Source organism: Carassius carassius, chromosome 36 (genome assembly GCF_963082965.1).
Source record: "Carassius carassius chromosome 36, fCarCar2.1, whole genome shotgun sequence".
Lineage (NCBI taxonomy): Eukaryota > Metazoa > Chordata > Actinopteri > Cypriniformes > Cyprinidae > Carassius > Carassius carassius.
The window spans coordinates 8,703,383-8,775,471 of record NC_081790.1 but is presented as its reverse complement, the minus strand read 5'-3'; the positions used below and the strand labels follow the sequence as shown (position 1 = coordinate 8,775,471).

The 72,089-nt window shown below is 38.5% G+C and overlaps 1 protein-coding gene across 1 annotated transcript; it reads right to left on the bottom strand.

The window, feature by feature from the left end:
- Window positions 1-15,397: 15,397 nt before the first annotated feature.
- Window positions 15,398-39,441, bottom strand: si:dkey-11o15.4 (macrophage mannose receptor 1). The gene is made up of 9 exons (XM_059525432.1): window positions 39,308-39,441; window positions 20,912-21,295; window positions 20,479-20,823; window positions 18,286-18,654; window positions 17,816-18,193; window positions 17,183-17,557; window positions 16,747-17,091; window positions 16,201-16,569; window positions 15,398-15,810 (listed from the first exon to the last, which is right to left on the bottom strand). The coding sequence occupies exons 1-9, from the start codon at window positions 39,330-39,332 to the stop codon at window positions 15,398-15,400; spliced, it is 3,003 nt and encodes a 1,000-aa protein (XP_059381415.1). The 5' UTR covers window positions 39,333-39,441.
- Between the last annotated feature and the right edge of the window lie 32,648 nt (window positions 39,442-72,089).

Below are 72,089 nucleotides of genomic sequence, written 5' to 3'. Positions count from 1 at the left end.
ATAGGCGCGAGCCCTGTGTGCAGGGCTGTGCTTACATGTGGAGATGGGCACTGAGGAGTGGGCATCGTCACTACATTTATAGCACCATCGGCCGTGGCCGGACGAACGTGCACGGGTTTCGTTTTTACAGAAACCACATGACGCGTGTGACATAGTGATCATGGGCACTGAGGAGTGGGCACGTTTACTATGCAGTGCGCGCGATCGACCTGAGTCGCTTTTATGGGAGCGAGCCCTGTGTGAAGGGCAGTGCTTATATGTGGAGATGGGCAATGAGCAGTGGGCATCGTCACTACATTTATAGCACCATCGGCCGTGGCCGGAACACCAGAAATAACACTCTTTTCGGGAAATATCTGGGCAGCCGTGATAACGGCTTTTGTGTGCAGGCAAGTGGGCAACGAGTGCACAAGCGGGCACAATTCTTGGAACTGCAACAGCGGCGCGCTTGGGTGAGTGCTCGGCCGCAGCGGAACTTAGCAGTGCTTAGCAGCGCTTTCCTAGCAGTGCTAGGATGTCTTCGGGGCTTCTGGCTTCACCGCAATCCTCTGCCGCGGCTCCCGCGGCGCGGGGCGACGGCTGGAAGAGTGAGAACGGGGTCCCGAGCTGCGTTGCTGTCGCGATGACGCAGTTGGAAGTGGTGGGCGTGACTGAGAGCTCTGTGGGGTCGGTCTAGGGTGGCTAGCTGCAGAACCGGAGTGCTTCGGCAAGAAGTGCTTGAACGCCTGCGACGCTTTCTGGTCCTCGGCGAATCTCTCCACAAACTCGCTGACAGATGATCCGAAGAGGCCAGCAGGAGTCAGCAGCGCGTCGAGCTGGGAGAAAAACGCTCATCCGGGAGAAAGCTACCATCCAGCCGGGAACGAGAAGGAGGCGCTGGTGCAGACCACTCGAGGCCGAGGCTCGCCGCGGCCAGCGTGAGCACTCGCATCAGCTCTTTATCGATATCCGCCCGTCTGCTGGGCCTCTGAGCAGAGGGCGCGAGATCCACAGAGCTCGCCCAACCCTCACTGCCCGAAGCAACCAGAGAGCACGTGTCCTCTTCCTCCGACGCGGCCCTGAGATCCACTTCCTCCGATGACGCGGCGGCAGACAGCGGACGCTGACCATCGGGAAGCGATGCAGGGGAGGCCGGTGAAGCGGAGGGAACCGGCGAGCTCGGCAGAGCTGGAGGCGGTTCCGGTAGACACTGCTAGCGGCGCTTTTTACGGCGCTGCGGCGCAGTGGATGATGCAGGCTTCGAAAAGAACGCCGGCGACTCCTCAGAGTCACCATAGGCATTAACTCGCAATGAGGGCAGCCGCCGTCAGCGAGTGCGAGCGCTGCATGGTCCTCACCCAGGCAGGAGACGCAGATGACGTGGCGATCTCCTTCGCTGAGCGGGGCTCTGCACGAGCCGCACGAGGGCATCTTTAAAAAGACGCAGCTCTTTTATGAGTGTGCGTCGCAGGGCGAACTCACACAAGGATATAAAGGATATAGGCGCCGACAGCGCAGCAGGAATGGCAGTGGAAGGCGGCGAGGCCAGCAGCTTCAGAATGGCTCGTCCCGCTGATATGCTTCTCAGACGGCGCTTGCTTCCTCCGTGATCCAGCGATGCGTGAGCTTCGCTGAAGAGATGAAAAATCAGGTGAGTCAGCCTTTTCGAGCTCCTTTTATAGGGTTGGGCCACACCCGTTTCGGCGGGAAGTGGCGTGATGGGCGCGAAGCGTCCTAATTGGTCTGATATTGCATCAGCCTGCGCTCGATAGGCTGTGCACTTGCTGCAGAGCAGCCAATGAGCGAGCGAGCCGTCTCACCTATGGCTGTGTACTGCTGCAAATGCGCTTTACAAAAATTCAAAATTAAGGATACATTTTTGCTTCAGTATTTCGTAAAAAGAGACTTTTCCCATAGCGTCTTAGCTAAGACGAAGTACGAGAGAACTCTCGTAAGAGAACTAAGGACATTATTAACTGTCTTTACATCTATTTTGAAAGATGAAGCTCTCAATTATGGAAAGGGCAGTTACATTTTTGACGAGTCTTTGCAGTGATTGGCCAATCACAATGCACTGGGTCAATTGGCCAATCAGAGCAGACTGCTCTTCTCGGATGGAAGAACTTTGTAAATCAACATGCATGAGAGAGGCGGGGCATAGAGGACCTACAATAATGTACAGTATTAGAAAAATAAAAAACATAAAATCTGAAGGACCCATCAAGATTATCGTGAATTTAATTATCTTGTAGTGTGTGCGTCGGTTTGCTTTACTTGCCAAGCCCATGTATTTATGAATCATTGTACAGTACCTTTTCATATGTACAGTAGGACAACCAAAGTTTGTGAGCTGTTAGAGAGTTGTCAGAGCTGCATTTGCTAGTAAAATAAATGAAAGGTCAAATACCTTGATGATGTTCTGAGATAATAAGTGTGTCATCAAACTTACTTGTCACACAACTTTTTTGTGCTGCATAATGCCAAGTCATGACATTTCCTACTGTGATATCTGACCTAAACTATGAGATAAATAGATTTGTTCACAAAATCATGATTTTAAAGAAATGTTGCAGTTCTACTATTATCTTTTGTGACATGCTTTAATTTTTCAAAGATATATATGACAAATCTAACATTTCGCTCAGTTTTAAAAACAACAGAAGTCAAGCACTAGCGATGGACATTTACACTTCCACAGATAAAGTTGTTGCCAGTGCAGTGCACAAATTTATCATGAAAATTTTTTTGCAACCCAATAGTGAGCTAGCAAAGTGCTGTTCTTGAAGCAGTTAAACATACAGTTTTGCTATTAGTTGAGAGACCGTTGCCAAACATTGCTGAAAGACACACAGACTGAAGTAATTCACACGCTCAATCTCTTTTTTATAACTGCATTAGTCTGCATATCAATGGCTCAGTCCTCTGTAACCCAGCTCTAAAATGAGGTTTTGAAATGAGCAAAAATGTGCTCTCTCCTGTCCTTTTTCTGACCCCACCCACCTTGTCACCTCATTACTGTTTAGTTGCTCCACCTGCGTTTCTCCCTTGCTCCTGGACTCATTACCTTCACCTTGCACACTTGTCTCTTAATCACACACACAGCTGTTGCTCATTTTCATGGACTATATATTCTCGTCTCACACACCACTCTGTCTGGCTGTATTAATCGTTGTTTGTGTATGCTGTGGTTCCTGGTACTCGTGTCTTTGCATACCTGCTTGTCACCGTGATTTGTTTCTGTTTTGTTTTTGCCGTGTTGGTCTTTTTGTGCTCTTTTATTAAAAAGTTATAATTTCTCCGCATTTGGACCCAGACCCTGTTTCTTCCTCTGCGTGTCCTGCTGTGACAAGCAGTTGTACAGCACCTCTAAAGGTACGGTTTTTGCATATTTATTTTCCTGACTGTGATGACTAGGTGAACTAAGGTGTGATGTCATTCCCAGCTCCAACATCCCACTTCCAACGTAAATGGAGCACAGCGTCAAAAAACGATGAGAATCACCTTGCTGACAACACAGATACAGGTCCTTCTCAAAAAATTAGCATATTGTGATAAAGTTCATTATTTTCCATAATGTAATGATAAAAATTAAACTTTCATATATTTTAGATTCATTGCACACCAACTGAAATAGTTCAGGTCTTTTATTGTATTAATACTGATGATTTTGGCATACAGCTCATGAAAACCCAAAATGCCTGTCTCAAAAAATTAGCATATTTCATCCGACCAATAAAAGAAAAGTGTTTTAATACAAAAAAACTCAACCTTCAAATAATTATGTTCAGTTATGCACTCAATACTTGGTCGGGAATCCTTTTGCAGAAATGACTGCTTCAATGCGGCGTGGCATGGAGGCAATCAGCCTGTGGCACTGCTGAGGTGTTATGGAGGACCAGGATGCTTCGATAGCGGCCTTAAGCTCATCCAGAGTGTTGGGTCTTGCGTCTCTCAACTTTCTCTTCACAATATCCCACAGATTCTCTATGGGGTTCAGGTCAGGAGAGTTGGCAGGCCAATTGAGCACAGTAATACCATGGTCAGTAAACCATTTACCAGTGGTTTTGGCACTGTGAGCAGGTGCCAGGTCGTGCTGAAAAATGAAATCATCTCCATAAAGCTTTTCAGCAGATGGAAGCATGAATCTCCTGATAGCTAGCTGCATTGACCCTGCCCTTGATAAAACACAGTGGACCAACACCAGCAGCTGACATGGCACCCCAGACCATCACTGACTGTGGGTACTTGACACTGGACTTCAGGTATTTTGGCATTTCCTTCTCCCCAGTCTTCCTCCAGACTCTGGCACCTTGATTTCCGAATGACATGCAAAATTTGTCCGAAAGTCCACTGCTGCTTCTCTGTAGCCCAGGCCAGGCGCTTCTGCCGCTGTTTCTGGTTCAAAAGTGGCTTGACCTGGGGAATGCGGCACCTGTAGCCCATTTCCTGCACACGCCTGTGCACGGTGGCTCTGGATGTTTCTACTCCAGACTCAGTCCACTGCTTCCGCAGGTCCCCCAAGGTCTGGAATCGGTCCTTCTCCACAATCTTCCTCAGGGTCCGGTCACCTCTTCTCGTGCATCGTTTTTTGCCACACTTTTTCCTTCCCACAGACTTCCCACTGAGGTGCCTTGATACAGCACTCTGGGAACAGCCTGTTCGTTCAGAAATTTCTTTCTGTGTCTTACCCTCTTGCTTGAGGGTGTCAATGATGGCCTTCTGGACAGCAGTCAGGTCGGCAGTCTTACCCATGATTGCGGTTTTGAGTAATGAACCAGGCTGGGAGTTTTTAAAAGCCTCAGGAATCTTTTGCAGGTGTTTAGAGTTAATTAGTTGATTCAGATAATTAGGTTAATAGCTTGTTTAGAGAACCTTTTCATGATATGCTAATTTTTTGAGATAGGAATTTTGGGTTTTCATGCCAAAATCATCAGTATTAAAACAATTTCAGTTGGTGTGCAATGAATCTAAAATATATGAAAGTTTAATTTTTATCATTACATTATGGAAAATAATGAACTTTATCACAATATGCAAATTTTTTGAGAAGGACCTGTATACTCATTTGTTTAAACAGTCACATTTTGTTCTCTTTTAAAATGTTAGATTTTTTTAAATCATGGTTTTGTGTGTAAATATTCTCTACAATGAACACTGCTATACTTGATATCCAAAACAACATTAAATTACTTGTTTATTAAGCTAAAAATGCATGGAAAACATGTGTTTAACAAATCGCAGTTTGAACAAACAAAAAGATGTGAAAGAGCTCAATTCAGTACTCGCGGTGTTCTGGTGTTCAGGGCTCACACAGAGAAAGGCGTCTCAAAACACTTGAACTTGAATTTGCTTATTTTTGCTTGTGTGCCGACAAATACATACAAAATATGTCAAAATATCCACCGTGGAAATTATGCTCGAAAAAACTGTCAGGTATTTCTTAAGTGAAAGTAAACAGTTGAGGAAAAAAATGGGATGTGTATTATATTGGATGCGTTCATCGTCTCTTAAAGTGACCGCGCCTAATTTAGCTACTGGCTGCTGTAATGTTAATCCAAGAAAATAAAAATGAAAATCACTCACTGCTCTTGACTGAATTACTTTGTAGTTTTAACAGTCAAACCAAAAATTATTCAGACACCAGATATCATTTTTGATTTATATAGCAAAACTGTAATGTGAGAAATGTTGAAGGTGTCTGAATAAATGTAGGTTTGATTGTATATTTCATTTTTACATTGAAGACTATCCAGTGCTATTTTACATTTAATTATTTGGTCTCTGTACCTTGACACCTACTAACTTGAAAAAAACTTAAACATTCTGTAATTAGCACAAATAAATAAAAATAAACGAACATACAAATTAAACAATTTCAAACAGGGCCCACTGGTACAACCTTCACTGGGTCCCCGCTGACCCCAGCTACGGCCCTGCTCACGCCTGTTTCACACATACTCCGTCTGCAGTGTGTATGCAGTCCGTGTGCATTACTTATGTGGTGCAGCACGGACTCGATGTGCTTTCACACAGGATGCGTTTGCAGTTCGCTACTTGGTACATAAATGATCGCTGCACTGCTGCAGACGCAACGCTCCTGGAACTCAACTGGAATCCATTAACATGGGTGTGTAAAAAAATATGCAACGCATACGCACTGCAGACGGAGTATGTGTGAAACAGGCAGTGTTGGGAAGGTTACTTTGGAAATGTAATAGGTTACAGATTACAAGTTACCCTATTTAAAATGTAATAGTAGTGTAACTTTTTCTATTACTTTATTAAAGTAATGTAACTAATTACTTTTGATTACTTTTCAAAATCTCTAATAAATGTTTATTTGCAACTGTTAATCATCTTCATTTTTTAGTGAAACTGTTTTTGAAACCAAATCTTTGCATAACTACAGGAAACACTGATTCTAACAATGGTTTGAAAAAAAGGGTTAATTAAATAATAAATAAAAGCATATACATCAACTCAAATATGTTTTATCTAATAATCATACGTCCTATTCTGCTGTAACTCCTGAAACACTGCTGTCTCTTTGTATATGATGATAGTTTTCTCAAAACAAGTTAAATGCTCATGAAGTGACTCACAGCAGTTCTAGATATGATGTTTATGTGTTCATGTACTCATATATTGAGGCAGCAGAGGTGGAAAACACTGCGAGCTTCACTAGGCCTATGTGTAGTAATTGAAACCACATGTATGCTTCATTAATTTCCACATGGGGCGGACTGGGATAAAATTTCAGACCGGGAAATCTCAAACTCATACAAACAAATTCATGGACAACACTATTTTTTGTATGGACCTGATATAAAAAAAGGTTTAAATCTTTAGTTTGGGGACATGCAAAATAATTAAAAGTTCTCTCCTTAACTTCACCTTCACTTCATTTTTCTTTTCAGTCTCTTTATTTTGCCCTGTTATCCATCTACCTCATGACTTTAACACTCAAGATTTAACAAAACTATACTTTCTAAATTGCCTACATGTCAAAATGAGTGAATCACTACAATATAAATTCCTAATACAGAACATGAGTCATGTTTTTCCCTCACAAAAATTAACTGCTTTTATTACGTAAAAGTACAGTAATCATGTTTTTTTTATTATTATTATTGCAAATGGATTACCATTTGTATTTATTTTTAAATAAATAAATATGTACATTTGTGGCATGGTTTAACAACAGTAACCTTTGTCTCTGGATTTATAGCAAAATATTAAAACTTTGCATATGCTTTGATTCAAGTGTACTTTTGATATATTTGCCCAAAATGTGGCATATTCCGTCCGCGTTAGGCAATAGAAATCCCGTTTTTATGACTGGATTCTACTAACCAGACTATGTTTCTGCATCGCGGAAATTATAGGGCCGTACTTCTCAGAAAAGTCAATTTTGGAAAGAAATCAATTAAATCTGTATGTGGATGTGTGTAAATATTCAAATGTAATCCCCACTGTAATCTTTAAAATTTTCATAATTAACTGTAATTTAATTACTAATTTTTTCTTAGTAACTGTAACTGATTACAGTTACATTTATTTTGTAATTAAATTACGTAATTAAGTTAAATGTAACTAGTTACTCCCCAACACTGGAAACAGGCGTAAGGTTGTTTGCACCTTGTGCAATGTGGAATTAATTTACAGCTTTTTCAAGCACTTTGTGATGCCTTTTGGAAACAGGAGATGAGCCCCTTTTCTAATGCACCACCTAGCTTGATAAACCCCTTCTCAAAGACTTACTGTTTGTCAATTTTATTTGGGTAGACATGTTCCCCAATGTCTAAACACAACACCCTTTTCTAAAGCTACATAAACACAACCACACCTTCTCACTTCAAAACTCAAACTTTCACACCAAAGGAGCAGCTCGAAGCTTTCAAAAATGTAAACACTATGCACATCATTACACACTACAGCAAAACAATTGAAAACACAATGCTCAATTTGTGAGAAGGTTCTTTGTTTCATAACTGCCAATGCATATTTTTTAGAAACTTTACAGTAATGGATGTTCTTAGATCTCTGCAGAGGATTAGGCATTTAGATTTGTGAGTTTCATATGAAGAGTATAAATCTATAGTAAATTCTGCATGTACACTACTGTAACACAACTCAATTGAAAAACAGAATCTATTGCACACAACAGTACTCTTGAAAACATGATAAGGGTGTGAAGTTTTTTTTTTTACTTTATTCACACCACAATCACATCGCAGGATAAATTGTCTCTTGCCAGGCAACGCGGGACAAAAATGCCCCTGGAATGGCGAATCCATCCTTGGAAGGCCTCCACTGGGATGTCAACACAGGCCAGCTCCATTGCCCTTAGGAGGTTCTCTCTAGTGCAGTGGTTTTCAACCTGTGGGTATTGGTATTAGTATTGCAGGTGGGCTGCCAATTACTATTAAAAGAAATAATATATTTCATATATATATATATATATATAATTAAATAACAAAAAATAAATAATAAACTGTAACTATGCTTCCGCTATTCGAGCTTGCTGATTGATTGGTTTAAGAATAAACCGCCAATTTATCTTAGATATTTTTGCTGCACAAATTCAAACATGCATAAATGGCTGTCAACGTGTTCCCTCCTGGCGCTTGCTCCGCTGACTGTCTACCCACTGCCGAGCTCTGCCTGGATCTGGTTTTCCCGTTTTGCTGAGCGGTGTCAGCCCGAGTTATTTTCTATTCATTTCCAGTCCATTCTAGGGCTGTGTGATTAACAGAAATCGTCATAAAATCACGATTTGAGCGTGTGCGATTTGTAAATCGCTTTATAGCACAATTTTCCGTGGCCCTGACCTCCCGTAGTATGCTATCCGATCGAAACAGAATGCAACACGCCTAGCGCAAGAACAGAACAGACTGGGCATGTGCCTAACTCCAGGTTCACACACTGTCTGTGATGCGCCTTTTTTCCGAGCCCATGTTAACGGATCAGAGCGTTCACACTGCACGCGGTAAAAGGCTAGAGATAAAAACATGCGAAAATAATGAATATATAGCACATGAGCATAGAGAGTTGTGAGTGCACAGGATGCAGTTTAAGAAAGTAGACATGTTTTAAGTGCGCACACTTTCCCGGACGAGAGCAGCGTGTATCTGAGCAAGCACGTCTGGTTTTGTGACAGAGCAAATGAAATCTGCGTGCGAACAGAGAGATTCGCGCTCGTGCATTATTTTAATGTGCTTTTGCATTACATTAACACGCTCTCTCTGCTGCTTCTGCACCGCTAACACATACTGCATTATACAGTACACACTGCAAAAATGTGAACCTGTATAATGTATAACAAATCTGTTTCAACACCTGAGGCACCGCAACAATTAATGAGCTCTATGAACAATGCATTGCAAAAAAGAAAAAAAGTCCCTGGACACGGGATTTATTTATTTATATTTTATTTTATTTTTTGCCATAAGTCTATAAATGTTGTTACACCTTTACTATAGTGATTATTTTCATTATTTATATGTCTGTTCTAGAGACGTTACAACTTTTTGATAAAGCTCTAATTGGTTTTCTTTTGGAAATAGGTTTCAAATTCAATCCTAAATACATTTATGACTGTCAAGCATATATGTATGCGTCAAAATTGTGATTAAAATCGAAATAGCAAAATTGATCAAAGAAATCGCGATATGTTTTTTTTTTTGTCCATATCGCACAGCCCTAGTTCATTCAATAAATACAGTTAACAATCTAGCTTCTGAGTACTAAGTTATTAACCCAACAATAGCGGGGTCAGTTATTTATTTATTTTTTTGCAGTGAACATATGTGTTTGGTTGTGTGGGCCGCGAGTTGAAAAAGGTTGGGAACCACTGCTCTAGTGTATGGTTGTCTGTCATAAACCTTCCATCTCCACGATGAGAAGAACTCCTCTATAGGGTTCAGGAAAGGCGAGTAGGGTGGCAGACAGACGTTTAAAAAGTGGTTACTGTTGGTGGTGAACCACTCTCTGATTTGTTTTGTTTTGTGGAAGCATACATGGTCCCAAATGATCACATAAATGTGATGTGCAGGCCCAGGATGGTGTTGTTGGCGGTCCAGGAGGATGTCTTTTAGCTCCTCTAGGAAGGTGAGGAGACGTTGGGTGTTGTAAGACCCAAGGACAGCATGCCGGTGGACAAGCCCCTCCAAACCCATGGCCGCACAAAGAGTAATATTACCCCCCGTTGGCCAGGAACCTCAGTGATGGCTCTTTGGCCAATGATGTTATGGCCTCTTTGCTTTCGTTTCTGCAGATTGAAGCCAGCCTCATCCAGGAAGAGGTTTCTCATGAGGTCTGGCCATCGCGTCCAACTGTAATATTCTCTGTGAAAATGTGAAAGTGCACAGGTGTTCAGAACAACAGTCAATCAGGTAGCACAGTATTGTCCAGAACTAATGTAGGCCACTGAGCAACACAGTATGTCCACTAACTGTACTGTGAACATGGATGTATACTTACTTGCACATACTCGTAACGTAGGTCTTCGTGTCGCGCAGAGTTGTGCTCAAAGGGAACCCTATAAACCCGTTTCATCCACATCTTTTGGCGCCGGAGAGGTCTATTGTGGCCAAGCTGACATCAATGCTCTCAAAGTTTACATTATCGGCAATGACTTTGTCTCTGATCTCCCGGTGTCTGATGAGGTTGTTCTCACAAACCATATCCACAATGAGGGTTTCTTGTGCCGCTGTAAATATGGCAACCCTCCCACCTCTATGTGGCATTCTTTCAACTTTAAAGAAAGAAACATGTGTTGTCAATTGACATGTTTTACAATACAGTAACAACTGATTTGAAACCAATAGACTATTTTCACAGGCTTGTAAAATTGTATTGTGACAAAGAAAGCAATAGAGTACAATACCTGTTGTGTTGTCTGAATGCCCTGATAATGGTGGCCACGGTGACCCTACTCAGGATTCAGCCATTGTCATGCCATGGTCAATGATAGTTGCTCGCATCTCGTCCGTAATGATGGTGCGAGGTTGTCTTGCTCTCCCTCCTGGACCTTCTCCTCTCCCTTGTTGGCTTGCTCATCTTCCTCCACTGATTTGAACTCCTCTTCCTCATTGGCCTGCTCCTCTTCTTCCATGGCCAGCTCTTCTCCCTCCTCTGACTCGAATTCCTCTTCCCCTGACTCTGCCTTCAGCTATTGTGTTTGTTTGGAATCTTCAGCAAACTGTGCACTCTGAACTTGCTTTTATACATGTGGTCACAGCATTAGCAACAAGTGTCTTCAATTTTGAGTCATTGTGTGTAATAAATGACGCCAGGTGTGTTCATTGTGTTCAAATATTGCTCACTGTGGCAAGCATTTTGCATCACATGAGCTTTCATTTGAGAATATGAGCAGAGTTCTTTTGCAACTTGTGTTTTAACAAAAAAAAAATGTTAAGATTTATGAGAACGGAGGATTGTGTTTTGTGAATTGTGTCTTCATGTGAAATGTGTTTATGATATTGGAAAATGATGGCTAGATTTAGCAAATGTGTTTAGACAACGGGTCATTTGATTTAGAGGATTGGCTTTTGTGTTTTAGCATTTGAGAAAAACTGTAATTGTTTGCTACATCTTAATAGCTAGTAAAGGAATAATTCACTTATAAAAATGAAAACTCTTTATTTTATATTCCATCTGTTTTGTATGTCCCGGTAAAGAAAACATCTATTTGCAAATGAGGGGAAACAGGAAAGTTTTGTTTTTATGTCCATATTCTTTCTTATTTTTGCACATGATGTATTTAGTTACAGTACATGCACCTCAACACCTTACTAGGTAAAACTGAGGGGAAGAATATGCCATGTTCACTATCCTTGACTATATCTTTGACTCTATTGTGAAAAAGGCCCAGCACAGGCTGTGTTTCCTTCACCATACAGAAGAAGTTCAACCTGCCACAAGGATCTGCTGAAACAGTTCTACTCTGCCAGCATTGAGTCTGTCCTGTGTTCATCTATAACTGTTTGGTTTGGCTCAGCTACCAAATCAGACATCAGGAAAATACAATGGGCAGCAAGGACTGCTGAGAAGATTATTGGTGCTCCCCTGTCTAACCTTTGAGAACTTTACACCTCCAGAGTGAGAAAAAATAGCTCACCCTGGACCCCTTACACTCCCGCACACTCCCGCTTTGAAGTGTTGCTCTTTGGCTGGTCCTACAGAGCACTAAATACCAAAACAGCCAGACAAAAGAATAGTTTGTTTCCCAAGGCCATATCCCACCTGAAAAACATATCGGGACTTTACATATGTAAATCTCTCAGGACTTTACATATGTAAATCTCAGGACTTTACATATGTAAATATCTTATCAAAACTTTAAAGGGTTAGTTCACCCAGATAGCAAAATTATGTAATTAATAACTTACTCTCATGTCGTTTCAATCCCCCGTGAGACCTCCGTTTATCTTCGGAACACAGTTTAAGATATTTTAGATTTAGTCCGAGAGCTCTCAGTCCCTCCATTGAAGCTGTGTGTACGGTATACTGTCCATGTCCAGAAAGGTAAGAAAAACATCATCAAAGTAGTCCATGTGACATCAGAGGGTCAGTTAGAATTTTTTGAAGCATCGAAAATACATTTTGGTCCAAAAATAGCAAAAACGACAACTTTATTCAGCATTGTCTTCTCTTCCGTGTCTGTTGTATGAGAGAGTTCAAAACAAAGCAGTCTGGATATCCGGTTCGCGAACGAATCATTCAGTTCACCAAATCGAACTGAATCGTTTTAAACGATTCGCGTCTCCAATACGAATTAATCCATAAATGACTAGCTGTTAACTTTTTTTAATGTGGCTGACACTCCCTCTGAGTTCAAACAAACCAATATCCTGGAGTAATTCATGTACTCAAACAGTACACTGACTGAACTGCTGTGAAGAGAGAACTGAAGATGAACACCGAGCCGAGCCAGATAACGAACAAAAAACTGACTCGTTCACAAGTCAAGAACCGGTTGCATCAGTTTCAGATCACCAGTAGTTCTTTCGGACAGTTCGATTCAATAAACCGTTTGAAGAAAACGGTTCACCGGTTCTTTTGCACTCGACGTAATGGCGCCATTTGCGATGATTGCCCTTGATTCAAGCCTTCGGTTTACCCCCGCTCATAACACTAGCACAGAATCAGTTCAGAATCAATCACCAAAAGAATCAGTTCGGTTCAGGTGCTCTGTGTGTCGGTCTGCTTCACGCTGAATCACACATGCACAGTATCATCAGCTCCTCGGTTCTCAAATCGGACACGTTTGACAGAAACGGTTCTTGACTCGTGAACGAGTCATTATCTGGCTCGGCTCGGTGTTCATCTTCAGTTCTCTCTTCACAGCAGTTCAGTCAGTGTACTGTTTGAGTACATGAATTACTCCAGGATATTGGTTTGTTTGAACTCCGAGAGAGTGTCAGCCACATTAAAAAAGGTCACAATTTAAGTAATTTGTGGATTAATGCGTATTAGAGATGTGAACCATTTAAAACGATTCAGTTCGATTTGGTGAACTGAATGATTCGTTCGCGAACCGGATATCCAGACTGCTTTGTTTTGAACTCTCTCACACAACAGACATGGAAGAGAAGACAATGCTGAATAAAGTCGTCGTTTTTGCTATTTTTGGACCAAAATGTATTTTCGATGCTTCAAAAAAATTCTAACTGACCCTCTGATGTCACATGGACTACTTTGATTATGTTTTTCTTACCTTTCTGGACATGGACAGTATACTGTACACACAGCTTCAATGGAGGGACTGAGAGCTCTCGGACTAAATCTAAAATATCTTAAACTGTGTTCCAAAGATAAACGGAGGTCTCACGGGTTTGAAACAACATGAGGGTTAGGGTTAGGGTTTAGGGTTATTAAAGTTATTAATTACATAATTTTTGCTTTCTGGGTGAACTAACCCTTTAATAATAGCACATTTGCAAAATCAAAATTCTGTCTGTTGACATTTTCATTTTCTCTATATTATTATAACTTTATTTTTATTGATTATTTATTGTCTATTCTCTTTATTATTAGTGTTTTATTACATTAAATTGTATGTATGTCTGCACTGTCACTTTCTGTATTGGAAGCTCTTGACACCAAGACGAATTCCATGGGTCTGAAAACACACTTGGCAATAACGCTCTTTCGTGTTTTCATCCCTATGTACTATACTAAAACTATATTAAAACTTGTGTACTATACTAGACCCACAAAACAACCACAGCCTCGTATCAAAATTTCAAACTTTATTTAATTTTACAGAATCAACATTCAGTACCATTGGTATACATAACGTCAAAACAAACACTCATTCCCCCATCATCTTATGTATTTTTTGTGTATTCAGATCATATTGATGTAGAATCATTGCTATAATGAGTATAATGTTATTGTTTTCACATGATATGCCTTTATATGAAAAACTATTGATTATGTACCGCTGTACTATAAGCCCAACTTTCCATCAATCAAGCTACATTAATTTTTATACAAAGCCCTTTAGTAATTTAATAGGTCCATTGGAACATCCTCTGTCAGGGCTTGATCTTACGATAGCCTCTTAAATTCATGGTGACGTTTCTGGGAAGTCCGAGTCTCATCATCTCCTCTTGTAACTGAAAATATATAAAGTTTATGACAGTCATGCACTGATATGATATGTCAGTCATATTGTTTAAGTATCAAATTAATTAATTTGATTTATTATTCAAATTTAAAAGTATTTATTGGACTGTTTCCTAGTTGCCTCCATGTTCATTTAGACAATTATATGTAGTATCAATAAACTAAATAAAGTGTAAAATAAGTTTAAGTAAAAACATGGTAAATATTCATTCCCATAGGCAAATGAGTCATATTGACTTTGACTTACCTGTATAATCACAAGCTCATTGATCTGAGACTCTGATAAATTTTCCAGGCTTGTAACTTCTACTCGCATTCCCATCACTGATCAATAATAATAACAATAATAAAAGATGGAACAGGTCAGGTGTTAAAATTAACAATTATTACACCCACACTGTAAAAGACTTTAGAAGTCCAAACTAAACATTTTGTTAATTTGCTACATCAAAAAAAAAATTGTTTCAGTTATGTTTTAGTCCCAATTAAATGTAAGCATAAAACTTCAAAACTCCAAAATATTTTACAGTGCATTAATGTACTGAAAACACTAGAAAGAAATATACTCAAACATACCATACTCATCTGAATAGGTTGATGCGATGGTCATCAGGTTCAGCAAAAAAAAAAAGGCTTGCATTAGCAAAACTTTATCACTATCATATGTTACACTTATTATGCAGACTTTTGATTCTTTTTATTTTACAGAATCCACATTTAAATCTATATTTTCTTGTTTTTGTGTGGAACAGCCTGATGTTTATTCTTTTACTTAATTATAGTACTATAGGTATATTTGCTCACCACTGTAACAGAAGAAAGGCAAACTTCCAAAGCATCGCTCATCTGTCCACTGGCCAAAATATTGTAAAGACACAGCAGTGCAGTGTTGAGATCCCTGCTCTCCCTGAACATATGCACCATTATCTGGTTGTGCAGCAGCCCTGGGAGTGTATGGCAGCCAATATGTGAATGAAGAGCTGCTCTGATCTGACCACAGTCTGTTTCTGTGCAGACCAATCCATATATATCCATAATAATATCCATAACTACGTTTAATGTTCAGTATCTGTTGATGCTCTATCTCATTCCTCACACTGGCCAGGTCTGTGTATGTCTCCCTGCAGTAGCTCTGAGCTCCAGCCCAGGTCATCCCCTGATATACATAGACATATTTCTGAGTGGCGTTTTCTCTACCTGAAATAAAAACATAAATTTAATAAGTCAGTTCATTGCTTATTTCATCTGGCTATCCATCTTCTAAATGCATACATTTATATCTACAATACACAGACATTTACTAATCTTTTTAAGCTTACAATTTAAACATTGAACATCTTTATTTTGCTACAAGTGTCTGCTTGCATCAATATAACACTCAATAAACCTGATATTTTTGGGTGGTAAATTGGGTTTTTGATCCTGGCCAACTAAGCTAAGACATTTTCCAGAGATTTTATTTCAATGACAGTAATGTTGACTGAGACTTTGACTTAGCAATTAGTGTTTTACAGAAAGGAAACTGAATATGTAAATTTATTAAAAAGAAAAAAAGAAAAGAAAAAAAATTCAATTGGAATGTCTTACCATCATAGCAGACAAATTGGAAATAACTGTCACATGAAGAATCAAACCATTTCCCATTATAATCCATGTAAACACACAGTTCATTCCCAGCATAGTTGTTCGGCTCATGAAAGAAGTTCCTGAAATCTCTCTCTCCTTCCTGATAGAAATCATTGTCGTCCAGTGACCATCTCCAGCTGTCCACATCATCATACAGTCCAATCCAGGCTGAACCATTGTAACTCCCATTAACTGTGTTAATCAGGCTGTTTATTTCTTCCATGTTATCAATGGTGGCCAGATCAGAGTAATTCTGTCTGCAGTATCTCTGAGCTTCAGTCCAGGTCTTAGACTCATTCACAAAGTGATACTGACGAGATGATGCTAATGCTGTCAAGGTGGAGAAAAATGTGGTGACACAAAAGACACACGTTTAAGCATGTCACACCTTAATTTTATCAGACCCTTTATTTTGCGATGTTATAATACAACTTATTCTTATCTGTTTCTTTGTCTCACTATTTTAAAATGGCACAATTTACTTTTTCACTCTTAAGATCTACTCACCACTGTGGCAAATGAAAGGTAATGCAGTATTGCAGTTTTCATCTGTCCAGTTCCCAGACTCACTAAATGACACTGCAGTGCAGTATTCACTGTTTCCAGCATTATCTGGCTGTCCTGTTCTCCAGTTACTGAATGAAGAGTTACTCTGATCTGACCAAGACCTGGTTCTGTACAGTCCAATCCAAACAGTGTTATAATTTGAAAGTAATGACTGAACCCTGTAGTTTTCATTCTCATTTCTGATACTGATGAGGTCTGTGTGATGTTCTCTGCAGTAACTCTGAGCCTCAGTCCAGGTTTTGGACTGGTAAACAAACACGTAACTTGTACTAGCATTCACTCTTCCTGTGTGGAAACAATTCAAATATGTAATATATCATGGAATAAGAAATAAATAGTTCAAATTACTGGTTAAAATTCCAGCTGTATTACATACCATCATAGCAAATGAATGGAAATGTATAGTAGCAAGGGGCTTCGCTCCATGTTCCACGATTATATGACATGTACACACACAGACTCTGTCCATATGAGTTCACTGGTTGCTGAATATACCAGCTTTTAAATCCTCCTCCTAATGCTGCATTATTCAGTGACCATCTCCAGCTGTTCAGATCATCATAGAGTCCAATCCAAGCTGAACCATAATAAGTGCCACGCACTGTTTTAATGAGTCTGTTCATTTCCTCCATGTTATCAATGGTGGCCAGATCAGTGTAGTTCTGTCTGCAGTAACTCTGAGCTTCAATCCAGGTCTTAGATTCAGACACAAAGTGATACTGACGGGTGCATGAAGACTGTGTGCAGGTTCCTGTAAATTTAATTACAGCACAGAAAAATAATAATAATAATTAAATGTTGCCATGAACTGGTCACTGGTGTACCAATAATCCATGATATTGTGAACAAATTGTCATTGAACAAATTAGTAGTTAATTAATTATTTTCTGGTATTGCATTAAATCTGTTGTACATCTGGACAAATTAAATATTTCATGTTAGAGAAAGGAGATTAAAGTTGTTCTCATTCCTGGTAAATAATGGTATCCAACAAAGCAACTGAACTTACTGCTGTAGCAGAAGAAAGGCATGCTGGATACACAGACCTCATCTGTCCATCGGCCTGAATATCTGAATGATACAGCAGTGCAGTGCTGATATCCATACTCAGAGTTTTGATTATTGCCATTATCTGGCTGTGCCTCTAACCCAGGAATTTGTGGCCTCCAGTTTTGATATGTAGTATTCTGACTGTTTGACCAAACTCTGTTTCTGTACAGGCCGATCCAGGCTCCATATCCATATGTTATCTCAAGGATCCTCTGGTTCTCAGTCTGATTTCTCACATTGGCAAGATCTGTATAATGATCTCTGCAGTATCTACGAGCCTCTGACCAGGTTTTCCAATTAAAAATCATGATGTAACTCTGTGTGGCAGTGTCTCTACCTGAGATATGAAATATGACAAATATATATGTGCATTAGGTCTCACTGAAAACAATTCAAATTTATCAAAAAAAAAAAAAAAAAATTCCTTACCATCATAGCAAACAAATGGCAGTGTGTTATCACATGATAAATCATACCATTTTCCATTATTACTCATGTAAACACACAGCTGGTTCCCCCCACTGTTGTCCGGTTCATGATACCAGTTTCTGAAATCTCTCTCTCTTTCCTGATAGAAATCATTGTTTTCCAGGGACCATCTCCAGCTGTTCACATCATCATACTGTCCAATCCAGGCTAAACCATGGTAACTCCCATTAACTGTGTTAATCAGGCTGTTCATTTCCTCCATGTTATCAATGGTGGCCAGATCTGAGTAATTCTGTCTGCAGTATCTCTGAGCTTCAGTCCAGGTCTTAGACTCATTCACAAAGTGATACTGGCGGGATGATGCTGATGCTATCAATAGAGGAAACAAATGAAGTTTTATTTGTGTGTGTGTGCTTTGAATATATCAAAGTATCCTAAATATTTCTGATGAATTCAGTGGAGTCCAAAATCTGAGACTGCTACCAAAGATTTAGCATTTTTTACATTTAATGAAATATTTACTGTTTTAAAGTGAAAAGTTGAATTGAAAAATGGACGCAAATATCAAAATATGTTGTTTTTGTTGTTGTTTTCCTTTTACTTTAATGACATTAGCCATCAAACTGCATGAACTCTTAATGTTTGTGTCAAACCTTTTGATCATATTCGCAAACATGATTTGAGATTATCCAAAAAGCATGTGATTCCTTTACAAGGAGTTCACGTGATCAGTTTTCAAATTTTTAACATTTTAAAATTATCTTACATTTGTAAGTTCTAAAAGCTTAGTTTATTTGCAGATTTAAATTAGACTCTTTAACCTCTTTAAACTGTATGTCTGTACTTTATCGCAATCAGTTTGATCACATTGAGGCAATATGGAATAAATGTCATGGATTACTTTCCAAGCAAATATTAATGACAAAAATATGTTCACCCCAAAATAAAAAATTCTGTCATCAGTTACTCACCCTCTTGTTGTTACAAAATATATTTCTTCTGTATAGCATCCAAGAAGATATTTTTAAGTAATTTTTTATTTATTTTATTCCATTGAAGACATTTTTGGGTGAACTCTTAACCTATTAAAGGGCCATTCATATGGGATTTAAATCCTGCCATGATTCAAAACTGAAAATAAAGTTCGAAAAGTTTTGCAAGATCGAAAAATAAGATTTGCAAGCTTGCAAAATGTAAAAAAATATAAATATCTCTGCAAACATTATGTTGTTTTTGAGATTTCCTTTTTTAGAACTGCAAAATTTTTTTACGATTTTTTATGATTTTTTGTAATGTAATAAGTTTCACCCTTTTCGAACCTCAGTTTTCAGAGTTTCAAAACTTTTTTTCACCTATTGACATACTAGTTTTCAGATCACTATTTACAAGGTTTCAAATCTTGAAAACAAACTATACACTGGGAGAACAGTGACAAATTCGAAACTCTGAAAAAATGATTGCACAACACCATTAAAAAGAGTGTTGCGCTTCTGAAGAAGGAAAACAAAAAAAAAAATTATGTTTGAAGAGATTTAATTTTTTTTACCACTTTGCAAGCCTGCAAAACTCTGTTTTCAGAGTTTCAAAACCTTTTTTTCACACATTCGCACACCAGTTTTCAGATCACCATTTACAAGGTTTCAAACCTGGAAAACATTCTAATACAGTAAAAAAAAATGTTGCAGTTCTGAAGAAGGAAATCTCAAAAACAACATAATGTTTGCAGAGATATATTTATTTTTTTTACATTTTGCAAGCTTGCAAATCTTATTTTTCAATCTTGCAAAACGTTTTTTGTAAGATTTTGAGTTTTCGAACACTTAGTTTCAACCTTTCAGAACTTTATTTTCAGTTTTGAATCATGGCAGGATTTAAATCCCATACATTCACACCAAGAATGATAACTATAATGGTAACTACATTAGCGTCCATACTATACAATATTTTTTTTAAGCACACTGCAGTTATGTTGTCTACCACTTTAAATGCTTCAGTGACTTGTAATTAGCTAATTGTCAAAGTTTTTATCACCCATCAGCTAGAAAAATCATTCTATAAGAGATTCCAAAAGTGACATCTTTCCTTATCATTGTTATAGTTGTGAACTTTACAGTTGTAATAGTTGTGCTGTGTATTTTTATTGCTATTGTTAGTTATCGTCCTTGGTCTGAATGAACTTTAAGATCTACTCACCATTGTGGCAAAAGAAGGGAAATGCATAATTGCAGTTTTCATCAGTCCATTTCCCAGAGTCACTAAATGACACTGCGGTGCAGGTCCCTTCAGTATCTGGTTGCCATGTGCTCCAGTAAGTAAATGAAGAGTTACTCTGGTCTGACCAAGATCTGGTTCTGTACAGTCCAATCCAAACATTGGAATAATAATAATAATTTCGTAAGAAATACTGGATCTTCTGGTTTTCAACCTCATTTCTGATACTGACGAGATCTGTGTGATGTTCTCTGCAGTAACTCTGAGCTTCAGTCCAGGTTTTGTACTGGTAAATGACAACATAAGTAGCACTGGCATTTTCTCTTCCTGAAAAATATGAATATCAAATTTAGTTAATAGAAAGGATGGTTTCAGTTTTGTTCACTGTCTTATGTATTTTAAAGGAACAGCTCACCATCATAGCAGACCATAAGATAAAATGCATTGGAGCAGCTTGCTGTGTACCATATCCCATTGTTCATATAAACACATAGACTTTGTGCTCCAGAATTCCCTGGTCCTTGGTTATACCAGTTCCTGAAGTTTTTCTCTTCAACCTTGAAGAAATCGCTGTCCTCTAGAGTCCATTTCCAGCTGTTCAGGTCATCGTAGAGTCCAATCCAGGCCAAATCAGTGGAATCATCATTCACTGTGTCCATCAACTGGACAGTTTGTTGGTAATTTTCAATGGTGGCCAGATCAGTGTATTTATCTCTACAGTATCTCTGAGCTTCTGCCCAAGTCTTGGATTCATTCACAAAGACATACTGAGGGGCACACAGTGTGAGGGTAAATAAACCTGTTGAAAACCAAAAGTTGTCTTATGTTGAGATCACATGACCACATGATACTATCTCAGTTATGTATGTCCATTATTAGATACTAGAGGCCCTGTCTCAATTCCTCTTTCTCCATACTATCATGATGTAATGGCACTTTGACTGTTGTGTAGAAGTCTGCTGTAGAGCTCACCTTATGTGGGCTTGGTAGAAGTGCGCATTTACAGTAGGGTGCATAGCAGAGGTGGGGACAAGTCACACATGGTCAAGTTCAAGCACGTCTCAAGTCTTAATCAAGTCTCGAGTCAAGTCTCAAGAAACAGTTCAGATAAATCAAGCAAATCAAGTCAAGTCAAATGTTCACCCTAAGCAAGTCAAGTCGAGTCCTGATAAGTTTCAAGTCAAGTCTGTACTAAAATAAATAGAGGTAAATTTAGTTCGATACATATTTATTTTTGCACAGAAAATATGAACAATCATTATGTATCTTATTCATTATACATTTGCTATATATGAATCATACGCATATCTGTGCTACATAAATATATGAAAATAAAATAAAATTGTGTTGTTTACACAAAACGTTTCAAGTCTAAGATGTATTGAGTCTAAGATGTATAATCCAATCATCAATTTAATTGAAACAGGCTAAAATGTGTTGCATTTACAGAAAATAAATCATGCCAAGACAATGGCACTAAGCTGTGAACGATGGTGTCCGGTTCACGAACGAATTGTTCGATTGAACCTGTTAATCAAATCGAACTGAATCATTTGAAACGGTTCGCGTCTCTGAGTCAAAATGAAGCAATATCCCGGAGTAATTCCTTTACTCAAACAGTACACTGATTGAACTGCTGTGAAGAGAGAACTGAAGATGAACACGAGCAGAGCCAGAAAAAACGAATGAAAGATTGACTCGTTCTCGAGTCAAGAAACAGTTGCATCGGTTTTCAGATCACTAGAACGCTGAACTGAGAACCGTTTCCTTCGGACAATTCGAGATTCGATTCGAGAACCGAGGAGCTGATGATACTGCGCATGTGTGATTCAGTGTGAAGCAGACTGACACACAGCGCGTCTGCACCGAACTGATTCTTTTGGTGATTGATCCTGAACTGATTATGTACTAATGTTATGAGCACTGGTAAACCGAAGGCTTGAATCAAGGGCAATCATCACCAATGACGTCATTACGTCGAGCACAAAAGAAAGCATGAACCGGTTTATTTAGAATCGAACTGTCCGAATGAACCGGTTCATGGTTCACGGAACTTCCCATCACGGTATAAGTGCAATGTCTTTTAGGTTCCACACACAGTCCTCACAAACACTTGAAAATGTGCACATTTAATACAGAAATAGCCTACATGTAATATAGAGCGGCCCGCTCATTTTAAGATGCCCATCAACATTCAAATTCAGGCTACGCCACTGTTATAGCTAAATTCCCCAATACATCTATTTACGAGATTTATCAGTGATGATAATGGTCACATTTCTAATAAGAAAAAAACATATGCAACCAAGGCCAAATTATGACAAACATAAAAGATTAATTCATTAACGTACATTAGTGTAATGAATTACAACCTTTGTAATCGTCGGGAAGGAGGCGGGAACCGGCGGACAATCAAAGGACATTTTAATAACTCAAAATAAACACAAAACAGCGCACCAGCCCCTCACGGACGACTGGTGCGCTCAAATAAAAATCAAAACACAACTAAAAACCCAGGTCTGGTCCTCTCTCGTCCTTTACTGTCGTCGCTCCAGTTTTATATCCTTCCATCTCCTACGTGGGACTCGAGACCGGCAGTGGGTCGCAGGTGTCACTGATTTCCCAATCATTGCCGGCCTCCCTCCGTGTTCCCACGTCCCTCTGCCCCGCCCCACTCGCCACATACCCCCATCGCCCCTCGCAGGCTGGGGGGTACCCTCGAGACTGCGCTCTACTCACCCCCCCCCCCCCCCCTCCCTCCGGGGAGGACCGCTCAGGGGGACCTGCGGGAACCTGGGGGTAGGACAGACGAGGCGAGAGAAAAGGGGATGGAAGGAGGAGAGACAGAGACGAGAGAGGGGAGAGAGAAAAAATAAATAAATTCCGGTTCCCAGACGCACTGCTGCTCAGCCCTCCATCGGCTGGGCGATCTCCTCCGCGGTGCCTGGCGGTGGCACTGGACGGCCCTCGGCGGAGGCACGACACTCCTCCGCCGCCCAGTGGACGGCGACGGCTCCTCCGGTTTTGGGCAACCGGCAGGAGTCCCCCGTTCCCTGCTCCTCCCCGTTCAGGCGGACGGCAGCAGGCTCCGGCTCTCTGGCGAACGGCGCCGACTCCTCCGCTCCCTCACGGACGGCAGCCGTCCCTCCAGATAGCGGGCGGTCAGCAGCGAGCTCGCCCGTCCCCGGCAACTCGCTCCAGCCCACCGCCTCGAGCGTCCATGGCGGCATCCTCCTCGCCAGCTCTGTGGCACCGCGGATTCCCCACAGCGGCGAGGGATCTTCAGCAGCACGTCCCTCCTTCTCCCGGGTTTCGGCACCACTGTAATGAATTACAACCTTTGTAATCGTCGGGAAGAAGGAGGCGGGAACCGGCGGACAATCAAACGACATTTTAATAACTCAAAATAAACACAAAACAGCGCACCAGCCCCTCACGGACGACTGGTGCGCTCAAATAAAAATCAAAACACAACTAAAAACCCAGGCCTGGTCCTCACTCAGCCTTCACTGTCGTCGCTCCAGTTTTATATCCTTCCATCTCCCACGTGGGACTCGAGACCGGCAGTGGGTCGCAGGTGTCACTGATTTCCCAATCATTGCCAGCCTCCCTCCTTGTTCCCACGTCCCTCGGCCCCGCCCCACTCGCCACAATTAGTAATCGCTGTTAGATCTTAGTGAAACTAACAATAAAGAGATTACTTTCTTACCTTTCTTTGTGGTTCTTGAAATGTCGAATGAAATTTGACGTTGTCATGTCAGATATTCTTGCATTGCATATTTTGCATCTGGCAAATCTTTTTCTATCGGAACGATCCACTTCAAAGTACTATTTGTGGAGCTCGACTACTGTCACTAGTGCCATGTTTGGCGTGGTTTGAATTGTGCAGCGTTAAAAGGCACAGATGCTGATTAGTGGTGCTGATGTCCCAGTATTTTTTTTTATTAATTGTATTGCTGATTATTTATTATACGTTCAAGTCATTGTCGAGTCTTCCACTTCAAGTCAAGTCTCAGGTAAATTGTTCTCAAGTCAAAGTCAAGTGAAGTCATTTTCATACTTTAATCAAGCAAGTCGCAAGTCCTGAAAATTGTGACTCAAGTCAGACTCGATGCAAGTCATGTGACTCGAGTCCCCCACCTCTGGTGCATAGTGGCTGCAAAAGTGGCCTTTGTGTGCACCCTTCTGAAAGCTTACATGACGAATGAGACATCCTAAGGTCTTCTGGACTTAATGGTAATGTGCACACAACAGACATCGGAAGTCTGCAAGAAAATAAATTTCTATAATGGCAGTGAAAATTGACCTTTAATTACCCTGATAATTGTTAGTATAAGGTCCAAACCACAAACCCCCATAAACCAATAATATTCATCTAAGATACACCACTGTGACTCTCAAAATGACCTGTAAGTTCAAAAGAAGACAAGATAGAAAAATGTCTTTCTATAATGTAAAAAGGTATATGTGAGGTCAAAACTCCATACTTGGCCTTGGCCATAACAAGTTTAGATCTACAGCCACACATTAACCTTATTTTATACCACAACGTTTGGAACTGATTTTTATCCCTTAATTAGAAGCTACACAAAATAAGATGATGTCATGTTATAGGGACCACTGAACAGACATTTAGAAATTGATCTTAAAATGCAGCGTATTTAAAATGAAAATAAAGCTATTTAAACACTTTTACAATACTAGCATTTTTACAATGCTATAAGTGTGTCTGATCAGATAATGAAAAGTTCGACACACACTTGGGCCAAATACTGGAGATATGTCATAGAAGTAGTCAAGTGCAAAGACCGCAAGTGTGAGTATTTGGACAAGGCATAAGCCTTGAATACTGCTCTGGAGCTGTATTCAATATAGTGTGGACTAAGTGTGCATTAAGGGCACTGCGCTCTGGCGTTCTCTTTCTAATATTCGTTCGGTATCTCACTATGGGACCGCCTCAGGCGTGGCCGATCGCGGAAGCTCCAATAACAACAAGTCTGCCAACCATGGCAGATCAATTGCTGCAGCGATCAGGGAGCCCTGCTCCCTGTATATAAACTGCAGCTACCTGCCATTTCCTCATTCTCGTTCTCTTCCCCATGAAAATCTCGGAAGCTGTCCTCAGCAGACTTGGAGAATTATTGCTAAATAGTTTATCGACGGAGCCACAAGGTAACATCCTAAACGCAATTGTGGCTAGTGGGGCGGGGCCGAGGGACATGGGAACAAGGAGTGAGGCCGGTAATGATTGGGAAATCAGCGACACCTGCGACCCACCGCCGGTCTCGAGTCCCACGTAGGAGATGGAAGGATATAAAACTCCATAATCATCGGGAAGGAGGAGGCTGGAACCGGCGGACAATCACAATGAAACTTTAATTATTCAAAATAAAGACAAATCAGCGCACCAGCCTCTCACGGACGACTGACGCACACAAATAAAAATCAAAACACAACTAAAAGCCCAGGTCTGGTCCTCTCTTGTCCTTCAGTGTCGTCGCTCCAGTTTTATATAGTTATAGTTCCCCTGGGACTGCTGAGAATGAGGGATTTTCAGAACTTGACAGCGTCACAGGGCATTCGCCCAACGAGCTGTCTCAGCCACAGAGTGCGAGTCTCACCAGAATGCATGAGCGCTCTCTGTCATTGGAGAGCCCCGTCTTTTCTCAGGACAGGATGTCCTCTGGGTCCTGTACTATTGAGGAAAGTGGTGACAACAGATGCATCTCTCACGGGCTGGGGGGCAGTGTTTAAGGGCAGAACAGTGAGGGGAGTTTGGTCTTCGGCACTGAGAGAGAAGCACATACATTTTCTAGAACTACTTACAGTGTTACTAGCTCTGAGACATTTTGTGCTTTTTCTCAGGAATCATCACGTAATCAGACGTATTACTTTAAGCTTTTCCTCCGTTGAGCCTGATCGAGCTGACTCTACGAAGGGTTTGGGAACGAAAACATGTAATGATTCTGATCGTGCCATACTGGCCGGGGAGACTTTGGGTGGCGGAGATTGCGCAACTGCTCTACGACCAGCCATGGCCGTTACCAGCGCGCAGGGATCTCCTCTCACAAGCACGGGGGGAAATATTTCACCCTTCCCCTCAGAAACTAGCTCTCTGGGCCTGGCCCGTGAGAGGCTAAATCTGGATGTAGCTGGGTTACCTCCAAAAGTGATTGAGACAATTCAGAACACGAGTGCTGTCTCAACGCGCTCTTTATATAATCTCAAATGGAGGGTGTTTGAGGGTCTTTTTACAGGACCTTCTAGATAAGGGCAGAGCCTTTTCTACGGTAAAGGTTTATCTGTCGGCATTCTTGGCATGTCACGTAGGTATAAACTCGGGTACTATTGGCCAGCACCCTCTCGTCTGTCGATTTATGAGAAGTGCACGTCGGTTACACCCAGTATCGAAGCCGCTGGTCCCGCCCTGGGACCTGTCCGTGGTTCTGAACGCGCTCTCAAAAGCCCCATTTGAACCCATTGATAAAATTGCTTTGAAGCTTCTAGCTCTAAAGACGGTTCTGTTGCTCGCTCTCACTACAGCAAAAAGGGTGAATGAACTACATGCTTAATCAGTTCACTCCCCATGTATGATGTTTGCTCCGGGTGTTCAAAAAGTCACTTTTAGAACTAACCCTGCATTCGTACCCAAAGTGTTTGATCACGCTGGGGCAGTTCAATCAGTAAACCTGCTAGCTTTTCATCAACCACCCTTCGCATTCCCAGAGGAGGAGAGGTTGACACTTTATGTCCTGTTCGTACTCTGCATATGTACGTTCAGAGAACACATACACTTTGTAAGAGCAATCAGCTGTTTGTCTCGTGGGCTGATTCTTACAGAGGAAGACCTATCTCCCGTCAACGCCTTTCCCATTGGGTGGTGGAGGCTATCGTATTATGTTACAATAATTCGAATTTGGAGCCCCCAATAGGACTACGAGCACACTCTACTAGAGGTATGGCTAGTTCCTGGGCTCTGTTTAGAGGCATCTCTATTCAGGATATTTGCGTGGCAGCCAGCTGGTCTTCTCCGCACACATTTGCTCGTTTTTATAGACTGGATGTGACAGAGCCCTCTCTGGCCCATTCAGTTCTAGAAGTGAGTAGTCAGGTTTTATAATGCAATTTTATTAAAGGGCTCATATTATTCTGTTTTCACCTCTGTCGGGAGCTATGATTCAGATAATTACTCAGCCTTTCTTAGTCTGCTTCGTCAGCATATCGGCAATACGGGAGTTGTCTATATCCCATAGTGAGATACCAAATGAATGTTAAAAAGAGAACGTTAGGTTATTAACGTAACCCCGGTTCTCTGATAACATGAAGTGAGGTATCTCACAAACATTGCTCTCTTTGCCTGTTTTGCACGGAGAAGAGATATGCGAGAATGACGAAATGGCAGGTAGCTGCGTTTTATATACAGGGAGCAGGACTCCCTGATCGCTGCAGCGATTGGTCTGCCATGGTTGGCAGACGTGGTGTTATTGGTGCTTCCGCGATCGGCCACGCCTGAGGGGGTCCCTCATGTTATCAGAGAACCGGGTTACGTTAGTAACCTAACGTTTTTAAGAACTTGGACAGTCTTGCACACTTACTTCCTGTCAAGTGGACAAGATCGCAAGTGTGGGTATTTGGACGAGGCAAGAGACCACATTCCGGCCCGGAACGCACATTTTCAAAGGAGAATAAATGACTGTAGCATTGTCAACAAGTATGTTAAGTTAGCATGTTTCTTAAATATCTGCAAACATATTATGGTATTTTAATGATTTAGTATGATTTTCATACAGCACTTTTAAGGAAATGACATTAAACATAAGCCAAATGGTTGTTACACATTAACCAGGAAAAGCAGCTGTAGTTTCGATGTAAGATTTATAATGGTGAAATTACAAACAAGAAATGCACATTCTGAAGACAAGAATTAATAACTGGGAATTTTATAAAGCTGACTCATTTCAAACCACACTGATTTTTATTCAACTAAATGTTCTCGCTATAACGAGAATGAGCTTCCCTTAATACCTCCTGCCACCAACTACTAAATTATGTTTATGGCTGACTTAATTTATTTGTTTGTTTAAGAGGTGATATGATATGTCCAATTCCAACTTGTGTTTCAGTATGTCACAGAAAAGAAAACTGCACTCATCAATCCAAGAATAATCTGCACATTCTTAACCATCTTTTCCCTGAACAAATAATGGATGCCAGCAACCATGATCGCTACTGTTTTCCATGTTCAGTAAAAATTAAGCAAGTAAAATTTGAAACAATGATTGTCTCTCTAAAAATTGTTACCTTTTTTTTTGAGCAGAAATTCATGCTAGGAACTTGTGCAAAGATGTTCGACATAAAACTGGAACATTTAGACATATTTTCATTGTCAACAAAACAACTTTTGCTTTTGACTAGAATATTCTTGCTCAGTTTACACAAAACAACAAACTGACTATTATTATTGAGGTGCAAAAAATAAATAAATAGTAAAAAAAAACATCAACAACTTGCAGTCAATGTTCCCTCTAAGCTGTGCGTATAAGGTCCAAGGGCGTGAAGAAGAAATAATGTGCCGTGCAAAATATGAGTCTGCAAAAAGCCATTTGATTGAAATCTACAAAAAGCATAAGAATTGCAAAGCTCGAGCAAACCGATTTGATATTGCTATAGAGTTACAATGGGTCAGTTTGGTTAACAGGTTCAATAGAAAGAGAATGATGTGCGCCAGATGTGCGGTGTGTCAGCAAGTGAAGCGCTGTATAAACCAAAAGCCTGGAATTCATGGCAGCTTTCTTTGGCCAAGGCCCACCCATGACGCCATTTGACCGACATGTCAGACAACCAATCACAATTCGTTTCATTCAGCGTCATGTTTCGAGGCATGGAAATGTTGCCCCAATAACAGACCTTACTTTTGAAAATCCAGTGTTTAGTTTAACCTGATAAGCACTCGTTACTTGTATAAGAATTCACGTTAACTTTTTAAAAATATATTTAACTTAAAATTATCTGTTTAAATGCTTCAGTTTGTTTTCTATTCTATGAGTTTAAATGCTTCAATTTGTTTTGATATTATATTAGTCTGTATTATATCATGTTAGGCTAATATTATAAACTTAATAAATAATTGACCTTGTTTTTTAGTGGAATCTCTTATGCCCATCAAGGATGTATTTATTTGATAACAGTAATATTGTGAAATATTATTGCAATTTCTAATATTTTTTACTATTTTAATATACTTTAAATATAGTTTATTCATGTGAAAGCTGAATTTTCAGAGCATCATTACTCCAGTTTTTAGTATCACGTGATATGATCCTTCAGAAATCTTTCTAATATGCTGATTTATTGTCAGCATTGAAACTTGTGTCTTTGATTCTTTGATTAATAAAAATGTAAAAAGAACAACATTTATTCAAAATATAAATATTTTCTAACAATATGTCTTTACTATCACTTTTTATCCTTTTAACAAAACCTTGCTGAATAAAAGTATTAATTTATTAAAAATAAAAATAAAATTTAGCCTACTGACCCCAAAGCGTTGAATAGTAGTGTGTATTGTAACACAAATATCACAGGTGCCAAAGAAGAAGCACATTGTCATGAATCCAGTGTATAAACTAAAGTTAACTCAGCGCCAGAGGTCACCTGCTCTCCACATGGACTCTCACACTACACAGACTGTTACACATCACCCTGGACAACATTTCCCATGCTCCACTGCACTAATCACAAGGGATGGGTACTGAATGGGTAACCAGTTTTAAACTGGCTAAATTATGAAAGACCATAGTATCAGTAAGATCTGACGCTATTGGTTCTGCTTTCGGTACTGGAGGGGAAAAAAAAAAGTACTATGTATTGTTGCTTAATAATGTTATCGTGCACATTTTATCTCACCAAACATTTCTAATGTGCGATCATATTAAGACGTTTGTCTGTGAGATCTGCGAGATCTCTCATGCGCGCTGCGGAGGCTGTCTGTCAGTCACACACACACACCACAACGAGCGCGGCGCACGCACACAGTACGAGTGACGATGGCGAAGAGATTTGCTTAATAATGTTTTACCGCATATCGAGTTGAAAACATATCAACTTTTCAGAATGCCACAAGCACACCGCAGGTCATGTAGCTTCCTCACCTTTACCATAACAATGTTTAAAGTTCAGCCAAGATGAAGGAACCGCTGATCATAGCTGTATGTAGATTTTTAAATTAATTTAGCAGAAGAGCTACTGCAAGCAATTTTTAGTGCTGCAAATCCATTTATCCATTGCTGAAATTTCCGCGTCTTCATGGAAAAAGCGGCTCATGGTAGCTTAGCAACGGTAGACGTATCAGGAGCGCAAGTGCCCGAAGGAAGGAAGGAAGTTTTCAACTGCCTAACACAACACAAAGTAACACAACACAAAGTACCGATAAGAATACCGTTAAAGTACCGAACCGTTAAGCAGTATCGCTAAGAGTAGTAATACCGTTAAAACCTTAACGATACCCATCCCTACTAATCACAAGCTCACCTGAAACCAATTACAGCTGCTACCAATAACACACACTATATAAATCAGTTCCCTTTCGAGGGAACCTCGAATTGGGTCCTCTAGGAGTCGCTTTGGGGAACACCTTGTCGTGACCCGTGTCTGAAGCATACATTGAAAAAACACCAACTTGTTGGCCAGTGACTGCCTCCGACGTCACTACCGGCGCGACAAAAAATAAGCACCGGGAGAGCACGTCATTCATCTTCTTCGTCTTCACTGACTGTTTTGTTTGAAGAATGCATCTGAAAGAACCGGTAAGAGCGATCTTTCTCTGTGTATCATGGTGTCAACTAGCAAGCATTTAGACAATGTGTGCATCCATGTCGGCATTATTTGACAGCCGATGTCACAAGCGATCTTTGCGTCATTTGTTTTGGTGAAGAGCACGCACGCGATGTCTTTGAGGAGGCAATCTGCGTGCATTGCTCCGCTCTCGTTCGTCTCTCTTCTGAAAGAAAAGGGAAAAAAGGCAGCCATCTGCTTCCTGTGGTTCAGGACCTGTCCGTGCTGAGGCACGGGGAAGAATGAGCTCGTGAGAAAACAGGTGGATCTGTCTGAATGGTTTAAAGAGGGACTTTCCCTTTTCGCGCTCGTAATAATAAAAAAAAAAGCAGCGGACGAGAGAGAGCCTTGGGAGGATGATGTTATATCTTTAACACTTTTTGATACTGAGGTTAGTGCTCTGCTGGGTTTTTACCCAGGAAAAGCAGGAGATATTTGAGGATGGTGAAGAAGCTGAGGCTGAGCCTTCTCAATTCTCCTGACCTGCGTATTTAGAGCTGTTGGAGGTTATTGAGCGAAAATTACCTTTTGACCATAACCCTCCAGCTCAGGTGAGCCTTTCATTTCTGAATGATCTCCATACAGAGATTAAAAAGAAATGAAAGATGCCATTTTCTTCTCGCATCCATCGGTTTCGGCATGAAAGTAATCTGCCGACATCGAGGTGATGCGCGAAAGCGGCTATGAGGGAATGCCCCCTGTAGGAAGAGCTAAATTTTTAATAAATAAATTATAAATATTTTTTATCTATGTAACTTTTTTCTTTCTGCAGGGGAAACATCATCTCTTAATCTCCCTCCTTGCCATCTAAGCCCCTTCCGAAAATCATCTCGCTTAAATGACAAGGCATAAGCAGTAGCAGGTCAGGCAGGGGTTAGAGGAATCGTGGGTCACGAGGAGGTATGCAGAACTTAAGGGGTGTGATCTAGATGAGGCAGCGTTCTCGTCCGAATCGGAGTGATACCGAGGTATTTACTCATTCCCTTTGGGTATTTTTAACTTTCTGGAGTTTAAGAGGTTATCAGGAGAAAATAGCCTCATAATGTGTATATGCGTTGATCGACTTCAGAGGGTTAACTTCTGCTTTTATCCTTCCCCTCCTAATTCCCCTGTAACCACCAGCTCTCCACCTGATCGAGGTTAGGTGGAAACCTCTCACATAACAGTCTCCTATGCTGGACCTATAATGTTTTTATGGTTCTATGTTCATAGATCACAGGTTTCTGAGGGAAATCCATGATCATCAGGCCTGGCAAAGCCCTGCAGGGAATTTCATGGATGTCCGGCCAGGTCACCCTGAGGGGTCTCCTGGCCGCTTAATGGTGCTGTCGCATCTAGCGGGAAGTGGAGGTGGCAGTTACAGAAGTCTTCTTGTATATGCTGTCTCAGTTGCGCGCTCTGCTTCGTTCCCTTTCTTGAGATGATTAGACCTTGGTTCCTTGGGCTTCATTCAGCCAGTGTGTATTTATTTATACACTTCAAGCATCGCTTCCCTCAACATGAGGGGCTATTTGGGTGATTCTCATGGTAATTTAGCAGCACTCCCCTTTTTCCAAAAAAGGGTCGCCTATGAGCGTGCTACTCTGAGCTCGAAGTTCTCCCCTCATATGAGACAGAGTTCTCAGTTTTTTCCCCAAAGCACTCCAGTATGGTTTCCATAGATCGAGTTGAGTTCTGATTCCAAGCCTTTAGCTCTACCCTGGGCCGCAGCCCTAACAATAAAGTTGGGTATGTAGCTTATGCCTTTTGGCCGTAAGGGTTACTGTCACAAACAGCTGTCTAAATGTCCCAGGGGCAACTCCCATGGAAATGGTAGAGTTGGTACTTAGTGCTCGCCATGATTCTGGCCTGCACTCCCCTCAGCATGGCGGCGTGGGTATACTGTTCCCCAAAGCGACCCCTGGAGGACGCAGTTCGAAATTCCCTCGAAAAGGAACTGTCTCAGGTTACAAATGTAAACATAGTTCCCTGAGTAGGGAACGAGACATTGCATTCTCTAGCTCCCTGCCATGCTTCAGACGCAAGCTTCAGACGAAGAAGATGAATGACGTGCTCTCCCGGTGCTTATTTATAGTCGCGCTGGTAGTGACGTCGGAGGCTGTCACCAGCCAACAAGTTGGTGTTTTTTCAATGTATGCTTCAGACATGGGTCACGACGAGGTGTTCCCCAAAGCGACCCCTAGAGGACGCAGTGTCTCGTTCCCTACTCAGGGAACTATGGTTACATTCGTAACCTGAGACAGTTTTTCACCACCACTTACAGTTGTGGTGTGTAGTATTGTTTAGCATTTATCACTCTTTTAGCGGTAGCAACTTTATGGAGCCAGCTGGCATTCTTAGTTTCTAGTTTTGCCTTGCCTTTTTTCTTGTGTGAAGATCTTGGCCTGTTGTTACGATCCCCGGCATTGTTATTTTTGTGTGTCTTGTTTTGTTGTATGAGCACGTGTGTGCAAGTATTGGCTGTTCATCAAGATATGTGATTGGTGGATCCTGAAGTAGAGGACTATAAAAAGGGCAGTGCTACCAACACACTGGAGCTCACTTTGGCGTTGGCTTCTGTGGAGTGAGGAGTTCCAGGCGAGTTAGGGCAGTAAGGGAGTTAGGGCAATTATTTTTATTTTATTTATTTTATTTATTGATTGATGCCAATCAAACATTTCAGTATGCTTGTGAAAAGGGCAATCTCTTTGATAATTGGTGTTAGTCCAGCAAAATGACTCATTTTGAGCAGCTTCGTTAACTTGTTTTAATTGAGGATTTCAAGAATTCGTTGCCAGATAAAATAGTGGTATATTTAAATGAGAAAAGTCCACTCTTTCCGAGGCTGTAGTGCTGATGAATTTGTATTAATGCACAAAAATGTGTTTGTAGCACCTGCTCTGCGAGAATTGGGCCTATATTCTGCAAAGTCTGACAAACCTAAATCAACTAAACTAGTGCAATGGTCAGGATCATCTGATGTTCATGAATGTTTTTATTGCCACGAGACCGGTCATTTAATTGCTGTATGTCCTATTTTGGAAAGGGAAAGTGGCTGTACAAGCACAGTTGCCTGTGAAGGGAGTTGCAATGATAGTTGGAAATGATTTGGCAGGTGTAAAAATTTACTTTCTCTGCCTGAAGTCATTGAGAATCCAAATCCTGTCTATCGATCATGCTACGTTTGCTATTGAGCAAAAACAAGATCCGTCGCTAGCGTGTTTTGCCGAGGTTATGCTGTCATAAAAGAGGATGTTGTGAGTAAACCAATTGGTTATTTTTATGAAGATGTAATTTTTATGTGAAAATGGACACCTTCGACATCAGATAATTCAGGCTGTGACACGCTTTACCATGTGATACTTCCTAATAGGTTTCGTGAACAAGTGATAAGTGTTCCATATGATAATGTTGCTGGTCATATGGGTGTCACTAAAACACTTTATCATGTAATGTGTCATTTCTTTTGGCCTGGAATTAAATCTGATGTTAAGAAGTATTGCCGTTCTTGTCATATGTGCCAAATAGAGATAATGGGCGGCTTGTCTTGAAAAATTTGATTGAGGGTCATAAAAGCCATCTGTTCTGGACACCTGTTTGGACCCCCCCTCCCCTCCCCTTCCTGTACAGTCCAGTGACCTCAATATGAACCTGAGAAGGAATTTCGGTGGCAGGGAAAAGTGTTTTTGTGCTTTTTTTAAACATTAAAATGTGAAATCGTTAAAATGGTATAAGGGAAGTTTTTATTAAGGTTTTAAATACACAGTGCATTTCAAGAAAAAAGGTTATAAACATAGACGAAATGGAAACAATGTAATGATTGTTTTTCGTACTTGGAAAAGTGTAAAAACGTTGTTAAAGTTGTTACAAATTAAATAAAAAGAAAACTAGGTTACTGGTAATTTATCTAAAACAACTAAACAAGCCAAAAACTATCAGATACCATCTTTAAAAAACACGTGGAAAAGATGTCAGAGTGTGTAGCATTACAATTTAAAAAGGTTTGTTACCAGTTAGAAAAGAAAACTACGTTACAGCGTTTTATAACATTTGTACCTAGAAGCGAATGTAGAGCAACGATAAAAAACCAGAAAAGTTGGTGTTTGTTACGATGTAAGAAAAAGTTAAAACAAAAGAAGAAAAAAAGATTGTATGCATTCACGCTGATCTCAAAGAACAGCAAACGATCAACAGCAAATAAAAATGAACTCAATTTGACCAGTTTGCACTAATATAAGTGTTCTAATATATATATTGGAGTCACTTAGTCTTGTTTATTATTGTATGTAGGACACAAATTGGAACAGAAGAAATGCTGCCTTACTTGGCCTTCTACGCTTCCTTTCAGAGGAGACTTCTAAGATAATCAAGATGTGTAATGTAAGAAAATAATTAAATCTTGTTAATGTACTGATGATGGTGAATTCATTGTAGAGCAGTATGTGTAGGGAAAAAGTAAATCAGCTTTGGATTACAATATATTTATTATTATTATTTTATCCCAGAGTTAGTAATTATGCTAAAATGCTTTTTTGACTGTTAGTCAATCTAAGAACTATATATCATGCCTAAACATGTCATCAATAATATCATGTACAAATATAACAAAATATTAAAGTTTTTTTTTTTTTTTTGCTTTATCTGGAATCTCAAATGCTGAATGTTGGTCAAGTGTTTACTATAAGGAAAAACCTTTAAGCATTTATTGGAAATGCTGGTGTTCTTATTGCTTTTAGTGAGAGTTTACTACATGAGGATTGTTCAACACAGTCAATGAACATGTATTGCAAATTTATTATAGAGATGCAGCAAGATAAACTCTGGATGCACGATTGACCGACTTGACCGACAATGCCCTGCTTTACCTAGTTTTATGATGAAATATGTCTGTAAAAATAAACATACACACAGTCTCCAGAATGGAGCTGATGATGGGGTTCATCATTTCATGATGAAGACAGACTGGATATTCAGACCGCAACAGAAGGACACAATTGTCTTTTTCTAAAGATAAAGACACTTATTTGGTTTCAGGAACACAGGAATCCTAATGCCCAATGCTTCACAAGATAAAAGAACAACGGTTGCTTCATTACAACATAGCCAACACTTCAAGCCTGTTTTAGCACATGTATGTAGTATTATTCTTGAATATAATAGTTTAGTCTAAATATGTGTTAACAGTTATTTTATTGTTATTATATGTATTTGTTTTACAAAGGGGGTTCAATTTAACACGTTTAACTAATACCTCATTCAAGCTATGTAGATCTTCAGGGCAGGGAACTAAAATACCCAGCATACCTCAGTCTTCAAACATGGCTGTCGTGGACCCCAAAATACTCATATTGTACAGTACCTGACAACGCTCTAAATTATTTGGACAGTTCGGTGCAATGAACCGATTCATAGGGTCCTTAAGTCATTTCGCAGTTGTCAGTACACATTTTTTTTCCTTCTAACAACTCAAGAGTCATTTTATTCATTAAATTTCATTTAAATAAAGTTAACTGTGTAAACACATATTGGTGGTTATTGTCTTTTGTTCATTTAAGTTAATGATGTTTGTGGACGGATATCAGTTTTTAGTCAGTTACAAAAGTGTCAGACATTAAGTTTATTTGTATTTTTAACTACCCTAATTACGATAGAGTTACAGGTTTTGGGTATTTTTTGAGTAGTGTAAGCGGTGAAAACTTCAATGTGACCATAAATGTGACTGACGAGTGCGTTAGCTACTCAAACAGTACACCTCGTCATCTTTAAATAAAATATTACGGCGAAAAACACTAAGACAAATTGTGTAAGTGTTCATTAAGATGCCGAAATGAAAATAAGTGTACAAATATTCATCATGAAAATAAGTACAATATATCCTAACAGCACGATAGAACTGCTAAGTACACCTAAAATTTTGCTAGAGTTGTGAGATATAAACCGCAATGTTTTTCATAGCATTACACTTTGAAATTGCTAATTGTAATGGTTTGGTCTTGCGCTTAAGGCCTTATCGACTCGTTTTCCTAGTTTTTGCTCTCATGTTAGCGGGCCTCTTTGTTCATACAAAGCATTATTTCTGTGAATTTGGGTATTGAAATATTGCTTTAAACCTCGTCTTCATTCGAGACGATTACTTAACATCATAATATTATCCTAGTTTATATCAGATATAAGATACAAGATAGTTTCATATAAATATTCCTGTTTAATATTTGTATGAGTCTACAGGGTTTAGCAATACCAGAAGTTAATATTGACAACATAAAATACATATTAAAGGATTTAGGCTACTAAAGTATGTGTGAGTGACTTTTTTTTTTTCCAACAAGAACTTTTAAAAAAGAAAAATCGTATAGGTTAACCTAATTTTAAAATAAAAACATTGGTTGATTTGAACATTAACACTGAAAGGCATACATTACTGGTAGATTTACAAATACGGTCTGAGATTACACTAAATTTTTGTTCACATTCTGTATACATCATAAAACAAAATAAATGTAAAATAAATAAATAAAACAACACTTAAGAAAAAAATACAATAAAAATAAAGATTAAGATAAAGAAAAAGGTTGGGGAGTAACAAATTTTCACATTAAGAAAGTCCTCTGATGAAGAATACAAAAATCTTGCTTTGGGACTTTTCATTCCTTTAACGTCAAATACATCACAAATTCCTCTTTAAATGCAACTAAATATTGACAAAATAAAATACATTTTAAAGGATTTAGGCTACTAAAGTAAGTGTGACTGGCTTATTAAAATAAAATAAAACAACAAGGACTTTTGTTTAGATGAAATATAAAGATCATATAGGCTAACCTAGTTTTAAAGTAACTCATATACATAGATGTATCTAAAGCTCCTGAAACAGTCCATACAGCAGCAGCAGCTATATATGTTCCAAGGGTTAGGTATAGAATACCAAAAATAACATCTAATCATCCGTCAGTTTATACTATAGAAATGATTGTCATATTTTTGGCTCTTCAGTGGGTTGAACACATTAATATACCTAAAGTAGTCATATGTTCAGACTCATTTTCAGCACTATCAAGTTTAAAGAGTGGCGAATCTTCAACAAGACAAGACATTTTTTCAGTCATTTTTGTTCAGAATACAGACCTGTACAGTGTGTGCTGTACAGGTCTGTTATAAAGAATGTTTTTGCTCAGGTTGCCGAAATGTCCGACCAGTAGAGAAAAGTCTTGCTCGGCAAAAAAAAAAAAAAAAAATTTACATTAAAAAAATACATTTGAGGGAACATTGCTTACAGTGGTCAATGTTTGGACAACTAAACCCCCACTTACCCCTAATAATATTTGAAATAACTGAGATTAGGCTACAAATAACTACAAATGTTCCATACCTCAGAACAGTAAAAGTGAAAACATGGCTGTGGAGAACAACTATGCTATATGCTACAACTATATAAAAAAAATGCTAGGATTCAATACTTCACTAGCCCGTTCTTTTGTTTTCTTTCTTTTTTCTTTTTTTCAAAATTCATATTGTGGGTGTGACTCATTTCTTAGCAAAACTGATAGGTGGCTTATAATTACCTTACCAACTTTTTTAAGCAGAGCTTAACATTAACACACTTGTCAAGATTAACTCATTAAAAGCATAAAGTGAAAGTCTTGCTGTATAATGAAGAATATATTAATGATTATTATTTTTTTACGTTCAGCAGCTTTTCATTAAAATTCAACTCTAGATTTTTTTACAAAAAAATAAAAAATGCATCAGGATCTTTATCATTGATGTTCAGCTTCATTCTCAAATACAAGAAACATGAATACAGAAAATTATAACAAGAAAGGCAAGGGAACCGCCTACCAAAGTATAATTTAAACTGGAAATGAACAAAAAAGAAAATTACATGAAATAAGAAAAAAAAATTGGTAAGACGTTTTTTGCTGTGGTCGACTGCTGGACCCCCTCCTCCCACATATATTTTTAAATAACCAATATAATGATAAAGTAAAAGGTTCCATACCTGAGAATAATACCAGTGAAAACATGGCTCTGGGGTAAAATTATGCTTGTTATATTGTAATAGATAATTTATACATTGGTTAAGAAAGTAACTAAGCAGCAGTTTTGTCAAAATTGTTGCTGACTTCAAGTCCCCTGTCTTGCTCATCAGTTTATGTCTGGAGCTCTCTTTATATTTTTTTGCAAAATGTGGGTGGGATCTTCTTTAAAATAGCAAAACCTGTTAGGTCGCCTAACTAGCTACCAGTATGAGTGTGTTTAGCATATATGTACAAAATATAGATAGGATCTGTATGTTAACTCAAAATCAGCAAACCTGTAAAACTACCTTAGTTAAAACATAAAGTAAGATACATGCTGTAAATTAAAGAATGCATTAATTAATTTCTGTCCAGCAGTAGTATGAACCCAGAATTTTATATCATGAAAAACAAGGGTATTGTGTATCAAAGTCAAGACCTGACAAAGCACAACACAAACCACAATTAGTCAGGGAGAGGAATTGAAAAAAGAAACCTAAATCAAAGCAATTCAAAGTAACACACCCACATAAATACTTAAATAAATAAAATACAAAGAATAATAATAATACAGATTATGTCCAAAGAGAAAATTAAGCATCAAATGTCTTTGTGTCATGGTTATGTGTCTAAGCAAATAAAGAAATATGATATACTGGCTTGAATGCAGATTATGTTTGCACATATTTAGTGAAAGAAACCATCTTGTTTCGGAACATGTTCAAACTATTTAACTAAATATAATAGCAACATTTTATCTGACCTACTCTACTAAAATTGACCAGGATTTACTTTTTTTTAAAAATCTTAAATAATCTTTTTTTTTTTTGTGATTAATTAATATTATTGTTATTTATTTATTTTTATTTTATTTTTTGGTTTGACAACATTGGTGTGTAACTCACCGCTATGCTTTACGCTGTTTTCACGGCTGTTTTGTAAATGGTCTTTAAATGGTCTGGTCTGTAAATTCTTATTGCATTAATGTTGATTGTGTCAAATAGACATGATCAGGCTGAATGTGTTTTAAAAGAGAAAGCAACTGTCTGTACTGATGTAAAACCAGATGAACAAGGTGCAAGAGAGTTTAAATCCTATTGTAACCTCGGTTCCCTGAAATACGGGAAAAACTCCTTTTTTCTCCTGAACTGAAGCCTTATTCAATCACGAAGTGAAACTGCATGGCCATTGGATCGTGCAGTGTTATTAAAACAAACCAATGGCAGCGAAACCCGCCAAAGCCCGCCAAAATAGGCGGGGAATCTGGCTATATATTGGCCACTTCGCCACAGGAATTCAGGTTACTTCGACTGAATCGACGACTGAGTCGTGCAGCCTTTTAGCATGGCAAGGAACGCAGTACTCATTCCCGTGTTACGTTAGTAACCGAGTACGTTCCCTTTCAATACTTCACTCGTACTGCGTCGAAGATGCATATGGGAACCCAGTTCAATCACGCCATGCTAAGAAGGGGGGATGACCAACGCAATCATACTTGATCTGTGAAACCAAGATATGACAATAGCAACTAGGAGCAGAATAAGCTCAATGAGGTTACGTCTGGCCTAATCTGATCATCCCGTGTTCGTATCGTCTTAGTACCAGAGGGACCGAGTGCATATGAGTAGAGTTTGAGTCTTGGGCAAAGAATGGCCAAGAGCATGCAAATGAGGAACAAAAAAGGTGACCTTCACACAGAAAGTACACTAGCATGAAGTGCCGGGACGTCTAGATTATAAAATCTAGCAAATGTGGACGGCGAGTTCCAACCAGCCGCCGCACAAATTTCTGCGATAGTCACACCACTAGACCATGCCCAGGACGAAGACACTGCTCTCGTCGAATGGGCTCTTACTCCAATTGGGCTTTGCAGGCCAAGAGAAGAGTAGGCTAGCTGGATTGCAACAATCCACTTTGAAAGCCTTTGCTTTGAGACCGGCAACCCTCTGGTGCGGTTTCCAAAGCATATGAAGAGCTGCTCTGATCGCCTTATTGGCGTAGAACGCTCTATGTAGACTTTTAGAGCCCTCACTGGGCAAAGCAGATTCAGCTCTGGATCATTCTCTGTGTTTTGTAATGCAGAGAGAGTGACCACTTGTGCTCTAAAAGGTGTGGAGAGCACCTTTGGCACATAGCCATGCCTTGGTTTCAGGACGACCTTCGAGTCGTTAGGCCCGAATTCTAGGCAATTAGGGCTTATCAAGAGTGCTTGCAAATCGCCCACACGCTTAACAGACACTAGTGCCAACAGCAGAGCGGTCTTTAGCGACAGGGCCTTAAGGCCTATGGACTGTAGCGGTTCAAAGGGGGCCCCCTTTAGGGCTCTCAGTACCGTGGGCAGGTCCCATGAAGGGACAGTGGGAGGGCAAGGCGGATGAAGCCTTCTGGCACCTCTCATAAATCGGACAACTAAGTCGTTTCTGCCCACCAACTGGCCTGCTATAAGGGCGTGTGACGCCACTATAGTCGCTACGTAGACTTTGAGCGTGGAGGGGGATCGTCCCTTCTCCAAGAGCTCTTGCAAAAATGACAGTATCACTGATACATCACAGGAGGTCGGGTTTTCACCATGGTCTGAGCACCATGTGGAGAACACAGACCATTTGGAGGCATAGAGGCGTCGTGTAGACGGAGCTCTAGCCTGTAAAATTGTGTCTAGCACACGCTCAGGGAGTCCCACGGGTTCCCGTCGAGCGACCAAGGGTGCAGAGACCACCTTTCTGGGTGTGGACCACCTTTCTTAGGTCTGACAGGAAGCTCTGGCAGGCTCGTTGAACTGCAAACATCTCGAGGCAGTTGATGTGAAGCCTGCTCTCTTCTTTCAACCATTGGCTGAAAGCGGGTTTCCCCTCGCACAGCACGCCCCAACCCTTGTTGGATGCGTCTGTGGAGATCACTTTCCTTCTGCAAACCATACCAAGCGGAGCACCCCGTTCCATCCATTGCATGTTCCTCCAAGGGGTCAGGGCCGAAATGCAGTCCTGACTCACCTTGATATTCAGGCGTCCGTGACACCACGCATGAGGTGGAACACGCGGTTTCAGCCAATATTGGAGGGGGCCCATACGTAGCAGCCCCAGCTCCAGCACCGGCGATGCTGCTGCCATAAGACCCAACAACTTCTGGAAAGTCTTTAGGGGTCGAGAAGTACCTATTTTGAAGGAGGCCGCAAGTCGCTGTAGAACCGTGGTGCGCTCCTTCACCGTTGTTGCCCTCATCGTAACTGAGTCTAACACTGTTCCCAGAAACGATATCCGTTGGCTGGGGGACAGCGAACTCTTGGCAAAATTCACCCTGAGCCCCAGGCATTCCAGATGGCTGAGGAGCAAAGTTCTGTAACCCAATGCCTCCCCCTCTGACTGAGCTAGAACTAGCCAGTCGTCGAGGTAATTGAGAATGCAGATTGCCTTCTGCCTGAGAGGGGAGAGAGCTGCATCCATGCACTTTGTAAACGTGCCAGGCGCCAGAGACAGCCCAAAGTGGAGGACCTTGTATTGGTAAGCCACACCCTCGAAGGCAAATCTCAAGAATGGCCTGTGACGAGGGGCTATCTGGATGTGAAAGTAAGCATCTTTCAGATCCAGTGAAAAGAACCAATCCCCTGAGCGAATTTGTTTCAACGTGATCATTCTGAAGCGCCGTCTCATGAGGGCACGGTTCAGATGTCTTAAATCGAGGATGGGGTGCAGGGAATGGCTTGCCATTGTGAGGCCCAGATGGACAGGGGTTGTATTAACTCGAGTGTTTGTCCACCGTGGGGGGACATAGCACTCGTGAGTGTTAAGTGAGGAAAACTGATCTTTTTGTGAAGGAGTGTGTTTTTTTATTTTGTGCACTATAACAGCGCTTTGCTGTCTGGGCGCTAAAAAGGGCCCATGGATTGCAGCAAGAACAACTTCGTCGGCACCTGGAGATGGACGGCAAAACACACGGGGCAGTTTGGGGGGTGGTCCGGCCGCAGCGAGACTTAGCCCCCTCCTCTTTCTTTCCTGTAGATCAGGATGATGGTGGCGGCGCAGGGTCCAGCACTATCTTGGGCCGGGGTCCCATGCGTTTAGGGAACTGAAACCATCTGGTGGCCGAGCAAGAACGGTGTCGAGGCTCAAGTTTCACAGGTTGGGCCTCAGTGGTAGCAGCGGGCGCTTGCTTGGGAGGCTGACGAGTCCGCACCTGTCTGGGGCGACTGGCAGCAGCAGATGAAGCGCATTTTGGCAGGAAGTGTCGCATCGCCTGGGATGACTTCTGTGCCTCTGTGAAGAGTTCGGCGAACCCCTCGTTCACTGGACCAAAGAGGCCGCTGGGGGAGATCGGCGACATCCAGGCCAGACTTATCAGTGGCAGCGAGATGTTTGGCCTGGAAGACATGTAGCACTGCCATGGAGTGGAGCACCGCGGCTGCTTGCCCTGCCGATGAGGCGGGCAGAAGCAAGGCCACAGACTCGTCCAGCGGTGGCAATCGCTTGTACCCTCTTTCTTCAGCGCCGTCAATTGAGGTGAATGTGGATGAAGATGAAGTACGCAAGTGCGCGAGTAGGGAGCGCGCCACGATTTTGTGAGCTCGTCGTGGACCTCCGGGAAGAACGGGGTGGTTCGCTGACGAGGGGCTTGCTGGCGCCCCGGCAGAAACCATTCATCCAGACGGCTACGGGCTGGTTCCTCTGGAGGAGACCATTCCAGACCCAGCTCATCCACTGCCCTGGAGAGAACGCGGATAAGCTCGGCGTCCATCCGAGTTTCGGGCGGCTGGGTTCAGATAACATCGAGGGGGCGGGGTCCGGCGAGCCCAACAGCTCCTCAGCATCTGAAGCAGCTAGAGACATGCTGTCCTCTAGCAGTTCTTCCTCAGTCCCTCCAAACAAAACCAGATCACTCGCTGCAGCAGAGGGACACTGGTCTGGCTGAACAAAGAGGACTGGGGAATCCCCTCTGGGGGGATTATGTTGGATTATGGTTGCCGTCGATAGACCTTTGCCTGTTTCTTGGACTATCTTGTGTCTTGCCCGTACCAGTAATATTATAATTTATTTAGTTATTTATTTTTGCTTAAATCAACAACATTGGTGTGTAACAAACCACTATACTTTATATTGTTTTCATGGCTGTTTTTGACTGGTCTGTAAAATTTGATTGAATTAATGTTGATTGTACTAAATAGACATGATCAGGCTGAATGTGTTTTAAAAGAGAAAGCAACTGTCTGTACTGATGTAAAACCAGATGAACAAGGTGCAAGAGAGTTTAAACAAACCCTGTAAGTTCAAATTTTACTGGCTAAATGAAAACTGAAAGTGAGAAACACATGACAGAACCTCATAGAAAACCTTTTATCTCAGTTGTTAAAAACACCTGTGTATGTATGACATTTCCCATGTATGACAGCTTTGTTAATGGTCTGAAGTAATAATTGCATCATCAAACTTTATTTTTTGTCATGCGTGTATGGTAGCACTAGATGAAAAATTGTCACACCTGGGGATCCAGCTCTTAACATCATGTGAACTAATAAAACCGACAAAAAAAAAAAAAAAAAAAAAGACAAATGTAGCCAAAATGTCACATTGTGCTCTTTAAGTTATGTCCAGGTATGCAACTTTGCAGGTTTTGTGTCTGTTGAAATAGTTATATAATAGTTGATGTTGTGGTTTCAGAGTTAAACTCTACTAACAGCATACATGCTTTTGATTACCACAGACATGCAGTATCATGGCAAATCTCACATATCTCTAAGTTTTAAAAACAAACTGAAGTCAAGCAGTAACATTGGAAGTTAGGCATTATGGAAGGTTAAAAAACAAGTTCTAAAGTTATGCAAACCATAAAATTATAAAATTAGACTTGTTAACAACATGCAAGGACACACTAGATTTTTTCATTAGCAAAAACTATTACATTCATTAGAATTAAAGCTGAACTATAAACCCTGAATTAATATTAAATAATTATAATTATATTAAATAGCTATAATTAGAATTAATTAAATTAAATTATAAGCAGGTTTAATTCTAAAGAGTTTAGAACACTGCAGATGCGTGGGTCATCTTATAATCAACAGTTCTATTTTGAATGAAATACAGTAATCCTATCAACCAATGGTTTATTAAGTTAATAAAAGTGACTGTTATTCACTTGTCTGCTGAATCATTGAATGATTGACAGTCTTGGGAAATTACATCTTTGTTTCACGAAACATAATGCAACGAATCTGTGACTCTGAAACGCAACATTCTTCAACGCGCCATATTTGTTTCAGAGTTTGTTGATATGTGTTGGAGCAGATGTTAGTCGTCATATTTTATTCCACTTTTCCCACCTTTAAAGAAAAGGCTGTACATTTCTAACAGATTACTGCTTATTTCGCGTGTCTTGCGGATAGTATCAGGAATGCACCGGCGAGGGGGAAGGAAGACAGACCATAATAAGGCGACTAAGGAGCAGAGCGACAGCAGCAAGTATGAAGAGCTTCTGGTGTTCGGCTACGCCTGCAAGCTGTTCTGGGATGATCAGAGGGCCATCTACCACGATCAGGGCAAACACCTTATCCCATGCATGGGGGACAAGAACATCATGATCGATAGGTCGGTTAAACAAACCTAATGGGAAACATTACTTAACCAAATTAACGCCTTCCAAAGGGACCTTGGATGTATTTTATTTGTTTTGCAGCACAAGGATGAGCTGATGGCAATTAATGTGTGATGTTTACATGCCCAAACGTAAATAAAATTAACAATAACAGATCTAAGATAACTTGCTCGGATTATGATTATTTGTAAGATCAATACATTGATAAATGTTTGAACAGAAAGATCAGCCTAAAATGGTTTGCTGGTTTTAGCTGGTTTAAGCTAGTCTGCCAGCCTAAGTGTAAAAAGTGCCCAGACCAATCTAAACCATCCAGGAGACAAGCAACCAATTTAGGCTGGTTTAAGTTTTTTTTTTTTTTTTTTTGCAGTGTTAGGGAATGTTTGAAATCCAAAGCAGAGTACTTGCATTCTTGGCCCTCACTTATATAATTTAAAGTATAAATATATACAAATATGAATGGCTAATTTATTGTACATTACACTAAGTGAATATGAATCTAATGTACTGGACATGTGAGACCTCTGCTTCTTAGCACTTGAAGAAATTTGCTGTGGTCACATTTGTTTTGCATTTATTTAATTAAATACAAACCATGGTAAATTCATGTCAGATTAACCTGCTGTAAATTAGTCCGTGCATTATGGTGGTTCACATATACTAAGTAATATATGATTCAAATCCAATAATATGATATCTGTCTTTGTGCATATCCCACATTGTTCTTTTGCTGGAAGTACTTTAACGCATAGTCAGCTGAATATTGTGTTCCATATGTGTTTTCTCTCTTCCTCCACACTTCTTCCAATTCAGCTGCAGTCATTTTCATTTTAACATTTGCAGTGTTAAAATGTTTAAATTGATAACGAGCCAGGAGTGTGTTGAAATACAACAGGTTGCATCAAGCCACCTTAATCTGCACGGATATGTTTTCTTGTTTCCAATGTGTATGTGTGTGTCTCTCTATCATGTAATACACAACTTATTTCCTCATCAATTAAGGCTAAGGGGACCCTCCAGGCCCCGATTTCCACCTCATCGCCCCCTTCTCTCTTTTGCTGAAGAAACTGGAACTGAGAACCGGAATACAGGAGCGAGAGCAGGGAAATTTCCTCCATATGAGTTCTTACGGATAGGTATTTATGTGCTCAGGCTTGCGTGGATGTACTTTTTTTTACAGTATATTTTAGTAATGATGATGGCAGTTGTCTCAAAAGGCGGAATGATATGTTGAACTGTGTAAGGTAATAGGAGAGTTGTTTTTTTTTTTGTTTTTTTTTTAGTTCTTTACTCAGGCCTGTTGTGACTTTTTATGGTTTTAGTGAAGAATTAGATAGATTTAGTAAGTTTATGCAGCTGCACTCATCTGTTGACCCATCTACCACCTGGAGTGCATCACATAGTCCGTCTGCTTTTTTCACAAAGTAGTATTTTGAAAGGAAGCATATATGTGAATATAAAAAAACGGCTTTACTTTGTGTTCTTCAGTGTGGTGAGTATTTCTTGTATGATATCCAATGTTAATTTCCTCTTGCCTTTAACCATGTGATTCATTTTGCAGGTATGATGGATGCGGTCATTTACACGATCTTTCGGAATATGATGCAGGCTCATGGAATCATGATTACCAGCTGTCCGAAGAGGAGGCGAGGATTGAAGCTTTGTGTGATGAGGAGAGGTACCTGGCCATGCACACTGATCTACTGGAGGAGGAGGCCAGACAAGGTAAATGCACATTGATCTATGTATATAGATGAACATCTCCTTTACTGACAACTTCGTTCCAATCAGATTCAAACTGGTCAAAACATCAGTGATTACAGTTCAAGTCCATCAACACCTCCATTGCGTGTTTGGCTGTATACCTTTTAATTTTTATATGTGATATGATCTACATTTTCTTTGTCTTTGTATTTTGCACCCCAAAGCCCCTTAAGTCCCATAACTAATTCTCGGCATGCGCTAAGTCTTTTCTTACTGTGATACACCTAGAACACGGATTGCCGTAAAAAGTCATCTTTGGTGGGGAAGCGTTGTGAAAGAGTAAATTTTCTGTTAATGTCTGCTAACCTATTCAATTAGAAAAACGCAAAATAGAAGCTTTTCATTAGCCGTTTCAGACTTTTGTGCCCCACTTAACTTAAGGTTTGCTTTTTTGTTTACTATTTATATAAACTCATGAACTATAAAATTTTATCTTAACTTTGTTAACGTAATTCTCAATTGAAAAAAGAAAATAGCAAAATAGAGGCATTTTCACTAGCCATTTCAGACTTTTGAAACTAGGGATGCAATGATAAAAAATTTTCAGAACTGATAGAATCCGATACCAAAAATTCTGAGTATCTGCCGATACCGATCCAATCCAATACCAGTACAGGTTTTTTATTTTTTTTACTCTCTGTGTTGACCTGATCGTAGGGCTGGGCAGTATATCGAGTTTGTACAATATATAGATATTTTCTTTATAAGCAATTCGATATGAGGCAATATCATTTATATCGATATACAGTAGTTTGATACGACCGCATCTGAAAATATAGTGGAGGACACAGACTGAGCTGCTGTGGAGAAAGTGCTTAATCCAATTTGTTCTTAACATGTGACAAGCTTCATATTTAGGCCTTTAAAAACTGGTAAGACAGTTTATAATTTCGTTTCGCAGTAGTTTAAGCGGCTTGGCCAATCATATGCTCAGACAGAAAGGCTGCATGTGCCTCTGACTGAGACACAAGCTACTCATGCTGTTTAATGGGTTTGAGATGTGCAGTCTTCCTGAATGCATAACTTGCATATCACAGGTATATCCTCCATCTGTAAATGTTTGAAAACCATGGAAATATATCAAAAATTTTCTGTCAGAAGTGAATGAGACTTCTGTACTGGGATTCTCCGTTAAACTTTAGTGAACGAGCCCCGCCTAACGCATGCGCGCCAAACAGACAGAGCTCAAATAAATAATAGCGCTATAATTATAATCACACAAGTAAGTCTATTTTTATGATAGCACTGACTGTAAAGAGACTGCAATGGAATAATCAAAATAGCCTAACACAACGCTGTGCTTTTGTTCTCATATATTTTCATTCCTAGTTTAGTGAATTTAACTTCTGCTTTAAAAGCCTTATTTTTGTTATATTGTAATCTTACAATTTTAGAATGAAATGAGATTTTAACCCTTTTTTGCACTTAAAATAAAGGCTTACAAGGTTACATTATTTTTTTCATAGCCTTTAATATGTATTTTTTTGTTGGACAACATTGGTCGGTAAGTGAAATAAATAGATATTAAATACAGATTTTTTTAATCCACTAAAACGAAAATACTGAGATGTATATCGGATATTGCAAATCGGCCAAAAAATACAGAGATTTGATTTTTTTAGCTCATATGGCCCTACCTGATCGTCACTCTTTTGTGTGTTAAACACAATCTACTACAGATAGACAACTTGATTTAAATGAAATATAACAAATGAAAAAATATATAATCATAATCTATGAAAAAATATCATAAATTAGGTTAGTGGATAATTCAGCAGCAAAAGATACTCTAGAAAAATTAAGTTAATAAGTCTAAAATCTGGTAAAATGTTACACATATTGCTCTTTGTATTGTTGTATACAATATCTGGAATAACCTACCTAACATTGTTCGGGAGGCAGACACACTCTTGCAGTTTAAATCTAGATTAAAGACCCATCTCTTTAACCTGGTTTACACATAAAATACTAATATGCTTTTAATATCCAAATCCGTTAAAGTATTTTTAGGCTGCATTAATTAGGTAAACCGGAACCGGAAACACTTCCCATAACACCCTATGTACTTGCTACATCATTAGAAGAATGTCTTCTTCAGTTTTTAACCTCAGTTACTGTGCGATCTTGAAGGGAGTTTCATCATTTTGACTGTAGTAACCGAATGCAACATCCAATTTGATTTCTGAATGGAGGATGACAGACATCCGCTTTGGAGATAAGTTTATGTGAACTTGAATTTATTGATTAGAATATTAATCTGTACATCACATTGAACTATTGAACAGTTTAAGAACAACTGAAATATAGCGCACAAATAATGGTGCTTTATAATGTTTTTGTGCCTTTCGTGGGGCATAAAAATACACAGAAAAGTAAACGCACAATATTGGATCAGTCTCGTCTGACCGATACCCGATCTGCAGAATTGCCAGTATCGGAGCCGATACCAATCCTGAGTATCGGATCAATGCGTTCCTATTTAGACCCCACTGAGCACATTCTACCAATTTTCTATGCGATTCGATTATAACAATTCTATTCTGCATTCTTTAAGTGCATTCACAGGATTATTTAAATACTTCCCCTAAATTCTTTGAATGCTTAGTCAGGGGGCAAATTACACAGCAGCCTTTATGTTAAGAGAACCATATAACATTTTTAATAAGGAATTCTCTTCTCTTTTTATTACTTTTAATTTGCAGTAAGAAATCAAATAAACTGCTCAACAATAATCAATCATTTGTAATTGATATTTTTTTTTCCTAATGGCAATTTTATGATTGTTTTATATACTAAATTTAATTACCTATTATTTTAATTGTATGCACAGAATAAGGTAGAAAATATACTTTATAGTTTCTGTACTGTAATTGTCAATTAGCACTGCATCAATATTTACAAAATATATACTGTATGTGTGTGTATTTATATATACATAATAAATATACACAGAACACATCGTATGCAAACAAAAACTATTATTTTGTATTCAATTAATCGTGATTCATCATTTGACAGCACTAAAATTCATAAAAGTATGACCTTTTCAGACTGAAATAATTAATATAGCTTGTTTCACTTAGTTGGACAACCAGAGCTCTTCAGTAAACTGTTTTTCATTGTTATAGACTGGTGCGTTCAGGCTTTTAGTAATTTCTGAAATATTTGTGATTTAAATTAAATTATCCAGAATAATCAAAGGTACTTGTGCTTGTTTTGCACACTGTGAAGGGCATGTTTGTTTTGGTATATAACAAAATATTTAGTCCATTGAAAGCGAGTGTTGTTGCTGTTGGTTTATACTAGGTCACCAGACTGGTTACCATGTTAGATGTTGTTATTATTGATGTAGATATGTCGGTTAAAACTTGTTCTGAAATGTTTGTTTAAGAATGTTGTTCAGAATGAACTTTGTCCCTTGACTACACCCAGCAATTTCACTGTTTAATTCATTGAGGCAAATTTATGTAACGCTTGACCTGATAAACACAATATATTATTAAATATGTGTTCTAAGAAAGAAATAAGCTATGTATTGCTTCTGATGCACTAAAATGTCATTAAAAATATTGTTTGTGTGTATGAAATATATTACAAGGGCATCAATCATGGCTCATCCAAATCACTTTTTAGAACCGGAACTACTGGGTTTGAACTTTTGTTGGAATGTTTTAAAACATTAAATCAAAAAAATGTTGTTTTGTGACTTCTTAGTCTTACAACTATTCTGATGAATCAAACTGAGATAAAATCACATTCTTATAATTCCGTATATGCATCAGCAGGTTAAAAAAGTAAAAATTACCGTAGGTTGACAACCTATTTGGGCATTACCTGGTGGCGCGGCATTAACTGAATTCAGTCGCGTGTTAAAATAATTCGCTTAACTACCGCCAGGTGGCGCAAAGGGACGAATTTTGAACTGACTAATAATAAAATGAGGGTTCGTAAACGAAGATGAAAGGACAAGTAAAGCATCAATAGCATTATATTATAACATTTTAACATCCTTAAAAACCATTATAAAATTTAAAGTAAGAGTTAATTTAAAAATGTGGGATAGTTTTAGGCTGCAGTAAAAATGTAAAAGAAAGACCTTTATACAAAGCCTTACTGCATGCTATTGTCATTAAACAGTCATTACTATATATATATATATATATATATATATATATATATATATAAACAAACCAGAATAAAAATATTAAATGTTCTAATCCGTGTGTTTGTTCCTATATAAATATATATATGGGAAAACACACACAAGGATTCAAAAGATATATATATTTTCATTCTGGTTTGCTCTTAGCAAAAATAAATAAATAAAATCCTTCAAGTTCCATATGAGGAAAGAATATGAGAACGGTCCAGCATTAAGACCGCACTAACAGCAATAATTCTTATTACCTGCTATTGTTCTTGATTTTTCAAACTGTCTCCAATTATGCCTTAACTGTGTGAACAAAAATTGAGAATGGTATATTTCAGCTGTTTTATGAGCTGGTGCCTCACACGCACATGTTCATTGTAAACAGCGAAGTTCAGCATGAGCAGCGGTCTACTGTGGCATATTTTTGCTCATTATAATATTTTTCCGTCAATACTGAAACACACGTGAACCACAAAGCCTATTTTACCTAATAAATAATAGTTTAGCTGCAAATAGGCAACATCACGAATATGGAAACATTTGGATGTGTCCAGAATGACAGAGGTAAATCCAACAGTTAAGCTAAGTGGATATACTGTATATCAATTTATTTTATTTACTTATTCATTTCGTGTTTATCCCATTTTTTTTTCATTGCATATGAAAATTTAAGAATAAAAAAAACCCTAAAAATTCTGTTCACAGTCACTTGTGCGCTCTTGCACAATACCTTCCTCTCGCGTTGCTCAATTGTGGAAGACGTAAAAGTGTTTGATATAAAGGTTGCTGTCCCATTTTATACATGAATTTGTTAATTAAAAAAAAAAAAAATCTAATTATTCTGTTAGTTTCATGGTAACATGCAATCAAGGTCTTCTGTTATATAGGCTATATTTAATATTCACTGTGGCATTTTCACCCGTTTAAACTTAAAATTCCATGAGATTTTAAATTCAGTTTAATAGTATTAAAAATTCTGATTTATGATTAAATTGCTTAAATTATTTCTATAGGCTAAGTTAAAGTAGCCAACCTTAAAAATGTGTTATGACTTTTTCATCGTATTTTTTTTTACAGTCATAACAAGCTGTATTCGTTTTCCTTTTTTTATTATTATTTTTGTTTTAGTTTATTGAAAATAAATTGGCTAAAATAGAAGTAGACACGTTAAAATTAAAACAACAACAAAAACATGACTAGTCTTGAGGGAAATATAGGTTTTATTATTTTTATCAATCGCAGATCTCTTAATATAACATCTTAATATGATCGCACATTAGAAATGTTTGGTGAGATAAAATGTGCACGATAACATTAAGAAAATCTCTTTGCCATCGTCACTCTTTATTATTAAGCAGGAGTTTACGTACAGTTAATGCGTGTGCGTGCGCCGCGCTTGTTGTGTGTGTGTGTGTGTGACTGACGGACAGCCTCTGCGGCGCGCATGAGAGATCTCGCAGATCTCACAGACAAACGTCTTAATATAATCGCACATTAGATATGTTTGGTGAGATAAGATGTGCATAATAACATTATTAAGCAAAAATACATAGTACATTATTTTTTTCACTTTGTTGGAATGTTTTAAAACATTAAATCAAAAAATTGTTGTTTTGTGACTTCTTAGTCTTACAACTATTCTGATGAATCAAACTGAGATAAAATCACATTCTTATAATTCCGTATATGCATCAGCAGGTTAAAAAAGTAAAAATTACCGTAGGTTGACAACCTATTTGGGCATTACCTGGTGCCGCGGCATTAACTGAATTCAGTCGCGTGTTAAAATAATTCGCTTAACTACCGCCAGGTGGCGCAAAGGGACGAATTTTGAACTGACTAATAATAAAATGAGGGTTCGTAAACGAAGATGAAAGGACAAGTAAAGCATCAATAGCATTATATTATATTAATGCGTGTGCGTGCGCCGCGCTTGTTGTGTGTGTGTGTGTGTGTGTGTGTGACTGACAGACAGCCTCTGCGGCGCGCATGAGAGATCTCGCAGATCTCACAGACAAACGTCTTAATATAATCGCACATTAGATATGTTTGGTGAGATAAGATGTGCATAATAACATTATTAAGCAAAAATGCATAGTACATTATTTTTTTCACTTGTTCCAGTACCGAAAGCAGAACCGATAGCGTCAGATCTTACTGATACGGTCTTTCATAATTTAGCCCCGGGGCCAGTTTAATTCCGAGTTTCGGTACATATCCCTACTTATACCTGACTTATATTTTTCCTCTCACAAACTCCGATTTATTTTTTAGTGTGTAAAAAAAAAAAAAAAAAAAAAAAAACACATGCACCAAACAGAGAATAGGTGATGAATCCGTTAAAATGCAACCATACACTGTAAAAAATCCAACTTACATTTTGTATTACAAACTCAGTTTTTAAAGTTAATTCAACAATTTTACATTAAAAAAGTTGAGATAACACAGAAATGTAAGTTAAATAGAAATTTAGATCAATTTGTTACACCAAATTAATATTTCAAGTTAGAACAACTAACAACTTTAAGTTGGTTATTAGTATTGCCCACAAATCTGTCAAATCTGTTACACTATCTGCCTGATAGTGTAAATTAATCTCTCCGGTAGGTGCTGTTCTCTATGTAATATTTACCATAAGAGTTCAAATATGATTGTTCAAATCATGTGCTTTTGTACGTCGTTTTAGAGTTCCCTCAGGCGGCACCTAGTTAACGTTGGTCCATCATTGTTATCACTCTGGTAAGCGGTGGTTCTTTGTGTATCAATTTAAGCCATGATTTAAATTTAATTTGTTCACAATATGCCCATTTTTACAACGGTGTAGGTGGCGGCAAGTTAGTCATTTCAGTTTTCCTGCTTTGTCTTCGAGTTGCCTGAGAACAGTCAGACGAGCGCAAGGTTTTTTTTTTCTCGACAGTGCAATCGCTCTGGCAGGTAATGTTCTATGCAGGCTATGAGAATAATTAACAATAAGGTCTGAATGGTATTTGTTCACAATATGTGCTTCTGTACAGCTGCTTAGGTGGCTCCAAACTGGTTAGTTCAACCTCTCCTTCTTCGTCTTCGAGTAGTCTTTAAGTCATTCGGTGGCTTTTTTTCCCGACAGTGTCATGACTTAGGTAAGCACTGTTTTATATATATTAAGTAAAAGGATTTAATTATTGTTAAGGATATAGAGTTTTCTTTATTTGTTTATAATATGTTCATTTTGTACAGTTGTGTGGGTGCCTTTGAGTTTTGAATAAGGTTAAGTTATAAGTGTATTAATAAAAAAACGTTACAACAAATGTAACTGTATAAGATAAGCTTGTGTGTTTTTGTCTCAAATATGTATTTTCTTAATTTAACTTATTTTAAATTTATGTGCTTATGTTTGCTAGGTGTACTATAAATCTGTATGTTTTAAAAATGCAAATAACTTAAGAGCTATTTTAAAGCTGAAATTCATTGTTTTTTTTTGTTTTTTTTTTTTTTGATATTCGTTTAACCAAATTGCTTGCTTTTAGATAGTACTCTAAAGCGATAGTTCACCCAAAAATCATAATTATGTCATTAATAACTCATCCTCATGTCGTTCCAAACCCGTGAGACCTCCATTTATCTTGGAAACACGGTTTCAATATATTTTAGATTTAGTCCGAGAGCTCTCAGTCCTATGGAAGCATATGGGTAGCATTATTCAATTTGGAATGTAATACGCAAAATGACAATGCAATATGTAAAATAACAATGCATTTCTGTATTTACATTTTCCAATACATTTGTGCAACGTTTGGTGCAAAATGAAAATTAAATTACATAATTTTCATTTGCCATTTCATACACCAGTTTTAATATGTAAAATGAATACTAATTTTAACGCTTTATAAGTTGCAAAATTAAAATGAAAATGTATTACAGAAATTATTAGATATGTATAACATGTTCAAGCAAAAACTGTGGCAAAATGATCATTTAAATGCTATTTTTCTTAAATGCATTATCACTCACAGTCAAGACACTTACGATTGTATTTTCATTCAATGTCCCGCAATGAATGTAGCAAAATTCAATGTGCACATTGAAAATGCATTTCGAGCCGATCACGTCTCCGCCCCCTCCCGCCATGTCAATCACTGCGTGAACAAGGCGGGGCTTGCAGAAGGTCAAGAGACTCAAATCTCAAGAAGAGGATTCAAGTGAGAGAACATGGACAAGACAGTTGGTCCGTCTACGGTTTAATCATTTCGATTTATGGCTTCAATATAGAGCATCACAGTCCCGCCCACAGCCCGAGAGAGCTTTGGTGCCGGAAGTAAATTTCCCATTCATTTCTCCCATTTACTTTTGGAAAAATCCATATCTAAAGAGTTTTAGAGCATGTCTGAGGATAACCAGCTACGGCTGAACTCATAAGCATACAACATATCATTTCGAGTGAAAAAAGTAAGAGAAAATCCAAAAAAAGTCAAAGGTACAAGACTGTGTACATATTTTCATTTCGAGCGAAGGAACCACTCATCCCATAAACCACAACGCCTCACTGAATTCGACTGAAGCTCACAGCCGCGAACGAGCCTTTTGAGTGACTTCCAAATCTGACGACGGTCGCGCGAACCTTTTCCTCCAGTGAATTTTGTTTTATATAGTGAATGTGCAGTAATAGTAGTTCTTTCATTATTAATCGTGTAAATAAATAGTGTTTTATATAGGTATTGTGTATTGATTTTTATATTTATCATCGTGAAGTTTATATATTGTGTGCGTGTTTGAAAGCGGTTAACAACAACGTCAGAAACATGGTGCAGTGCTTTGTACCCGACTGCAATCACCGCTCAGTAGTCAACACATGTCGTTGCCATTACACAAATGTTCAGTAAATGGACAAAAGGTATGCCTAGGCTAAATATTGTTTTGACAGTGGCATCCTAAAATGCTTGGTATGACTCATACCGTATGGAGGCTACAGTAGCCTAGCTAAAGTGGACGATAATGCTAACTAATGTTACCAACCTCCCTGCAAAACTCACCAAAACTTTGTAGGTCTTGTCCCTCATGCTGGCCCTTACAAAACTCACAAGCTGATCCTCGGACACGCTACACTCAACTAACGTTACATGACCCTATCTAAAGTGGTTTTCACCCATTTGAACACTTGTTTTTCTCCTTGAAAAAAGCCATCATGGCACTTATAAGTCTACCATGCAAAAACGCAACACAGGTTTTTTTTTTTTTTTTTTTTTTTTTTTTATTAATGATCTTCAGTCTTCACGGACCTTCTCGGGGATTAACCAGACAGTTACACGAGTTCCACCAATCAGATGCATCACTGTGGGATTGTGGGATTGTTCAGGATTGGGGGTAATGAAGTACTTATCCAAGACATCGCGAATAAAAGGCATTTATCTCAAAACAAGGTTAGTGCCCCATGAACTTTTGCCGTTTATATGAGCATATACTATCGCTTAGTACAGCCGTAGCTGGTTTTAAGTCTACCATGTATGGTTACGTTTTTATGGCTAATTTCCCAAATGTCAATGCAGAAATTGTATTGAATTTTTACTTCCGGCACCGGCTGTGGGCGGGACTGTGATGCTCTATTTCATTCGCACTTGTGGGCGCAGCTGAAACGCTGCTTTCATCTGATTGGTCGAATCGCTCCAGCTTCAGCTCGGTCTTTTCATTCTTTCAGGCAGAATAGGAGTCAGTGCGAGTGAAGCACTGTAATGTCTGAAACTACACTCACTGTTAATTAGCATAATATTTGAATCCGATGTAGCTGGGCACATAATTTGTGCTGCTGCGACTTGCAAGAGACCCCGTTAAATTATTTCTAGGTTGTATACTGTATTGTATAAATATTGTCCCACTGATAAAAACAGTGCAAATAGTTCTGTTTCCTTGGATAACAATGAAGTGGAAATAAATAGTTAAATTTATGAAACAAAATTAAATAGGATTTTTTGGGACGGTAAGTCTGGCCAGTTATACAGCAACACGAGTCAGACGAGTCTGAAGATCTGAGCTGAATTTGGGCCAACTTAAAATTTTATGTCAACTAAACACAAAATTGAAAGTTTAACTAAAAGTTCACTTAACTTAATATATTATGTTGATTGAACATGCACAAAAGTTTGTACAACTAATTGACCTTTAAGTTGAGCAAACTCAAAAACCTGCTGAAGTTTGTTGCCTTAAAATTTTAGGTTGGCCCAACTAATTATTTTTTACAGTGTAGACGACTTATATATTTTTTCCTCTGACAAACGTAATTTATTTTTTTAGCGTGTTTGAAAAATAAAAATAAAAATAGACATGCAGCAAATGAAAAAAGGCGATTAATCAGTTAAAATGTTATACTTCAGAGCAGAGCCTGGGCCTAATATAGGCTATCCAGGGTTTTGTTTTTGTTTTTAATTGATCAGCCTCCCGCAATGCTCAGCTGTGGACGATTGAAAAATGTTTGATATAAAGGTTGCTGTCCCATTTTATACAGGAATTGTTCATTTAATAAAATCGAATTATATTGTTAGTTCTTATTATATTGTTAACACAAGTTCATTTAGACTATTTAACATGCACTGTGACATTTTATCCTTTTTTACTTATAAACTCTTATAAAAACTCTTTACTTATAAACTCTTATATTACTTATAAAAAAAATAAAAAGTTTAATAGTATTTAAATCCAAGTTTAAAAATAGGTTTTAACAGCTAAATACCAACATCCATACTGCATGTGAATAAATAAAATGCATACTTTTCATAACATTTCATTATTCATAAAATGCATAACGTTTCTGGTGTTTGGATTTGTACTTCAATATAATGAGCTCTAAGATTAATAGACTGGTTCTCTCTCTCTCTCTCTCTCTCTCTCTCTCTATTTAACAGCATTAGCTCAATGAAATACGTCTTCCTTCAGGCAGAATGAATGTTTTCCTGCTTGCTAAATGTTGGTCTCAAGATCAGTAAATTCGCCTCACTCGCCTCAATCTGATTTAGTAAAGTCAAACCGCAGACAGTGAAGCTGCCTCACTGAGCGGAGACCGCGCTGTGAGGCGGGAACAGAGGATTCCGCTTGGTCTGAAAGCCTTCCTCAAACGTCCACGATCACAAATAACAATGATTTTCGTAAAATAATTATTAATTGATGATTTGTTATTATCATTATGGTCTTGTGAAAATATATATACAGATAAAAAGCTAAATGTTTTCATTTCATTTTCATTTCGGTTCATTCTTGGTTTAAAAAAAAATCTTCAGGTTCCATATGCAGAGCGAAATGGGAACGGTCCAGCAATTAGCAATAATTATTATTAACTCTGTTTTTATTCTTGATTTTTTTCAAATTACTAACACTTTACATTTTTGAATTATGCCTATGTGTGTCCAAAAATTGAGTATTTTCTGTTTCAGCTGTTTGTTCGCGCTTGTGTCTCGTGCACACAGGGCCGGTGCCTGCCTATAGGCGAACTAGGCAGCCACCTAGGGCGGCAGCTCAGCCAGGGCCTCAAGAAAGAGAGAATGCGAGAGAGAGAGAGAGAAAGAGAAAATTATTAATTTATTTGTTTGTTTTACATTAGGTTACAGTTATCGCACTTTAATCAATAGCATTTTTTTACCCACTCCATTATAAATTTTAATTCACTTTAAATTTAGAATAAAAATTCCCGCCCGACCGCGCTCTATTAGTATATGTGTGCAAAATACTTTAATGTATATTCAAAAATGTCAAAATGAATAAAATTAGGCTATCTGGTCATGAGTAAAAAAGACGGCCGCTTTTAAATGAGAAACAATGAGGCTCCTTTTTGAAATTCATCGCCTCCATTCTGTGAAAGAGCGCTTTTCGCTGCTTCGAGACCATGGGCGCGTATTTGGATTTTAAAATGACATCGCATCTCGCAAAGAAAAGGAGAATACAATAGTTCTTCAGGATTGCTTAAGACTCTTCAGGATTGCTTAAGACTGAAAAGGCCCTGACTCATGGAGACTCGCGGGACGTTGATGGGAATTGTTCAAAGAGCTGACAGAGCCAAAACACAGACCGAATTCTGTTCAGCTGGAGGGGGTTGGGTTTTTGGGGTTAGTTATGTGTGGCTTGTGGGGGTCGAGATAAAGGTGTGAATTGCTCTTTCGTATGGACAGTGTCTTATGAGGCTTTCAAAGTTGCTGAACCGGTTTATGTAGGACTGTTGTTTTGGTTAGACAAAAAAATGGTCTGTCCCCAAGTAGCCTAAGATTTTTCTAGTTCTAGTCATTCATTTGTTATATTCAACTAATCAGAGGTTTATATAAAATTTACTTAATCAAATCTTAATATATTCCGCGCTCAAGCACATCCATTAGGTTTGCCACAAAGTACATGAAGTAGCCTAATAATTGTGAAAAATGAGACATTTTAATTATTTATTAATAAACAAATGTTTTCTTGTCTGCTGCAAGATGAAATTCACAGTGCTGGCTCTCTCCGACAGAGAAATGCAACATTCACAGATTGTTGAATGTTGAATATTAATGCGCCCTGTCATTAATGCGAATTAATAATTTTTGCACAAATACTTGCATATGAACATTAATATGAATATGAATAATAATTTATTATTTTTACATGCAATTATCCAAAATGAAACCAAACAAGATTTGTAATGAAGATAAAATAAAAATAAATGCTGCACATCTACCATCACACCTGCAGTGCAAATCTTGCACATATTTTACACACCCACATTTAAATGCAGCTGCATTTTTTTCTTTCATTAAATAATATGAAAGCAAGTAGGGCTGGGTGATAAATCGATTTTATCAATTAACTCGAATTTTTAATTTACATTAGTTTGTTTGAATGAAAATCGGTTTTCTTTTTAACATCCACCGACGCACCACTCAGGCTCCCGTAGTTCAGAGTGGCTCAACCCTCTCCCGCGAGTCTGACAGAGACACGCCGCCGAGCAGAGGATGAGCTGAGCGGTGTGATTCTGACTGGAGCCCGTGATATAACTGCATATTCAGCAAGAATTCATGTTAAACATATTTAGCTATGGCTTGATCAGGCTATAATGACTGCAATAGTCGTGTTTACATCGTGTGTATTTTGTTGATTATAATGAGAGAACTTGAGTTTAATCGTGAGGACAGTTTATTAATCTGTCCATTTATTAGAGTTTCAAAGATTTAATCGAGCAGGTTTAATTTTATTCGTTTCTTGTTTTAGGCTAATTAGGCCTAAATAATGGGAAAGAAATTACACAGTGCTTCATGTTTAAACATGCAACAATTTCTTAATCAGTTTACAGACAAATGTTTTTCCCCAATAAGTTAAAGGACAGGTAACGAATAACAAAAATGCATGTTGTTTTATTAAAGGAAAAAATATATTTACATTGAAAATATAAATTAAAATATAGCCATAATATATGAAAATATTGACATTTTGCATATTAATCCATGTAGCCAACCCCCCTAAAATAGGCTACCACTTTTAATGCTCCGATGTAAACCACAATTTCTTTTGAATAATATAACGCATAATTAATATAATATAAGTAATACTGCACACCTTTTAAATGTGTCAAATCTAAAATATGGTTTAATACAATGTTGATTAGAGAAAATATAATCACAGGTTCAGGCACAGGCTTGACATTTATCCTGCTTGAATTCATTCTAAGAAATGCACATAACTTCATAAGTACCAAACTTTCGTCTGTGGATATTAAATATTAAATATTTTAACTACAGTGTTTTTCTTTCATTTTCCCTAACTGAAGCCATTAAAATCTAACACATCAGTGAGGCAAAACTGACGTCTATTAGCGAAAATGTGCTTTGATGCGCTTGTTTGATAACTTGTGGTTAAAGCGCCACTCAGCGGTCAAAGGCTGCAAATGCACTTTATACCACGGCACTGCGGTAAAAAGGGCCTTTTGGTTGTCTACTTAGTGTACGTTTATCGGCTCAATTTGCTGTTTAACAATCTTTAAATAGAGGTGCACAGTAAGTGGGAGTGAATTATGATGTCCTTTGCTGACAGCGTCAGACTCTGTATGCCATAGTCATTATCTTTGTAGTCATCATGTAGATTCGCCCTTCAGGGGGAGACCTTACCTCATTAGACTTTTATCAATCTGTCTACATTTACATCCTATAAACTGTAATAAAGCATTGTGATTGTTTAATATTGGACTGTCCTTGTGCTCTATTGCAGTTTTAGTAGTTGTGATTCTGTAGCAAGGTCATTAAAGATGAGAACTCACTGTGGCTGTTGTGGATTGGTGTGAACATATGAGGGTCTCCGTTCTAGTTTTAGTGTAGAATGAATACAGTTTTCGTGCTGCATTTTTGTTATAGATGATCTGTAAGTAAGAAAGAGAAATCTAAATATTACAGTTACAAAAGATTTCTATTTCAAACAAATGCTGTTCTTCTGAACACTGCAATCATCAAAGAATCCTGAAAAAACTGTTATGAGAAAAATGTTACTTGAGCACCAAATTAACATATTAGAACATATTAGATGCAGAATCGATTAGTGAATTGATTCTGAGATATGATTTTAACAGCAGATGGTGCTCTAATCTAGTTTTTATCCACACTCTCAAATGCTCATAAAGAAGAGTGCTAAAGAGCGCTCGTGCATTCGGCTGAGTCATCAGTGTTTCCACTGTCGGGCCAAAGCGGGTGTGCTAGTGCATTCCAGGGCCAGTGGCGTTTCCACTGTCACTTCCGGTGCCTGATCGTGCCCTGTCCGTGCTTCCTCGGGGCCACCACCCCGGTGTTTTTTGGCCTTTTTGAATTTTATGAATGATTATTTTAGGTTCAAGTGTGTATAAGAATTTTGAAACAAGCAGAGTACGGCTGTTTCTAAAGCATGCAGTGCCATCTGCTGTTCAAATCTAAGCTCAGGATCGACTCAAGAAAGAATCGCGATGCATTCAGAAAATCTCAAAATCTATGCTAAACAATTTCTAAATTCGCGATTCATCAATTTATTTTCCCAGCCCTATTAGACACTGAAGCCTGGAGTAATACCTGCTGAAAAATCAGCTTTTTCATCATAGGAGTGTTCGTCATAATAATAATAATAATAATAATGTGTTTTATTTGTAGCGCCTTTCCAGAGTTCAAGGACACTTTACAATAAACATCCAATAGTTGAAGATAACAGCAAACAATAATATAGGATAACTTCAGACAAAATACAGGAAAAGATATCAGATACAGCGGACATCCGAGGAATAATATGTAGATAGGACAGATGAAACCGAAGTCAATTTAAGAATGACATTCTTAGAACAAGTAAGTTATGAGCAGCAATTTAAATTGAGACAGGTTATTGACTAAACCAAGTGATCTTGGGAGAGAATTCCATAATTTAGGAGCAAGAATGCTGAATGATCTGAATGATCTATCACAAAAACAGAGACCACGGTTATCAAAAGTATGGGAATACTTTAAACATAGGCCAAATAAAATGGTCCTTTGTTCCCTTTGCAAAAACGAATATGGTGTACCACGGCAGCACACGGTGATGCACGAGCACCTCAGAGGAAAACATACTGGCGCTCTCCGGTGTTACGGTTTAACGTTAACTGGTTACCGTGTTATCTGGTTACCGTGTTATCTGGTGACCAACTTCCTGCGGGGTTATCCCACTCCACCTTAAAGGTGTACGTGGCGGCCATAGCTGCTTTCCATGTCCCTTTTAATGATCAGTCAGTGGGTAGACACCCCCTAGTTACACGTTTCCTCCGCGGTGCGCTGAGGCTGAGACCTCCAGTACGGTCCCGTGTTCCCCCCTGGGATTTGGTTGTGGTTCTAGAGGCTCTTTGCAAAGCTCTATTCGAGCCAATACAAGACATCTCAGACAGACATCTGACGATTAAAACTGCCCTGTTACTGGCGATCACCTCTCTAAAGAGAGTTGGAGATCTTCAGGCCCTTTCGGTGGCCCCTACCTACCTAGACTTTGCCCCTGGTATGGCCAAAGCATGAGTGCTCTGGTCTTCCCCCTCCTTTGGGGGCCAAGGCTCACTCTACTCGGGGTATGGCGGCCTCTAAGGCCTTCTCAGCAGGTGTGTCCCTCTTGGACATCTGCAACGCTGCGGGGCGGACCACGCCCTCTACATTTATCAGATTCTACGATCTTGATATGCGAGCCACTCTGGGTTCTTCTGTTCTCTCGCCTTAGCTGTGCTCTTCGGATACACACTAGGCAGGGATTTGGAAGTCTGGCAGCGTGGGCACATCGTTCCCCAAAGCGCTAGACGCAGATCTAGAAAAGGAACGCCTCAAGGTTACGTATGTAACCCTAGTTCCTTGAAGGAACGAGACGCTGCGTCGTATAGCCATACTTCCGGCACCCCTGCCGGCGCTTGCTTCCCTACTCGAAGCTGAAGCCAGCTGCACGGCATGTGCTTTTATAGCTTCCTGGTCACTACGTCACCCCGCCCGTGAAGTCACGCCTTTCCGATGGAAGGATTGCACACGATATTCAGAGTCGGTCTCTTCAGGGACGTTCCCCAAAGCGCTAGACGCAGCGTCTCGTTCCTTCAAGGAACTAGGGTTACATACGTAACCTTGAGGCATTTTTGAGCCTCAAGGCACTGAAAAGCTCAAAGTTTTTTTTTTTAAAGACTGAGCAAGGCAAGGCGTGGATATGCAGAGACCCTTAATGATCAGCAAGGTCCAGCGGTTCACCATTACATTGTTTTAGCAAAAACATCACACTCCATGGCTGATTGCTTTATAACTACAGGAGCCTGGAATTAGTTTGAATTCTCAGAGCTCTTTTCAAGCAGAAATTCGGTGACAAATGAGTTTCTAAATCAAACAATGCTTTTGTACTCCTCATTCACACCTGCTCGCACCAGCACTCTACACAAAAACAAGACTTGGCCCACGGCGCAAAGTCTTTATCTACCCACTCACTGCAAGCAAACACTCACTCACACACACACACACACACACACACAGAGAGAGTCAACTAGTGGCATTGATGTCTTTTTCTTACAGTGACTGTGATGAAGCCATAAATTTTGTAGCTGCCAAACTGGAATCCAGACAACTTTTTTTCACCCTTCAGCATCAGAGGAAGCACAATCACAATCATCAGCCCCAGACGTCATGCCCCAAAGTTCTTTTACTTACCATCTGATATTGCCCACAAAATTGGAAAAATACTTTCTGGATGTGGTGAGCTCTGATCTGATTGGCTGGCTTTAGATGACTTTCGAGAATAAGGGCACACTTTTTTTCACAATTTTTCCACTTGGAAATAAAGTCAAGTTTAAAAGGTACCAATGCCTAGTTGCAAAAAAAACCTAAACTTAAGAAAATCCAATAGTTGTAAGTATAATATTATTAAGCAATTTCTTAACTTTATGGATTTTATGAAATTGGGTGTGAGTTTGAAGAACGAGAGCTTTTGAAGAGGTAAAACACTGTAAAAATAATACTGTGAAATTTACAGTAACTTGCTGGCAGCAATTAGCTAGTAAGTTGCTGTATAAAAGTGTTGTTGTATACAAAACGAAAGGAAATGTTAACAGAAAAATGTTTACCTATTGAAGAATTTTTTTTTTTGCTATGCTATTTTTATTTTATGAATTTAGAAATTAAAAGTGTGAAAAGTTATAAATAAATGGCATTTTTGTGGCAAAAACAGTGTCTTCATTTTACAGTACACAAAATTAATGCTGTAATCCTTATTACAGTAGTAAAATATATGAGGTGATGAAACACAGTACTGTGATTATTACTGTAAAAAAGTTTACAGCATTTTTAAAGTTACTGCAATTAAGTTTACAGTAAGCATACTGTAAAATGAACTGAACATACAAATCAATCCTGTTCAAATGTATTAAAATGTTCGTTTAAAATTAGAATGTATTAAAGGCAAATTAAATTATTTAAAAACAGCAGGATTTCAAACAGTAGAATTTGGTCCCTGAATGTTGCTTTTCTCCCAGAACTGTATTTTTTTTCAGAAACGGGCCTGAATTAGTCAATTTCCTGGGCTGGAGTCTTCTACCCTGCAGTGGAAGAAATTAATTATTAATGGAAAGGTTTATAAGCAAGACAAATGGGTTGATGACAATATATAAAAGTTTGATTATATCATTTGATTTAGCCAATCAACGTGTACTACAACATGTCCACTTCTCTATAAACCAAAACTCTTACTTAAAACACACATATTAGGGCCTGGAGAGAAAAATCCATTCACCTAGCTATTGCATAGATTCTAAAATCATTTTTTACATTTTTTTTATTACAGAATCTAAAATCTATGTCCTTGCTTGTAGATGAGGTTGACAGAAGCTAGCCACTTTCGTTCCAAGAGAGGATGAAATGTGTCGTTATCTATGAGTATTAAAGTGTCGTAACATACAGAGTGGACATGTAGAAGAGACATGAGACTGAACACACTGAAAAGCCTTTGCCTTGCTTAGATGCTGAGAGAGAGATTATACAAGAGAGCTGCACGATTCATCTTCAAAGACTGTGATCTCGGTCATCGCGACCTTTCAATTTGTCTGTCTCCTAAACTTTGACAATATCATATCGCAACATTCATAGACGTTAGTCATGAAACAGCTTCACAAATGGTCTTTTAAATAAATATTTTAAGTTTTGATATTTTATATGCTCATTACAGTGAGCACAATAATGGAAGTGTGAAGAGTAGAGATGGGAATTTTGAGTAATTTAGAAGTCAAGTACTCTAAAAACCAAGTACTTTATTTGCATGGTGAGTTAAAATAAAAGTTTGATGTTTAATAATTACACAACAGTCCATATAAACCCAAATAAACACTTTGAGAAGTATTTTACTAATCAGGTAGGTAGTTAAAGAATGAGTACTCAAATATTTGTTCCCATTCCTAGTCAAAAATATATCAACAACAAATAAGTGCTTACCTCTGGATAAATTCTAATGTAGTGGTTGCCTCCGCAGGATATTCCATGTTAAATATATAGTATGATGCAAAAAGCACAGCCAGAGCAGAAGTGAATTCGGAACGGTCACTCAGTTGGATTTGGTTGGAGAACTCTGCCCTCGATGGAAAGCATCCACCTATTTGCCCCCAGAATGGACTCTCCTAAAAAAATTAAGTTGAGATTGCACAGCATTCAATCTGATATGGTTTACGGTTTGGCAAAAAAACTTTGCTACACAGTTCACTTTCATAACATCCTCTAATGCACAGCCAGGTAGTGAGCATGCACATGTATGCACGGTGCAGAATTTGTGCACTTAATTTAGTAAAAATCTGGGTGTCTGTAAAGTCCTGATCATATAACAGAATACTGGAGACATGGATTACACATGATGAGTAAGTGTGACCTTTTAAAATGAAGTTTTGAAAGTATTTTGCATTTATACATGCATTGATCTCATTTTTTTCTATTGGATCAGTGACAACTAGAGATTTTTGGAATCTAAGTGCAAAATGACGTAAAACCTTGTTAACACAGTGAATCGCTACAAATATACTTAACACTTAATATACATATATACTTAAAATTGGGATCTATTGTGTATGTGTAGTGCTGGGATCTTACCGAGCATGATGAGTCAGGCAGGGAAATCTGGGCCTCAACGTCTGCTTGGGTGGAAGTTTCCTGTAACACAAAATATACAGAAAAAACACTTTTAGAAATCACAAGTACAATATTCATAAGAGAAAGTGTGTGGCAATACACACCTTTGAGATCTAACGTTAGCTGGTTTAGGTTTTGAGTAATATCGGTACATATGTGTTTGCAATGCACAAAATGTCTCAATGTTTGCACGTTTTATGTGCACTTCCTAGGGATTGTGTTTGAAGAGAAACAACATTGTTTGCATTTGAAAAACATGTATACATGCTAGTTCATGTAATTTATGTACGTTACCTGGATTGATTGTTAAGGCCTCTTTTCTGCAAGAAATGAACCAAATGGTAAATAAAAATACGAGTAAGATCTCGAAAAATCTTAATACAGTGCGAGTATATTATTATGCTTCCACGTATCATGAATAAAACTTTCGAATCGGCCCGCTTAAATGTCTGATTCTTCAGGCGCCAACGTTAGCAAGCAAAAAAAAAAAAAAACCGAGTGAGATTATTCAAACGGCTACCGCGTCAGCACAGACATCAAATACACAATTTCAAATTAATGTTATTCAACAATGCTAAATGTTACTCGTTATAATACGTTATAAATGCACGTTAATGTTGCCAGAGAAGACAAATCTTTATACAGTATATACTCCCACATGTCGGGAATGGCACTCCAAATTAGACTATCAACAATCTCGTTTCTGCGGTTTGACTTGCGATGAAGTTCAGAAAAATGATGAACCTATGAAAAATGTCTGAAGCCTTACCTCTAACTGCGTTTTCTGTCGAGTCCCTGGAGTCGGCTGGCTTGGCTTCACTGGTTCAAGCGCACGCACGCGGTGTCGGCGGTGACAGTTGACGTTAGCTGGCCAGAGAAAAATCTGGCTAGTGCACCAACAGACACATCAATTAGTTCCAATTAAATTTTTATTCAACAATGCTATCCTTCTCTAAACTGATGACATTATCGAATGTTGCCAGATTAGAAAATCGATCAAAATTATGCACAATTTTTTTTTTTTTTGTAATAAAATGAACACAAGACACGAGTTTACTAGGAAGTGTCCCGCTATTTTACCTCTCTCTCTCTCAGTGCACTCTTGAACAAAATAATAATAAATAATGAATTAGTTGAACAAATAGTTAACTTGACTAGAGTAAACTGTGAAAATAAATCAGCAAAGTTACCTTTCTGAAGTTAAAATTCCAATGAAAGTGTGGAATATAGCTTTTCAGCTTTCCATGGCTGGAAAAAAAAATCCTCTAAATTGCTGTATTGTGATTCACAGAAAAAATATTTTTACTGTAGAATTTTCCCGCCTTTGAAAATTGACCATGATGCTTTGCAGATCTACAGTAACATGCTGTATACAGGTTTTACAGTAAGCATTTGCCCGTTTTACAGTAATAATGCTGTGAAAACTACAGAAATTTGTTAGAGTGTAGTTACTAGATTTGCTAGTTTAATGCCATTTAAGATATTATGAGTTCATTGTGTTTTCAGTAGGGATACACCGATAATGGGCTCCTCTACTCGTACTTGTACACAATCTCTTTAAAATGGTCCCAGATACCAAAATCTGATACCACAATGCATGTAAAACAGTGCTCTAGACAAAGAAACACCAACAAGAGTGAGCAGAATGGAGTTATTAGAGATTAAGGATGTCTATTACCGTATTTTCTGGACTATAAGTCACACTTTTTTTCATAGTTTGGCTTGTCCTGCGACTTATAGTGAGGTGTGACTTATCAAAATTAATTTGGCATGAACCAAGAGAAAACATTACCGTCTACAGCCGCGAAAGGGGGTAATGTTTTCTTTTGGTTCTTGGTTCTAAATAAATGCGACGTATAGTCCAGTACGACTTATATATGTTTTTTTCCTCGTCATGACGTATTTTTGGACTGGTGCGACTTATAGTCCGAAAAATACGGTAAGTAGGATCTGTGAAATTAATTGCATTTGATTATCATGCACATCTCATCAGTAAAGCCGGTTCCGTGATTAGTAGTAAATCACCATCACCTGCTTTCAGATTGAGCAGCATTCACTACACAGAGCCTCTTAGGAGAGGGAGAGAATCAAACACAAGAGAGCGAACGCAATTCTGTTGCATGATCTTTATTGCTGTTCACTCTATTAGCAGATGCATTGATTTAAAATATCTGTTTAGCAATTTCTATAATTGTTATTTTTATTTACTTTTTTTACCTCTATTGCTGCTATGTAAATACCCTGTACAACCTGTTTGCACATTCTCTTGTACATTCCTGCTCATCTTAATATTTATTAAGTCTACAGTATACTGTCCTTTACATTTTATTTGATAAGCATTTTATTTTATTCTTTTTTTTTTTAATCTTTTTCCATATCTTATTATTTTGTATAATTTTCTTGTGTTTGTATTCTTTAATAATTGCACTGTCCATGGACCTGACCTGACTTACATTTCACTGCTGGTCATATGCTCTCGATATAACCATGTATGTGACAAATAAAAATCTTGAATCTTCAATCTTGGTTTAAAACAAAATAGTAAATATAAAACAAACAAAAATGATGGGTGCATTCACTATTAACAAAATGTATTTTATACACCAAGCATACACAACTTTGTTTAAAGCGAAAGTGAAACTAGAAACTTAATTGTATTAATATAAGTCACAGCAGGTTTCAAATGATCAAAACCGACTATATTCCAAAAAATATAGTCATTGCTGTTATAGGATTTACATATAACGAGTGGTTCGCCACATTATTTCAGGATAATGTCTTGTGATTACACTGCTGAGCTGCTGCAGTGGAGCAGCTCTAATGCACTATTAAATGAAAGATGAAATACCACAAAGCAATAAAATAAACAAAGAAATTAACAAAGGCTTGTACAATACATTTTAACTGGCACAATTAAATGTGAAATTAACTGAAGGAAATATTTGTTTAGTAAATAAAGCCAGCTAAAATTATTTTATTATTATTGTTATTATTATTATAAATTCAATGAAAAAACAGATATCATATTGGCACAAACTTAAAATAAAATTATCTTATATGATTAATATCATATCTGAAGTTAGAACTATATTACTGTTGTAAACTAAAATGCACATCTCAAAGTAATAATAATACTATTATTTTAAAGGAATATCAGCAATAAAAATATATATTTTTGTTGTAAATTCATATTTTCAAATGCTTAAATTTTAAAATATCAATTCAATTTAAGTTTTATTAATGAATTTCATTAGAGACTATTTTTTATGATAAATTCATATTAAATCCAAATTTGAATTTCATTGGGCCCTAAATTATAAAGGTAGCATACTCTGTGTGAACAAGTTATGTTTACGTTCATTCTCAAGGTCTAATTAATGTGGAAAGCATTTCCATCCCCATCAACCATAAAGGAAAACCTTGTCACTATTGTATGAAATGGAAAAAGCACTGTGATCATTATTTTTTGCCATATTGCCCAGCCCTATTTCTTAATTATTTCCGTGAAATATTCTATGCTTGTTACTTTTGGATGGTCAAAATATAAATTCTCAGCCTGTTCTCTAGTGTTTTCTGTATAACTGAATAACATTTTTAACGCCAGTCTTTTATTGTGGTACAATCTACAAATAGAAAGACAAAACAAAGGTCTATTTCTGTCTAAGTGGGTGGCTCTTGGCCAAAATAATCTGCTGTGTAAAGCAGATCTTATGCCATTTACTTAAAGCGTTGTGATACCACGTGAGATGATTTGATTGTGACCAAAAATGTTGCGCTAGATTATTTGATTGTAACCATTAGCATAAAAAAAAATAATAGATCAGGTGACATCTTACTATTTGTTGGATGGGTTTAAAAGAGCTGTCTGATTTACTAGAGCAACTAATATGGCACTTTGTAACTACTAGATTTGATCAGTTCCTCAGTGTGGTGTTTCCATCTTCTGCCCACATTTCCCTTCACACTGAATTCAGCATCAAATTTTAATTTGGTTTTTACCTGTCTCAGCCAATTCGTGGAGACAGAGGGTGGAAGAGTGCATAGAGGCAGCTGCAGTCAACAGAGCTGACGGGGCTTGTGGTCTCAGAAAGTTGCAGTAACTCAAAATAAAACTTTAAGTGCCTCCGGTCCTTAGGTTCTAGTTAACGAAAGCTTCATAGTTGCATTGGTGTGTGTGTTTTTCTCATCCTGCTCCTAAAAATCAGATTCTTTTGCCTTGCCAATCTGATTTTGTCTATTAATTCTGTTTTTCCCACCTTTGCCGCTGTCTCAGATCAAGAGCAGCAGGATGTAGAGAGTGAGGAGCCATTTGTGGCGCCCCCTGCCCTCCTCATTCCTCCGGATGTAGAGCTGGTGAGCAGATAATGAAGTATACCCATTTTACACAGTTTCACTTAGGGATGCACCAGCAGGAAAATTCTGGTCTGTACTCATGAAAACGTAATTATTTCATGTTATGGCCTTTAAAAGAGTCAATATTGTGCATCCCTACTTGTAATCACCATTACTAATTAAATATGTTCTTGATTTGCATTTCTGTTGTTGAATGTCTAATAGCTATACTGATAGATTGTTGCACTCTGCAATATTTCATTTATGACTGTGTGGCAAGTAAAGACTATTCTCTGTTCTCTCTTTTCTATTCAGAAGTTTCTGATTTTGATTGATCTTGAGTGAAAG

What these genes read in the sequence shown, in the direction of transcription:
- si:dkey-11o15.4 (XM_059525432.1), bottom strand. Translation starts at nt 39,332, where the DNA reads ATGTTTTCACTGGTATTATTCTCAG. An exon ending in GCCATTTGTTTGCTATGATG is followed by an intron (nt 18,194 to 18,285) that starts GTAAGGAATTTT and finishes TTCATATCTCAG; the next exon opens with GTAGAGACACTGCCACACAG. An exon ending in CCAATTTGTCTGCTATGATG is followed by an intron (nt 15,811 to 16,200) that starts GTAAGACATTCC and finishes TTTTTATTTCAG; the next exon opens with GTAGAGAAAACGCCACTCAG.